The 71,685-nt window shown below is 40.8% G+C and overlaps 5 protein-coding genes across 7 annotated transcripts in view; 2 read left to right on the top strand and 3 right to left on the bottom strand.

Annotated features, from left to right (window-relative positions):
* Positions 1-540, bottom strand: part of LOC135717448 (uncharacterized) — a 6,126-nt gene extending 5,586 nt beyond the window's left edge. The window contains exon 1 of the mRNA XM_065239538.1: positions 105-540. Coding sequence (XP_065095610.1) covers positions 105-540 — 436 coding nt within the window. The remainder of the gene's footprint in view (positions 1-104) is intronic.
* Positions 541-17,923: 17,383 nt separating this feature from the next.
* LOC135717315 (Golgi resident protein GCP60) lies at positions 17,924-20,482 on the bottom strand. Of its 2 annotated transcripts, none has more exons than XM_065239312.1 (6): positions 20,074-20,482; positions 19,973-20,019; positions 19,202-19,877; positions 19,021-19,142; positions 18,789-18,960; positions 17,924-18,729 (listed from the first exon to the last, which is right to left on the bottom strand). In XM_065239312.1, exons 1-6 carry the CDS (start codon positions 20,240-20,242, stop codon positions 18,470-18,472), a joined length of 1,446 nt encoding a protein of 481 aa, XP_065095384.1. In that variant the 5' UTR covers positions 20,243-20,482; the 3' UTR covers positions 17,924-18,469. The 2 variants fall into 2 exon arrangements, with proteins under 2 accessions (XP_065095384.1, XP_065095385.1); XM_065239313.1 differs by having other exon boundaries at positions 17,924-18,726.
* A 10,562-nt stretch (positions 20,483-31,044) lies between these two features.
* LOC135717429 (DNA-binding protein SMUBP-2) lies at positions 31,045-31,714 on the top strand. The gene has a single exon (XM_065239517.1). It carries the CDS (start codon positions 31,149-31,151, stop codon positions 31,629-31,631), a length of 483 nt encoding a protein of 160 aa, XP_065095589.1. The 5' UTR covers positions 31,045-31,148; the 3' UTR covers positions 31,632-31,714.
* Rpn1 (regulatory particle non-ATPase 1) lies at positions 31,632-34,877 on the bottom strand. Its single transcript, XM_065239447.1, has 4 exons — positions 34,649-34,877; positions 32,262-34,590; positions 32,084-32,202; positions 31,632-32,016 (listed from the first exon to the last, which is right to left on the bottom strand). Exons 1-4 carry the CDS (start codon positions 34,724-34,726, stop codon positions 31,834-31,836), a joined length of 2,709 nt encoding a protein of 902 aa, XP_065095519.1. The 5' UTR covers positions 34,727-34,877; the 3' UTR covers positions 31,632-31,833.
* Positions 34,878-36,608: 1,731 nt separating this feature from the next.
* On the top strand, positions 36,609-71,306 carry LOC135717406 (acyl-CoA:lysophosphatidylglycerol acyltransferase 1-like). Of its 2 annotated transcripts, none has more exons than XM_065239485.1 (8): positions 36,609-36,936; positions 56,452-57,070; positions 57,206-57,414; positions 57,480-57,694; positions 68,896-69,032; positions 69,099-69,379; positions 69,530-69,711; positions 69,770-71,306. In XM_065239485.1, the coding sequence occupies exons 2-8, from the start codon at positions 57,048-57,050 to the stop codon at positions 70,031-70,033; spliced, it is 1,311 nt and encodes a 436-aa protein (XP_065095557.1). In that variant the 5' UTR covers positions 36,609-36,936; positions 56,452-57,047; the 3' UTR covers positions 70,034-71,306. The 2 variants fall into 2 exon arrangements, with proteins under 2 accessions (XP_065095557.1, XP_065095556.1); XM_065239484.1 differs by having other exon boundaries at positions 36,609-36,940.
* The last annotated feature ends 379 nt before the right edge of the window (positions 71,307-71,685 follow it).

Raw genomic sequence — 71,685 nt, 5'->3', positions numbered from 1 at the left:
ACGGAACAGGTCTGCTGTCACTGGAGGCTCCTGTATACGGCTTCTCGATCTTGAATCGACTTGAACTGGCTCTCGAGGTGTCGACCGTTGATTAGGAACAAAACCCTGTAGAGTTGATCGTGGTTCTGCCTGCTCTCCTATCGGTGCCTGTTGAACGACACGTTGCGGTTGATCATCGTACATATCTTCTTCAACAAGGCCGGAATCATAATCTTCACCACATTTTTCCGTATCTCTCAACCATCCTCGAACTTTCGAAATCTCCTCGGATCCAACGTCATCATCACTCACCACAGTTCCATCGTCGTCGTCATCTTCTTCGTCAATGATTCGATATTTCTCGTCCAGGAACCTTTGCTCCAACTGCTTCTGCTCTTCCAGCTTCTGCAACAGTCGATCAACCTTGCGTTGTTTGCTGCGATTACTGCTTGCCTTTCCGATGGACTTCGTTGATCTCATAACGTTGGGGGGTGGATCTACCGGATGAATCTGCTGGAGTATTGGTCTCTGCTGCACTAGATTACTTGCATCGAAATACATGTGTGGATGACACTGTGGGCACATCCAGGAATAATTCGCTATGTCGCGACTTACTTCTACACAAGAAAAATGATACCACTTATCGCAACCATCACACTGCACCATTCTACTATTGTCACGTTCATTGCACACTTCACAATGACTGAACCGAGTAACCCGAACGTTTAGGTTCGGATCATAACGCGCGTTGGGTTTCGCGTAAACGACAGCGTTCATCGACCGGACGGGAATGTCTACGACATGAGTCCCAGTATGCATTTTGGGTTTGGCTCCCTTGGTTTGAGCCTTTTTAAGATTGGCAACGTCAAAATTTACCTGAGAACTAGGAAGGGGAGGAACTCATTTTACCGCAGCTGCATTGCGCCTTGCGCCTGTTACCGTTGAGCCCTTCGCTTCGCGTTCCGCGTTGGTCACGATTGTGAGGCTTTTGGTTTTGGTAACTACATCTGCATCGGTTGCCGAAATTTCCTTATCTGCTGCACCACCGATCGTGCCAGTAGCAAAAAGTTGGCTGACAGCACCCATGGCAGAACTCAATTCTGACATGGAAAGGGTTGATGTTTTGCGTGACATCCTCGATGTTCTTAAAGAATTTTGTAAGATGTTGGGTGGTAGTTGAGCAAATTTGTAAATATTACGTTCCGAGTTCCGGTTTATTGGTAAATTACAAAATTCCTATCGAAATTTCAGCATATTAGTTTTAAGACTATGTTTATGATAGATTTTAATTTCTTACTTTAGTGTTCACTACCACTCAAACTTGATAACCTGTTCGTTGGTACAGTGCCGTACATCTAATCTTTGTAGTAGATAATTTGGCTAGATGTAAGAATGATCGATTAGGTTTATGAGGTGCACATAGTTCAGTTCTTCTCACCTTTTTAGGTCACTAAGTTTAAAATAGATAGGTAAGTTAAATAGACTAAGTTCACCAAATTTATCTAGCAAAACCGTTTAGCTGTAATAATAGTTTTTAGGTTAGAATCCATGATTTACTTTTATCGTTAAGAATTCACTTTTACAACTAGTACCTAATGAATTTCTATATAAGCCGATCGCTCGTAAGTAGATAAGTTCAACTATAAAAAGGTTTAATATTAAGATAGTTTAATAATGTGTAAATAGCAGGATAAATTTTAGCACGCCGTTCGTCACGTCTAGTAATTTTTCACTCAGTCCACCTTTTCTCTTTTACGTCTATTGTTCCCTTGATGTTTGTTTTGGTAGTTTCTTCACTAGCTTCATATTCGTCCGGGTCGCTGTTGACGTGGGATGTTCAGCACCGTTACCATCGGGGCGCATGGGGTCCGACGGGCTATTCGACGTAGCGTAATCAACACGGCCATTTCATGTTTTTTGCTCAGATCTCCAGTCCTCTGAAACTGGCGTCTACGCACATTTCTCAAGTGAATCAGTAACTGGGTGTGGGAATCAATAGCAACAAACTTACCCCTCACAGGAACTTGTCGAACGCATGTCTCGTCAGCCACGGATATGGCCTGGTGGAGTCCTTCCAGAGCCCGGTCGATGTCCTCTACGGTGTCAAGCGGCGGATTTTCGTTGATGTTCAGGTCTACCACACGTCCAAACTGGACCCAGTTTACGTGGTGGTAGTCTTTTCGTAGGATTGGAGCAGGATCTATGTTGATGCCGACCTCAGCCACCACCGGTTGGTGATCGGAGCTTAAGTCGTTGATTGTCACCGGCTTGGATAACCCGAAGTTCGTCAGGAAGAAGTCCAGCGTGGAAGGGTTTCCCGCCGGAGAGATGAATGTCGGTTCATCCGGAAATTACACTGTATACAGCCCATGCTGCGAGTGGTCGAAGAGCAGACGTCCATTCTGATTCCGCTGATAGTTTCGCCATGCTTCGTGGCGGGCATTTAGATCGCCCCCAATGACGAATCGTGAGCTCGTGCGAGTGATAGCGGTGAGGTCGTTCTTGAATTTCATCCTTAGTCCGTTGCTGGCAGCACACTGACGAGGGCAGTATACGGCGATGAACCGGACGTTTCCGGTTGATGATTCCACCTCCACACTAAGGGCCTCGATGATAGAAGTGCGGATATGCGGCAGCGTGTAGAACTTTATTCCTTTCTTGATGATGATCGCAACACCCCCCCCCCCTGGAGTCGATACGATCAAGCCGGATAATGTGGTGATCAGGTAGCCAAAAACTGTCACCGGATTTAAGGTGGGTCTCTGTTAGGAGGCCCACGTCGATACTTTGCTTGCGGAGGAAGTCAGCAAGCTCGAGTCTTTTTGCTCTTACAGAGCATGCGTTCCATGTGACGACAGTTATCGGTTTAGACACCATACTGAATAATAAACTTACCGAGCACTTGGATCTGTTCGGGCTTGCTGCGGCACTGACGAAGAGCACCGGTCATATCGACGAAAATCTTCATCAGCTCATCCGCAGAGAAGAGATCGGGATTGGCGTTTTGTGCTGGTGGTTGTCTCCAGAATCCAGGGGGGATGGAGAGCTTTGTCCAGCTGAGGCACCAGACGTTTCTTGACGGGGGCCGGATTGCACCCGTGCATTTGCTTGACCGTGTTGCGTATCACGAAGAGGCGGGAAGTCCTCCACCCTGAATGCCGGAATGTTTTCCTTATTCCGTCCTGGTTGACTTCTTGTGGACGCCTGCTTTCGGATCCGCTTGAAATCCTCGCGTTTGGGGCACTGTTTGTCGGACCCTTGATGAGCTCCACCACAGTTGGCGCATTTGCACGTGTCCTACTCGTCGACAACGCACTCGGAGGAGACATGATTTTGGGCGCATTTGCCACAGCGCGGCTTGATGTAGCAGTTTCGGGTGCCGTGCCCGAAATTCAGGCAACGCTGACACTGGGTGACGTCTTGACGGCCGCCACGGTATAGCTCCCATCGGACAATGATGGAATTGATGGAGCGGATAGCCTTCAACGCATTAAGCGTCACCGTTCCCTTCTGGAAATGCACCAGGAAAAGGCAATCCGGATATTTATTGACGTTCTCGTCCCTCCTTGTCATCCGGAAGACAGCAGTTGGGGCCAGCTTGTAGCGGTTCTTGATTTCCGCTTCGATCAACTTCGGGTCAAAGTTCGGTAGACCCCTGATGACGACCTTGAATGGTTTCTCACCGGGAATGCCATGGGTGAAGAATTCCACCTTGGAAGTCCTCAGGTAGGCGATGACCAAGTCATACTCCGTTTTCGTACGGAGCACCACTTTGGTGCCGACTCTACCCAACTTGAATTCGGCTTTGACGCCCAGCGACGCCAGATCCGCGATGAGCTCGTTAAGATGGGCATTTTTCACTACCAGCGGAGGTAGCTTCACTCTTGCCGCGCACCTTTCAGCAGCATTTTCTATTTCGGCAGCGTCGCCGAAATCTTCGTTTGTCGCAGAGGCATCCTCGCGACCAATTGTGCCATCGGACTGGCCCCGATTCTTCTTCCTCTTCTTGCTGCGTTTTTCCGTCACAGCTGGTTGGATATTCCCATCCATGGGGAGAACAGCAAACCTGTTGGATGTAGGTACACCCGAACTTCCTTCACCGGGGTTCTTGTCCTTCACCGGGCTTCGCGATCAATGCTTCCCCATATCGGGGCACGCACACACACAAAAAAAAAACACTGCGAAAGAGAGAGAGCGCGAACACTTCACCGCGAACTTTTTCGAACAACTCGTCAGAGCGAGCAAGAGCCGAACTATACTGCTTGACGATCAAGCAGAGAATGTTTGAACCCGATCCGACATGCTTTCGGTTATATACGATGTGAGACACAGCAGATTGGTGGTTGTAGAGCGGCCGACATTAAACCCATGTTGATCAGCACTCAAATACTACTTGCAATGGGACAGCAACGGTTCCATAATCACTAGCTCGAATAGCTTCGAAAGGGCACTTAACGATGTAATTCCTCGATAGATAGCCACAGCTCATTTCCTTCCTTTTTTGAGGACGGGAAACATGTGCGCAAATTTCCAGCAAAATGGAAATATATGCCTCTTGAGAGAGACATTCGGAACAGGCGAAGAAGCGGAATTAACAAGCTAGCAATATGTCTCTTTAAAAATACAGATGGAACTCCATCAGGTCCAGGATTGAAGGATGACTTGAGCAGAGTCGCGTCCTTTAGAAATCATTTCTGCATTAACATCAATTGCACCCAGCGTTTGATCGTTTACTGGAACGTTCCTGGCAGCCAGGTTAATATGGTCGTCACTTAGTATCTCATTAGTGAATACACTGGCAAACTTTTCGGAAAAAAGGTGGCATATATCCTGAACAGTGGCAGCAGCTTCTCCGTTGAATTCCATAGACGATGGGAGGCCGGATTCCCTGCGTTGCTCGTTCACGTAGTTCCAAAAGGATTTCGGGTGCAGCTTAAGTTTGCGCTGGATGCCTCGTTGGAAACTTGAAAAGCATTCACGACTGACTCGCTGGTACGTGTGATTCAGCCTCACATAATGTAGTTTCAGAGGAAGCGTGCGATACTTCGTAAATCTTCTCAATGCTGCTCTCTAGATTGACTTCAACCTACGTAGCTCTCTCGTCTGCCAGGGAGGGTGAGACACTTTGTGGCGAGTTCTTTTCGGGTCGTGTCTGTCAATGACATATGCCAAGACATGTGAAAAGGTTTGCCCTGCAGCCTCAACGTCATCTGGATCAAGGATGTTCTCCCATACCATGCTAGACAATACATCTATGATGCTACGGTGGTCAGCTTTACGGAAGTCATAAGAAACCGTAGCAGGATAGTCGTCGAAATCACGCACGAGTTTGTCTTCAACAGTGAAAATTAGAGGAGGGTGATGTGGAACTAGCTTAGTTAGTGCACAAGGAGCCGAGGAAATTGATGGAGCCCTGTCCTGTGTGCTCACGAAGCAGAGGTCCAAACTACGACCATTTTCGTTAACTACATGGTTAATTTGAGAAAGCGTCGCTGCGCCGTAGTTGTCGAGAAGGCTAATAGCTCCTGCGTGAAATGTAGAGCTATCAGGATCTGGGTACAGGAATCCGCTATGAGATGGACTCCACGAAACGCCTGGCAGATTGAAGTCACCAAAAATGCATATCTCATCAACTGGAGTGGCACTTTCGACAACTGTGAAAACTGACCGACAGTGAGTATCGATGAGTTCATTGTCGCGGACTCGATCAGGTGGAATGTACAGAGCGCATAGAAATAGTGTGCGATCACCCAGATTGATGGCTGTCCAAACCTGCTCCATATATTTCCATGAATCGTTCTCGATAGCCTTTGCCTCCAACCCGCTACGGACAGCTACAAGGACACCTCCACCAGTAGATTTACGGCTGTTGTTAGGATTCCGATCGCAACGAAAGACCTATCGTAGTCAGGACCGAAGACTTGACTGGAAAGCGTTCGATAATCGAGCCACGTTTCGCACAGGACAATAATATTGTAGCAACGATCCGATACAGCTAGGCGGTACTCTTCAACATCAGAATTCATGTTGAATGAACAAATCTACTCATCGCTGAGTTCCTGCACTTTTGGCGATTATGAGTGAACTAAACTCAAATTTGGGTCGTTCTCATTCGCCGTGTATGTATTCTCCGAAAATTCCCACGGAGTTTGGGTGGCTCTGGATCATCTTTGAAAAAGTTCGCGATATTTCACGAAGTTATCCAAGAGAAAAAATCGTGGGTCATAGTGAGCTTTGGTGAATTTCCAACATTGCTCTGTATTCTATATCTCTCAGAAACTGTTCGGTAGCGAGATCCCCACTCAGATACAACCCTGGTCATCACTATCCGCAGCTAGCCACCACAATAGTCTGTCTGTGCAACCGCCGGCGGAGTTGTTTACGTCTGGACTATTGTTCTGGACCCTTATGTACCACACCATGAGGATAGACGATATCGATCGACAAGCAAACTTATTGTTCTCATGTATTTCTGTAAGGCTAGGGTTAGGTAGTAGAAAGATCCAATGTGATCTAAACGAAGTAGAAGAGCGGACGATCACGACCGACGAGAGTGTCGACCTGGCTTGCCAGACCATCGACCATCGGGATCCGTGACGTCACGTCTCTCGCAACAGATCAGCTTCTCTGGATCTGTTGCATTGCTCTAAATCAAAACCGATCGGCAGTTGCGAACAGGTCATCGGACAGACCACTGGTTACGGTCATACAGTCGCGGTAAACCGCATATTTGTATTCCTTTGTGTAGTCTAGTTAGTTAAGTCGATTAATAAATGTAGTTTCCGTTAGTTTGTGTTTATAATAAATCATGCGTTTTGATATTGTGATTACGTGAGTGAGTTTTCTGGAATCAAGTGAAGAATTCCAACTATCAAGGGAGATTCGGAAGGACAAGTGCACACACTCGCCGTTAATTTCCTTTCGGCTGATTGGCGGACAAATGATCGTTCCTGCTGCTGCATGCTTCTGTGTTAGACCCCTGAAAATCAACTGCTATTGAAGGTGAGACGGTTCAGGGCACAACAGAAACTTTTAATATTATCCTCAGAATTTCCATGGATATTACCTTCCCTAATAAAAAAAAAATTACCATACCCCAACCCAAACCCATAACCCAAATGATAGAACTATTTTACAAATGGTTTGGATACCCTGAACACGTCGGTAAGAAAAATAACCATACAAATTGTATTAGGGTTGGAGTTCTCCTCAGAATTATCATGAAATTATCCTCAGTTCCTTCCAAATAATCTCAAATTTGATGCAGGCTTTCTTTGGATTTCTAATAAGATTTTCTTTAAGATCCACAGCTCCTCAGAACTACCTCAAAAGCAGATTTCACTAGGTGTTTTCGCTACGGTTCTTCTCCGAACTTCCTTGGAATGAGTTTCACAGAAATTCTCATAAAATTCCATAAGCCTTGAAAATCTTAAAAACTGTGATTTTGGACATGAATATTTCTTGACCAAAAATTGAAAAGGGCGTATCAGTGTTTATTAATAAAATTGTCGCCTATGCAAACTGTAGGGTTCTTGGTGAAATACATTCATAATTTTAAGCAAGCACACCTTATACATTAATCTTGTGAGAGTCTTGAACTCGCTATACCTGCGAATACGGATCCTTGGTGATGGAGGCTGAGGAAGGAGTTGGAAATTATCTGGGAAAGAAAGGATTAGTTTTGTCTGCGGGATCGAGAAGTTTGAGAAGGCAAAACCTTATATTCTGGCGACGAGGATTAAGCGGATGATTGAAAGTAAGTATAATTAAAAAAAAAAAGTAATTCAAATACTTCTATTTTGCGAAATTTTGAGTATGGAAAGAGGGCTGAGGCTGGATCGCATGCGGAAAGTTGTTCTTTGAGAAAAAAGATGGTGGACACGTGCATTAGAACGACTGTTTCAAGAAGAAAAAAAAAATTCTACGTTCATCTGGCATGAGAAGAGGTTTTGACTGTGACGGGATGCCGGTTGATGGCCTTAATGGCTGGATGTGATTTGACTGTGACGGGTTGCCTGTCGAAGGCCTGAATGGCTTGATGTGTTTGACCGTGGCGGGTTGCCGGTCGATGCTAAATATGTTTTGACTGTGGCGGGTTGCAGGTCGATGGCCAGAGCCAGAATGGCTTGATGTGTTTGACCGTGGCGGGTTGCCGGTCGAGGTTAAATGTGCTTTGACCGTGGCGGGTTGCCGGTCGAAGGCTGAATGGCTTGATGTGTCTGACCGTGGCGGGTTGCCGGTCGAGGCTAAATGTGTTTTGACCGTGGCGGGTTGCCGGTTGATGGCCTTAATGGCTGGATGTGATTTGATTGTGGCGGGTTTTCCAACCAAAGTGTGAGTAGTTATGGAAAATGTTCATGGGAAGCGGGAATGATGATGGAATTTCGAGTAGAGATACAGTAGACGTTTTTTTAAATATTTGCAGATGGATGAAAGTCGTGCTTTGCCCATGTTCAAATGCGAGCAGATCGAGAGTGGAAGGCTAGCTAAGGAATGGCAAGAGTGGAAAGGCGCTTTAGAATGCTATTTTGATTCATACCAAATCACAGATCAAAAGTTAATGCGTGCTAAAATGCTTCATTTGGGTGGACCTCAGTTGCAGAAAGTTTTCAGGAGTCTCGAAGGAACTGAAGATTTTCCCGTCGCCTTGTTCATAAAACCGTGGTACAGTAAAGCAGTGGAACGACTGGATGCGTTTTTTAAGCCGCGTAGACAGGACGTCCTAGAGAGACATAAACTCCGAAACATAAAGCAGGGCATTAACGAACGATTCTCACAGTTCATCCTACGCTTACGTCAGCAGCTCGCCGATTGTGGACTGGAGAAGTTTTCCCAAGAAGTACGTGCAGCAGTTGAAGAGATGATGTTAACTGATGTCATCGTGGAAGGGTGTTTGTCGCAAGAGCTTCGACGTAGAATCTTGCAGAAGGATCAGTCTCTCGCCGACATCGAAGCCTTGGGAGCATCGCTGGAGAGTGTTCGGTCTCAAGAGAAGGAAATAAGTGCCGGATCATCGCGCCTGGAACCAGGATCATTTGAAGTACGTAAAATTCAGAAATTTGACTCAAACAAACTGGCTGGAAACAAGGAACGGATTCTCGGTAGATTCCACGACAACGCGATTTTTAAAGGAGGTAATTCAACGATCTGTTTTTCCTGTGGCCAGCGGGGACACATATCGAAGGACTTGTCTTGCCCGGCAAAAGGGAAAATGTGTCGCCGCTGTGAGCGGCCTGGTCATTTTGAAAAAGTGTGCCGGAAACGTCCAAGAGAGTACAGATCTTCAAATCATACTGGTAAAGTCCAAACAATTGACTCAGTCCCGGAGGGAGAAAGTATTGCTGTCAATAAAACTGAACCGTCATCGGAGACACAGGATAAGAACATAGAGGTAACTCTAAGACTAGTAGGTCCCGAAGAAACGAGCTCTAGTTTTTGGCTCAGCGCTGGTACTATCTTCGGTCCCAAGCTGATCGATTCACCCCTCGAAACATAGGAAATTCCACTAACCCCTCATTTCATCTGTCAAACTTTCATAGCGAATCAAAACAAACATTGTGTAGTACTAGAATTTTGACTAGAATGGGGTACGTTAATCGATTTGCTTGGGACCAATAGGCTAGTCAAGAAGTGAGCCAATTTAAAATCGATAGTTTCGTATTGATTGTTGATAAGAAGGTGTATTCATCTCGGAAACAGTTGCAACGTGATTGACTGTGCTATCGGTGGCGTAGAAATGAAAATGTTCGTCGATTCTGGGTCCGACGCTAATCTGATCACTGCAGATTCCTGGAAAATGTTGAAATCCAAAAATGTTGTCGTGCAACATAGCCAGAAGGGCAGTAGTAAAATATTGAAGGCTTATGGCAGCCAAAATCCATTGAAAATCCTGGGAATCTTCATTGCCACCATTGTCGTTGGTGGACGAAAGGTTCAGGCCGAATTTTTCGTTGTTGTTAACGGCCAACGAAACCTTCTTGGAGACACAACGTCGAAAGAACTTGGTGTCCTAAAAGTCGGGTTGGACATTAACCGTATTGCTTATGAAAACCACCTGAATTTTGTAGTTTTCCCAAAGATTAAGGACGTTCTGATTCATATTCAGATGGATCCGGAAGCTGTTCCGATTTTCCAACCACTTCGTCGTATTCCTATTCCACTTGAGGATGCCGTGAATAAGAAATTGGATGATCTATTAGAAAAAGACATCATTGAGAAGAAGACCGGGCCGGCAACTTGGGTTTCCCCCTTGGTCGTGGCGAACAAGGCTAATGGTGAAATCAGGCTATGTGTTGACCTCCGTCGGGTAAATCAAGCAGTAATCCGCGAGCGACATCCGATGCCAGTAATAGAAGACATATTGGCTAAAGTTGGCAGAGGTAGTACACTCAGGTCTTTTTTTACACGGGGGATAGGTCGATTGGTTGTATCGTTGTCGAGAAATCGGTAAAAACGTACCGTGGAAAACCGTGTAAAAAAACCGTGTAAAAAAAACCACGTAAAAAAAACCGTGTAAAAAAAGACTTCAGTGTATATGGAGTACTCTTGACGTCAAAGATGCTTTTTTCTTATTGGAATTGGATGAAGCCTCCAGAGACATCGTGACTTTTATATCACACCGAGGGCTATATAGATTCAAGCGTTTGATATTCGGCCTTGTTTCTGCACCGGAAATCTTCCAGCGGACTATGGATGAGATTCTTGCTGACTGCGATGGGGCATATTGGTATCTTGACGACGTGGGTGTCGAGGGACGTACCATTGATGAGCATGACTGCCGTTTGAACAAGGTATAAATTTTTCGATGATTTCTTTATTTTATTTTTTTTTATTGAATTTAAATAAATTTTCTACGATACTAAGGTTTAAACATGTTATTTTTTGTGTTTTTTTTTTTATAATTTGTAATATTGTAGATACTTCAACGGTTCGAAGACAGAGGCGTCTTATTAAATTGGAACAAGTGCAAATTTCGGGTAACTGAGTTCGATTTTCTGGGATACAGATTATCTCATCGAGGAATTCAACCTTCTGTTGCAAAGATGGATGCGCTTTCAAATTTTCGCCGACCCGTTAATGATAGCGAAGTAAGAAGCTTCTTCGGTCTTGCTAACTACATGGGGAAGTTTATACGCAACTTGGCTACCCTGGACGAGCCACTTCGAAATTTAACTCAGAAGGGTATCAAGTTTCAATGGGGTGAGAAAGAAGAGAAAGCGTTCGAAGAGATAAAAATGCATCTCTCCAAAGCAGGCAGTCTGAGATTTTATAAGCCTGAAGAAGATACATCCGTTGTTGCAGTTTGCGGTGCTCCCCGAAGAAAATGGCGATGGTGACGTCGTTCCCATCGCTGCAAGAGAGCGGATTCCCCCGCTTTTCACGCCGGAGTAGGATGTTGCCAAGCTGCGTGCCGAACTGGCAAAACACAAGCTGCTGCCTCGCTTCAAGCTTTGCAGCATCGGCACCAAAATCATGTGCTCCAGCCTGGAGGAGTACAATCAAACAGGATGTTTCCTAAAGGAAAACAACGTTGACTTCTTCACGCACGATCTGCCATCGAGCAAGCCACTGAAGCTGGTATTGCGTGGATTACCGTCGTTCGAAGCGGCTGTGGTTAAATCCGAGCTGGAGCGGCTTGGGCTCAAACCTGAGGCGGTGTTCCCAATAAACCGGCGTTCCAACCACAACACCAGCTTCCGTGACCAGTTGTTCCTGGTGCACTTCACGAAGGGATCCACCAGTCTAGCGGTTCTGAGATCCAAAATCCGGGACCTGTTTCAGGTCATCATCAGTTGGGAACATTACAAATCCCAACATCGTGATGTTACGCAGTGTATGAACTGCCTCTCCTACGGCCATGGCACCAAAAACTGCCATATGAAGACTATCTGCGGCAAATGTGCTGGAACTCACTCGACTGCGTCCTGTGAGCAAGATGATGGCATCGAGCCAACGTGTGTCAACTGCGGTGGTAACCACCAAGCCTCCAATCGCGGATGTCCCAAGCGAGTGGAGTTCATCAATATCCGTCGGAAGGCTACGATCAATAATCAGCCCGGTCGCCTCCGTAATCATCGTTCGCCTCCTGCACGCACGGAAGTCCAGTACCCAGCTCTCCAGCCCCGTCGACATGTTCCGAACTTAGAACCACTTCCGCTCAACAACCAACAAGTCAAGAATGTGAGTATTCCTAACAATCGAACAGTCCAGCATCGTCTCGCTGCTGCTGCTGCCCAGCCAATGCCAGGTCCCTCCACCGCCCCTGGTTTATCATACGCTGGTGTTGTCTCAGGTGAGCCTGTCGACGATTCTCCGTTCACCTCGGAGGAACTTGTGACGCTCGTGGCCGAGGTCATCATCATCTTGCGCACCTGCAAGACTCGATCTGAACAGCTTCATGCTGCCCTGTCCCTTGTCACTAAGTATGGACCGTGAAGCCATCAAGATCGTAAATTGGAACGCTTGCTCCTTGAAGAGCAAAAACATCGAGTTTGTTAAGTTTCTCAATGAACGAAACATCGACATTGCCATCATAACTGAAACCCACCTGAAGCCTGAAACAAACGTCTACCTTCCCGATTTTCGGCTCGTGAGGCTAGATCGAACCAACTCTGGAGGAGGAGGAGTGGCTATTGCAATAAGGAGAAACATCTGCTGTTGACTGATGCCCAGCTTTCAGCTGAAGATCATCGAAGCCGTAGGGGTGGAAGTTTCTACTCCTATCGGCCCCATCACCATCGTCGCGGTTTACTGCCCCAAACAAGTCAACATCAGGGACGGATCGGCAGCAGATCTGCTACGAGATATTATCAAGCTAACACGACGACGGGAAAACTTTATCATCGCTGGTGACCTGAACGCCAAACATCAAGCTTGGGGCAACAATCGGCGCAATCAAAACGGCACCATCCTGAACAACGACCTGCAGGAAGCGCAGTACAACATCTTGAGTCCGGAAACTCCCACCCGGTTGAGTCGGTCCGGTGTTCACGCTACCATCGATATCTTCATCAGCAACATGGGCAACAACATCGCTCAACCTATCACCTATCAGGAACTCAGCTCGGACCACTACCCGGTGGTGACTGAGGTGGGATCCTCCGTAAATCGATTTGAAGCTTTCTGGCGCAACTATCATCGTGTTGACTGGGGTCAGTTCCAACATTGCGTCGACACCGCTGTAGACTACTATGTCCAACCGGAATCGTCCGAAGATGTTGACCGGTGTCTGCGCTCCATCGATCAAGCAATTTCCCGGGCCAGGGAGCTACATGTGCCAGTATCCAGACAGGTGAGTAATACTCTGAACCTTGACAGGCCTACTAAAGACCTCATTAGACTCCGCAACACGATTCGTAGGCAGTACCAGCGTACTGGGCTGCCTAACCTGAAGACCAATTGCAACCGTTTGAACAAAATCATCCAAGCCAGGATGGTGGATCTCAGAAATATCGATTTTGCAAACAAGATTCGCTCTCTCCCAGATTGTGCTAAGCCATTCTGGAAAATGGCAAAGATTTTGAAAAATAAGCCGAGGCCCATTCCTCCCCTTTCCTCTCCTAACCAAAATTCGGACCCATCATTACTAATAACCCCATTTGAAAAGGCCAATGCTCTTGGACAACACTTTGTAAATTCACATAACCTTGGCCACGCCATGGTGAGTCCCCACGAGCCTGCAGTATCACAGGCAATGGCTAGTGTCGCTGCCACCCCCGTAGTTGTCCCTGACGAAAGTAGAATATCGGCTGATGAGGTGATAGCAGCGATTAAATCAACAAAGAACATGAAGGCCCCTGGTGTCGATGGAGTGGTCAACCTCGAGCTGAAAAACTTGAGTGTTGACTTCTTCAAGCACCTTGCAGTGGTCTTCAACAAGTGTTTAATGCTTGGCTACTTCCCTGCATGCTGGAAGTTAGCCAAAGTTATTCCAATTCACAAACCTGGCAAAGACCCTACCAGTGCCAAAAGCTATCCCCCATCAGCCTCTTGTCCTCCATCTCGAAGCTATTCGAAAAATTGATACTCAGCCGTCTGCTGGTGTTTTCAAATGATAATAACATCTTTCTTAAAGAGCAATTCGGGTTTAGGAAAGGCCACTCTACCATCCACCAACTCGCACGGGTTACTAACATCATCAAGCGGAACAAGTCCGTTTCCAATACATCTGCCATGGCATTGTTGGACGTCGAGAAGGCGTTCGACAATGTCTGGCATGATGGTCTAGTGTACAAGCTGCATCGATACAACTTTCCGAACTACCTCGTGAAGATCATCAAAAACTACTTGTCGGGCAGATCATTCCAGGTCTACTTGAACAATGTCTCCTCTGATACGTTCAACGTTGATGCAGGAGTCCCTCAAGGTAGCCTGCTTGGGCCTATCCTATTCAACATTTTCACGTCAGACGTTCCTCCCCTGCCGGGTGGTGGTATCCTGTCAATGTTCGCAGATGACACCTCCATCATCTATAAGGGTCGAGTGATCCGTGCTCTGGCGAGTAAACTACAATCAGGCCTGGATGTTTTGTCCGACTATTTTAAGAGCTGGAAGATTTGTCTCAATGCAGCTAAAACACAAACCATTCTGTTTCCACATTCGTATTCACCTCGGCTTGTTCCGCCTGCTAACGTCAAGATCCATCTTGATAGCACTCCCATTGAATGGTCGAGTGAAGTAGTCTACCTTGGTCTCACCCTCGATAGCAAATTGCTATTCCGATCCCATGTGGACAAGACATCCACCAAATGTAACATCTTGATCAGGTCGCTCTACCCTCTGATAAACAGGAAGTCCACCCTGTCCCTCAAAAACAAGCTTGCTGTCCACAAGCAAATCATTCTGCCGGCTATGGAGTATGGTATGCCAATCTGGGAGAGTTGTGCTAAGTGCCACCACTTAAAGCTTCAGAGGATCCAAAACAAGACCCTCAGAATGATCCTTAACAGTCCACCGCGAACTCGTAATTCTGAGATTCACCACCTGGCCGGTATTCAAACACTCGAGGAGCGAAAGACTTCCACGCTGGAAAGGTTCAGAGTCGCCTGTCTGCGATCAAACCACCAGATCATTCGTGATTTGGCAACCTAGTTTAAGTAGTTAGGTGCTCAAATAGGTAGGTTATCAAATTTTTAAATTCAAACCAAAACAATCCCACAAAGGGTATCCTGTAAATTAGCGCTAAACGCAATCATCACATTAGAATAACCAATTAACTAGAACAAAGATGAAGAGCCAAAGGCTAACCAATTGAAATGTTAAATCAAATGTTGAAACATAAAACCCAGAAAATAAACGTAAATTTTACTACATCCGTTGTTGCAGATGCCAGCCCATTCGCACTGGGAGCGGTTCTTATACAAACAAACAAACTTGGAGAGTCCCGGGTTATTTGTTTCGCCTCGAAATCGCTAACAGATACCGAGCGCAGATATTGCCAAACGGAAAAAGAGGCATTAGCGCTTGTTTGGAGTGTTGAACGTTTTCAAACCTACTTGATCGGAAGGGAGTTCAATTTACTTACTGACTGTAAGGCGCTGACGTTCCTGTTCTCGCATACCTCACGTCCTTGTGCCCGTATCGAACGATGGGTGCTGCGCTTGCAGGGTTTTCGGTATACCGTGATGTTCATCTCTGGTAAAGAGAATCTTGCCGATGTTTTCTCCCGACTTTCCACAGAAGTGGCAAGACCATTTGATGAGGCGGAAGAGTTAACAATCAGTGAGATCGCTATCGCTACTGTTACGATAGCAGCTCTAAAATGGGACGAGATTGCGGAAGCTAGTAGGCTGGATCCAGAAATCCAGCAAGTGGTTGACTCTCTGGAGTCTGGAATAGTTGACGAACTTCCGTTATCTTTCCGAATGATTCACAATGAGCACTGCCAGGTGAATAATGTCCTGTTGAGAATTGACCGCATTATTGTGCCTCAAAATCTCCAGAGACGAGTTCTTGAACTCGCACATGAAGGACATCCAGGAGTAAGGATAATTAAAGGACATTTGAGATCATGCGTATGGTGGCCTAAGATCGACCAACATGTGGAGAAATTTGTACGAAATTGTCGCGGGTGCTCGTTGGTAGCGGCTCCGAATCCCCCAGAACTAATGACTAGGAAGGAACTTCCATCACGGCCATGGGAGCAAATTGCTATTGATTTTCTAGGCCCTCTGCCGGAAGGTGAAAATCTGTTAGTTTGTGTAGACTACTACAGCAGATACGTGGAGGTCGTCGAGATGACAGATATTTCAACCAAAGCAACCATCGATGAACTTCTGATGGTTTATCCCGGTATGGAGTACCGCTATCATTGCGCGCAGATAACGGTCCACAACTGTGTTCGGATGAATTTAAAATGTTCTGCGATGAATATGGAATCCAGCTGGTAAACACAATCCCGTATTGGCCTCAAATGAACGGGGAAGTTGAACGACAAAACCGGTCAATATTGAAACGACTGAAAATAGCGCAGGAGCTTGGTCAAGATTGGCGCAAAGAATTACGTCAGTACCTGCCTATGTATCATGCCGCTAACCACACAACTACTGGGAAGCCACCATCCGAGTTGATGTTTGGGCGTCGCCTACGAACAAAGCTTCCTAGTGTACCATCAGTGGAAATTGAAGACGGAGAGATAAGGGATCGGGACAGAGTCGAGAAAGAGAAGGGAAAGCAATATGCTGACATCAGAAGAAAAGCAAAACCAAGTGAAATTCAAGTTGGTGATCAGGTTTTAGTTAAGCAGGCCAGAAAGAAAAACAAACTCAGTACCTACTGATTTTTCACCAGAGCAGTTTGAGGTAGTCCAGAAAAAAGGAACAGACGTTAGATTGCTGTCATCTTCCAGTGGAAAACAAATCAGAAGAAGCGCAGCGCATCTTAAAGTAATTCCAAGTGATCTTGTTTTACATTCTGATGCAGATGAAGATTCAGCCCCATCGATTGAAGAAACTGTACCTATTAAGGAGAAGGAAACCCATTGTGAAGATGTAAGTACTGATGAAACGGAAGGACCTACAAGATCTAAGAGAGCTAGAACAGAATCGAAGCTCTTAAAGGACTATGTAACTTATTGATAAGGATGTTTTATGCGATTCTATTTAAAGAAAGGGTGGGGTGTAGGGTTCTTGGTGAAATACATTCATAATTTTAAGCAAGCACACCTTATACATTAATCTTGTGAGAGTCTTGAACTCGCTATACCTGCGAATACGGATCCTTGGTGATGGAGGGCTGATTGGATGGGAGAGTGAAGAAGACTGCGATTGAGGAAGGAGTTGGAAATTATCTGGGAAAGAAAGGATTAGTTTTGTCTGCGGGATCGAGAAGTTTGAGAAGGCAAAACCTTATACAAACCAACAACCGCTTCGGTTCGCGTGAGAAAGACCTACAAAAGCTGATATGATTCACATTCTTGAAAATTTCTCCAAGTATAATTAAACAGAATTTCCCTAAAAAATTGTTCAATTTTAAAGGTTGTTGAAAAACGATATTCCAGAAGCTTAAAAAACAATTAAACTATCTGAATTTTTAAAATCTATTTTATTTATTGAATATAAATCCGCTCCGGACCAACAATGCTCAAGGAGTGAAAGAAAATAACGAGGAAAGTAAATTGATTGCATTATTAAATGCATCATTCTATTTTCAAACATTCCTCAGTAAGAGAATTAGAAAATTATTATTCAGAGGAAATTTCCTGATAATTCCACACTCTAAAAATTATGCACAGCTACGTGATTCAGTTTGGCTGATTTTCATTTCCGAAGATATTGGGTCAGTTTCACGTAAATGGTAAGTGATTTGCAGGTATGAAAAAATTACTAGACTTAGCACAAATTTTTGAATCCAGACGTTAGGAACCTACAAAAAACAATTTCCCCCTCTAGTAAGGGTTGTTCGATTTTCCTATCACACAGGGCCAATAAAACACCATCAGCTTGGTATGACATCAAATAACATCATGTTCACTTTTATTATTTGAATTAAATCGATTCACTTAGTCGCATCTTCACAGGGACAGTACATCCATCATGCAATATGAGTTATTTTACCATTTTCTGGACAGCATTGGGATCATTTAGTTCAATAGTTTACATCGCCGTTTCCAGCGAATAAAGATTCACCTAAGTCCAATGGGGGGAATAAGATACCTTTCTTTTCTGTCAACTTGGGTGTTTTTCTCTTCAGAGTAGGTGTACATGCTACATTTAAAATCTATTCAACTAACAAACAACTGCGTTCGGCAATAAATTAACTAGACTTCGTACGCTTTCAGTTGTGGTCTTTGTGTGTGCAACATTTCCTCCTAGTTATTTTTGTTAAAGGTACATTCATAGAATAATAGAGACAGAAAACATGTTCGATTAGAGTAACAGAGAACAGAGCGTTTGCCTAAAGAGGCCCTTACAAAAAATCTTATCTCGTAAAAATGCGCTCTCTCCCGCGTTCCTATCTATAACGGAACAACCGACTGCCAGCCGCAGAACGATTATCGCGTATAAAACACCTTATAGTAGAGCGTCTTCGAACGCCACAGGCTGTAGCTGTTATCGAACTTGAGCAGATAGGTTCCCTCGCCCGGGTAACTGTGCGATCCGGCGTAGACTTCGGTTTGACACTCGCGCCGATAGATGGGAACGATAATTGAAATCGGATTCCGGTTGGCCAAAGCGCTGCTGCTGCCGCCACCGTTGTACTGCGGTTTGTGCTGCTGCTGTCCACCACACTCGAGATCATCCGTGCAAACTACTGCCGAAAACCGAAAATTTAAAATCGAAAATCGGCCAACCATGTAAGAGCATATTTACCATCATCATCCTCCAGCGTGTCGTCGTCTTCGTCGCTCTCGCTGATGTGCACCGAAACCTCCGTTGTCATTGGTTTTCCCCACTCAAAATAAACTCCGAATCCGATATCGTAATTGTCGGTGGCGAATTCCCAAAATAGACTGGAACCGCCTTCGTGCGTGGGAACTCGGACCTTCAAAATTGGGCATGTTTGAATTAATGGAAATTTTCCTAAAGACTTTTGAATACTCACAGTGACTGTATCGCCGTGTCCGACTCGAATGACTCCGTCACCCTTTCCGGAGGTTACTTCCTGTTTGAACAGTTTCACATCAGGTTTTGTCCACATGTTGGCGGGGTTTATGACAGCATACTCTGCAAAACAATTGAATAAAGCTTAGTCAGTGATAACTACTTATTTGCGGACGTCCTACCTCCTGACTCGTCATCGCTATCGCACTGCTCCTTGTACTCCAGCTGACTGTTCTCTTTGACGCTGTTGGACTGGTCCACCTGGAATCCGGAATGCTGCTCATTCGCTGCGTTGCCATCGACTTCAGCAGGTTCACTCTCCACACTGGTTGCTCGTATTTGGGAATAATTGCTAGAAACTTGTGCCTGCAGTTGCTGCATATACTGATGATAGTGTTCGTTCTGCAACTGCCTAATCAGTACCGCTTGTTGCTCAGGATTTCCTGGGAACTGTTTCTCAGCGTAATCCTTAAACTGGTGATACGTTTGCTGATTCAGAGCATCCTGAAGTTGGCGTCTCTGGATTTCCTCTCTGTTCTTCTCATCTTCGATCCTCTTCATCTCTACCAGTTTTTCCTGTTCCTTCTCAACCTGCTCTATCCTTCTGGCTTCCTCTACCTGTGCCTGTCGTGCTTTTTCCTCGCGATCTTTCTTGATCGCTTCAACATACGGTTTGAATTGCGGGCACAATCGATCCAGCAGATCTATGAAACCCTCCATCGCCTGGAGCTTCGTAATCGTACCCAAATGTTGCCACGCAATTCTCCTATCCTTTCCAATGACATCAAACATACCCAGCTGGGGTGCCTTGCTGGGATCCAACGGACCATGGGCTGCCTGTTGCGTAAAAGCAATTAACTACAACAAAAGGAAAACAAAGCGTGTAAAACAAGGTCACTTGCAGTAATAATTACCCGTTACACCATAAATTATTACTCAGCTCATCCAATTACCTTCAAATTATCTTCGTAGCTCAGGTGTATCGCTTTGCCGGATTTCTCTGCAACAAGCGAAAACTTTACCATCATCCACTGTCCCAATCATCAATGCTTACCTTTATAGAACGCACAAGCCATCTTGTATAGCTCCTTTAGCGGGAGGGTCCACTTGAGGTTCTTGTTTTCCTCTATATCCGATCCACTCCCGTTGCTGCCCGGGTGACCATCCATCGACGAGATCGAAAGATTCCGGAGCGACTGTTCCACATTATCAGGACTAACCATGATCGTCTTCCTTCGCTGGTGCGTTGGACAATCAGTATTTTCTGCCTTCTCCACCCACCTTACGGTATCTAGCTCCCTATCTATTGAACCCGTATTTTCAAATTTGCTTCCGTACGATTTTTAAAGTGGGCTCAATCAATTTCGTCGGATAAAATAATGTCCACCTAGTCGCTATTCCGCAACTGAACTTGCTGCAAACACAAATAAATGAGCTGAACTATTTCCGGAGAACGGAGCCAAATCAGAGGAGAAAAGCTGAAGCCATTTATTCTTTGGAAAACTTACACGTATATTTTGCTGATGTTCGTTCTGGAAAAGTGGTGATGAATATTTGCTTTGCAAAAAGAAGACGAACTGTCAAATTTTCTTTCTGATAAGTTGAGTGTGAGTGTGTTGGTGATATGCACTCTCTCGCTGCATGCGACATCACAGATTGTTGCAGAATCAAATGTTTTGTTGCATACACGACCAATGGAGGTAAACACTGGCCACTGGGCAAGTTTTTTTTTTGTTTATATACGGTTATTAAAAAATAAAAAAATATGTCGCCCAAAAAATATGTATTTTTTAATTTGTGGGTACTGCGAAGTCGATCGATTTTATTTTGTAACCCGCATAAACGCGAAGCAAAAATGGTTAAAAATTGTTTATAATCCCTGCTAAACTTTAACTGAAATGGTTATGGAACTTAACATGAACGTTTGTGTGATAAAGATGTATGTATTATGGTTTTTTTTTGGAAGTTGACCTTACAAATAATGGGTTGTTAAGAACCAGTACCATTCCAAATTCTTGTTTTCTCTATACATTTTCTGAAAAGGAAGTATATTAGAACCTTTTTATTTATGCGTTGATAACTTTAATAGTAATGGTTGTGGTAGTCAGTAAAGTGCATCGATCAACTTTATGTGGAATATATCGCGAATTGGGTTCTTTAGGGGTATTGAGGTAATTTCATATTCGTAATCTGCATTACAAATGGAATCGAAATCCAAAATTTCATCAATTTTGGAGCACTGGAACTATTTTAAATAAGTGTGAATACATAAGCAAAAATCAACATCTTACACACAAAAAAAAAACATTTGCAGATTTAAGAAAAACGTTGGTTAAAATAAGAGTACGCATTAGTTCTTTTTGGTAGAGAGTTCAAAGCTTTCCCTGCAAATGTTTAGTAACATTCACATCAAGAGCTTGGTCATAATTTTATTTTAAAAGGTGCTCCTCTCGTTCAAACTTTTTAAATGTCAAATCCAAAGCATTTCGTGTTTAATGTGAAAATCTGCTTATTTTGTAGGAACAAATAAATACTTTCCAAATAAAAGTGTTGACATTCGAGATAACTGCGATGTACTCTCATAATAAAATGATAAAATTTTTGAAATGACATGAATAATTTCATAATTCTGTTGTAAAATGTGATTGTAATAAAAATAAAAGGTTTCAGACAGATTATATTTTTTGTTTTATTTTTAAATAATGCATTTATACAGGTTATTAACTATACTAATTAAAATATTTCTTAACACGTATGTAGCTTTTACCATTGTTCAGTAGGTAAACATGAATTGGAGGGCCGTCAAAAATATCTGCGTCTAACATGGCAAAATTATCCATTTTTGATCCTACCTCGTAGGACACAAAATGATCTCTGTAACCTATGATCTGATATTCAGCAACAACTAACTGGAATTTGTTATCTGTTATAATGATTGTGTCATGCATTTCGTACAGTTTTACACTCTGTCCATTTGATACTGTTAAAAAATCATGTTTTTGATAAAACGTACCCTTATATATAACAGATTTACATATTTTCACTGTCTGGTGATTGATATTAGAAACATTAAGTTTATTAAAATAATCTAATTGACTTATTTGTAACTGTACATAGTTTTCACATTGAATGTCATGTTTGAAGAAACTATTGGTATAAATGTTATTTGAAAATTTGAGACATGCCTTAATTGATATAGTTTGTAAAATATTCTTTCTTGTCTTTACATTTCGTGCAACTGTCTTGTGTTGTTGGTGCTCTTCTTCAAATTTGAAGCATTTCATGTATTTAACAGGGCCTTTCTCTTTAATAGAATCGCAATAATGTAGCAAAAAATGAAATTTGGGTTTTAGCTTCGCATCCGGAAATAACTTCAAATATTGTGTATGATGATTCTCAATTTCGTTTTTCAATTTTTCGAGCAATTCTCTATCGTATTTGGGAAGTAAAATCAGATCAATTATTTTCAATAGTGAGCAAAAAAATAACCATACGGGGTCGCGTTCAGGAATTTTATCACCGATTATTAAAGGGAAAAAATGGACGAAGCTCATCATTTGCCTTGCTGACATTTTGAAATTACCCTCCTTGATATGATTTGTTGTGAATGGCTTAGCCAAGTATTTCATTTCTGATGATCCGAGCTTAAACATTTGTTTACGATAATTTATGGTTTCCAGAGTTATGTTTAAATTATGTAGTAGATAATTTAAAACTAGCATTAAATCATATTTACATACACCAGAAGAATAGATATCGTGCATAAGGTCCACTCCAACATTTTTGGTAACGTGAAAGTATTTAAGTTCATGAAAAATAGATTTACGTTTTATTCCCGTTTTACGAAAATCATTAGCCGTGATGTCTTCTTCGTAGTTTTCTACATCTCTAATGTACTCCGAGTGAACTACAACATCATTCTCCATTTCAGCCTTGCTTCTTTTACAAAATCGGCAATAGTAAAACGAGCTGAAAGATGTTGTAAAGTCGATGAGCATATTTAAGCCAAGATTATCACCCAATAAAGCGCCTAATACGAAATACACCCGATGAGTTTTGCCTCCAACTTGAACATCTATGCCTTCATTTTCAAGTGAAACTAGAACATCAACAAGCGGTTTAATTGACTTTTCTACGCCATATCCAGCAAAATCATTCGAATTTATAAAAGCTGCTACGAATACATTCTCCAATCTGGACAGATGATGAGTTGGAATAGTGGGGAACTGATAGTAGAAGCCACAAATTTTGTGAGTCCCAGCATTTGATCCTAAAGGATCACATATTTCGGCATCATCAGAATACAAAAAGTACGGAATAACGATACGATTTAAATAACCTAGCTTAACTTCTTTCCACAAAGTGCCATTTATGAAATTATCTATTGTATCTGACTTTTCGAGGTTTTCCATGTGTTGTATTGTTTCTGTAAAAATAGTCCCCGTCTCAAAATACTTTTTTATCTGGAATTTAATCGGCAGGATGCATCCTCTAACTTGCTCTAAATCTATTGTGGGTTCTCCATGCATCACCATTTCCACAAGTTCATTTCCAATTGTGTACATTTTTGGTGGCTTGAACAAATCATTCTTTATCAATTGAGAAAACATGCGATGCTCAGTTGCAATGAAATCAAATGGATTGGATAAACTATCATATAGAGATTGAATTTCGATTTTTTTGCTCTCATCTGGTATGTGAAGTAGTGTAGCATCTGATATTGTTTGTAGCATTGGTCGTATTATTTTACTGGTCACATCGGTTTGTATATCAATCACATTTTTTCTAGTTAAATTACTGTTGTTATGAAGTCCAAGGGTAAATGAAAAAAACGATTCCCTCACATTATTTAGCATGTCATCTCTAGTTTTTGTAACAGATTCATCCTCTTCTACAAGTTTATTTGCAGATCTACAGTTAGATTCTACATGAACGCCTACATTTGTCTCTTCTGTACTTTCGTGACTTTCTGCGGCTTGTTTTTCTGTGGGCCTAAAGCTAGATTCTCCATGAAAGTCTGGATTTGTCTCTTGTTCTGGTTTTTTAGCTTCATGCTTTAACTTAAGATGTCTTTGGTAACAATAGATATTTTGAAATTTAAGATTAGGATTACAATGAACGCACTTATATGTAAAACAGCTCGGTGTACCATGAATTTTCTTCAGATGTTTGATCAGGATCGCTGCCTCGCTGAAACTTGAGTTGCAAATAAAGCATATCATTGCTGTAAGATGTGCTCGAGGTTGATGATGGCGCTGGATTTGGAGTGTTTCACTTTCTCTTCTTTCAGAAAGTGTGTTCGGACGAATACCCAAAACAGCTCATTATATGGAGAAAAGTCCAGTCCAAACACTAGGCAGCTTTTCACCACCAGATCAATGCACTTCAAGAAAGAGCATGTTTTCCAGAAAATATTGTCCTTCACAACGTAAAACTGACAAAGGTTAGTGTCTTCCGGCCCAACGACAATAATTTTTGGTTGAAACGTATCCTTATGGCCTTTTAGTTCTTCAATTGCAGGGCCAATATCGTTAGCAGTTATACAATGAATCACGGAGTCCTGTTGCGCTTGGATAATTGTTGGCAATACTTTATGTCCCACGCGTTTGGGTTTGACTATACATGGGAAGAGCTTGTACAGCAGGAAGTTCCGAGAACCTAAAAAAAGTAACATTGATGAAATAATGATGTATTGTTGGATGAAAATTATTATTACATTGGGAGATATCCGGCTGCTTGAGTTTTTGAACAATTTCCAAACATGGTGCGTCTCGGATTACAACGGTCGATGCATGACGGTAAAATTTATCAGCAAATGAAGTCCACAACAAAAGCAATTTATTTCCATTACCTGGATTTAGAAACTCATAGTCGATATCAATCTATAGATAGACAAATATAAAACCGGTAGATTTTTTTTATTAATATTCACTTAAATACACGATAATAACATTTACAGAGTATATTAGTTATGATAAACCGGTGTAATTTTTTTTTCATTTTCCTACGACAAATCTTAAGCGGTTCCATTTTGGCCCCCTTTTTAGTTTGAAATTATTTGGTTGTGCAAGCAGCTGGCTGAAACTGTTTACAGTTTGTATATGTAAATACATATATAAAAAAACACTGGTTCTCATTCAACCATATATTGCTGATTGCAGCTGAAACTGGACTGTCCTAAAAATGCAAAAAGTGTGATAAAAGTGCGCGTTTCCGTCAAATCGTGTTGATGTCTTCGGAGCACTTATTGCTTGCATCATAAGGAATAAGTGCACCGAAGACACCACGACCATTAGACGTAAACTTGCAATTTTATCACACTTTTTAATAAGTGAAAACGCGCTTATTAGTCCAATTTGGTGTGAAATGCGCAATGTATATAAATTATTCATTCAATTCTACAAAAACCACATTGAAACCTTTTTAAACCTACAATGTGAGGAACTACCTTGCTGCTGACGGGGGAAATCGATTCCACTTAGCGGGTAAAAGTTTGACGGTTTTGTTTCTATTTGCTGCGGAATAACAATATCAACAAAAAACCTCTTGCACTGAACAATAACTTTTTTTTCTGTTTAGTCGAATAGATTTCCTGCCTTCGAGAAAGTTGTTCCTCACATTGTGAACTATAGATTGCTTCTTTTGTGGTTGTGGCAGCATTTAATGAATAATTAATATATATGATTGAATTAGAAGCAGTGTGTTTTCATATATTTTTCCATACATATAATCTAAAAATTGTTGAGTCAGCTTATGATGCAACTAAAAATAGCAAACTGAAAAGAAGTTCATCAGGGGCAAAAAGAGGACCAATTTAAGCTTTGTCGTGAAAATTTGCACCGGTCTAATAAATATGGTAATAAGTAAACTATTATCAAACAGAAGTTCACAATAGTTTGAACTAGGAGAACATGGAGTACGAAGAACACAAAAAACATACTGTTGGTTGCGAGGGGGGCGACTCTACCTGCGATGCAGAAAATATTGTCTTTTGTTATGTGCGCGCACGCTTAATAGATAGAAATAAAGTTTATATCGCTTCTGAAGATTTTCTGCAAAAAGATTACGCGCAATGCAAATAGATGCGAGAAATGAAAGAAGATTTGCCGAAGATTGATTCGCTAGTGTGATATTTTTTGAGCATCTAGAATTGAGATTTAGAGGTGTCGCCCCCCCTCGGTTGATTGGTTCTCTATACATTTCTAACTTGAAAATATTGTTCTACTTACATAGACAGGACCTTCCGAGTCTCCAAAACGTGGCCAAGATTCCAGTAACTTAGAAATTTTATTCTGTGCTTTAGGGATTTCCTTGATCATCTGCAACCGAAACGGATAAGTTTTCTTCCACTTCTCCTTGACATCGGCTAAAGGTGTGTTATTATTTTGTAGCCATGCCTGATCTTCCTTCAGCGAAACTAAATCTAAATAAAACAAATTAAATAATAAAAAAAACTAAATAGTATACTGTCGTTCTTAAACATATCTGTCCCAAAATCACAACAAAGTGTAACAATTTTCAACTCTTGATAAACATTTCAAAATATCCTATCTGCATTGACCGATTCTCTTCATCGACTTTCTCTTTCGTTATTAACTCAGTTGCAAAGCCATTCCCTGTTGTATTTGACGTTTTGAACGATAGATAAGAACCTCCTTTATCAAACCATGTGGTAAAAATAGCTTGAAATCTGTTTGAATAGCAGTGGTTGTCAAAAGAGAAAGTCGATGAAGAGAATCGATCAAAGAGCTAAGCGAAACAATTTTCTAGAACTTGTTTAAGGCACAGTTGTAACAGGTTGTATTGCCTATCAAAAGCAACAGCAAACGTACCGAGAAACGTTAAATCTAGCGAGTTATTAACAAAAGAGAAAATCGATCATCGCGTTTACGCCCTTATGCATGCTCACTGTCGATATATTTACCTTCAGGGCCGTACTTTTGATTGGATACGTCACTTTCGTTGGAGTTTTGCAGTTTCACTTTCTTCTTGCGTGGTGACTGGAGAGCTTTCCGGTCACTTGAGTTATAGTACTGATGATACAACAGACCTGACGGATTTATCTTTCCGATAGATTTATCACGCGGACACAGATAAGTTTCCTGAAAAAATTAAAAAGTGCAAAATTAGAACGAATCATAATGAAAATTGTCTATAACAAAACTAGCAGAGTACTTTTCTTTCAGAGCCAAGTTTAGCAACGATAAGTTCTGCGAATTTGTCCATATCAGCGACTGGGAAATTTTTCCCTTGTGCGATATACGAGTCGACTATAATCTGACTGAGTTCTTTTTGCATCACTTTGTTTACAGTTTGGTATTTACTGTAATATCGCATTATTATTTTTCCTTTCTCGTTAACGTTTAATAATCTGTCGAGGTCTTGCGCTTGAACCTGTGACTTGGCGAAGTTAAGTTTAGAGCAAATTTCTTTAGCAGGCTGGTACTGTGCAGATGAGGGCCAATTACGTAGTTTGTTCAGTAGTCGGAACTTCTCTCCCGTTCGACAGGGTTCAAACAGTTCATTTACATCTGCTATTGAAACTTGTTTCAGGTCTTCATACTCTAGTCCTTTTTCTGAAATAACGAATTTAAGTAAAAAACAGATATTAGGAAAGACCGTGGGAAAGATTGATCAATTAAAATTAAAAATTAAATATCGTTAGAAATTCCGATGTTGGTTTGCGTGGACGTGGATTATAGAGTATTCCTCTGTGCCAACATACACTTCAGAAAAACAACAATTAACGTACCTTTCAATAGCACATAAATGCTGTTGCTCAGTTTCCATTCGTCAAGCTGCTCTTTAAGAGGGGAGCTTGGAGAGCAGCTACTAGCCGAGCCACCGTCGTAAGTCCCACTCGATTCGGAATGCTCCGGAAGGTCTGAAGAACACCTAATATTCTGGTTCACTTTTTTCGGAAGCACCTCTTCGACTTCGCATGTTTCGTTTATGTGTTCTAAATAATGAAAGAAACGATAAAAAAATAAGTTAATGGCAACAGTTTTATTGCAATAATATAAACCCGTAAATAAATAATATGAGCCAAGCGTAGATCCGAAGTTTATTCATTATCTCATTGCAGAGAACATAACCTTAAAAAATCCAAAACCTAATAACACGAAAATATGTAGGAGTATGATAAAAATTACCTGCATTACAATCCGTTCCTCTTCCGACAGTACCAGCCGCCGAAACTGAAGGTTGCTCTTCCTGCTTCTCGTCTTCGTCCTGCGCTTCCTCGGAAGAGGAATCAGTCCCGCTCTCCCGGTCGCTCTCGTATACATTTACGAACTCTGGTTCTCTACGCATTTCCACTGCTTCCACACTTACCTTAACTATTTAGCTCAGATGCTGCGGAAATGTAATTTATTATATTTCAACAATTTTTTTTTTCGGAATCTTCACACCTCGCGTGTTTGTGTTGTTATGTGAAATCCAGAACAGTGCATGCAGAATGGATGGTAAAAGACTGACGCATGGAATTGGCATCAATGCCACACTGAAAGTCAACCTATTCTAATTTTAAAAGTTTACACTTTTAATTTTAAATGGAAATCAACCAGATTTCACTTTTGATTTAAATGATATATTCTAGGAATAAGATTTTTCATCTTGATTTACCAAATTTAAGCGAACTTTTAAAAGAAAAGTTCAATATTTTCAAGGACACAATCTTTTTGTTTTGTGTGTAGCGCCCCTCCATGGTACCAACAATCAATACGAAACTAACGATTTTAAATTGGCTCACTATTTGACTAGCCTATTGGTCCCAAGCAAATCGATTAACGTATCCCATTTTAGTCGAAATTCTAGTACTACACTATGTTTGTTTTGATTCGCTATGAAAGTTTGACAGATAAAATGAGGGGTTAGTGGATTTTCCTATGTTTCGAGGGGTGAATCGATTAGCTTGGGACCGAAGATAGTACACGCAGAGAAATGATTTTTAAATTCAAATAGATATATTTTTGACTCAGGGCCTAATATATTTTTGGTATTGATTCAAATATATTATTCGGTTAACTCAAAGAAAAATATTTTTGAATCAACAAACCGGTTGTAGAGTCAATAATCTGTCTGTTGATTCTAAAAACCATTTTGTTGATTCGAAAATATGTTTTGTTGAAATAGTGATACAATGTGTTTGAATCAATAACAAAATACATTAGGCCCTGAAACAAAATACATTAGGCCCTGAAACAAAAAACCATTTTTCTGCGTGTACCAGAGCTGAGCCAAAAAGTTGAGCTCGTTTCTTCGGGACCTTCTGGTCTTAGAGTTACCTCTATGATGGTACTTCGTATGGGAACGAGCTGTCAGTTTGTTAGCTTAGTGTCAAACAGTGAGGTGATTATTTTGCTTTTAATCTTGATTTAAAAATTGAGATGGAAGTAAATGGGATCGAAAAAAATATCGTTGTGCTCAAAAAACGACACCCTTTAAGATGATATATGAAAACTGACATATTTTTCTAAATTAAAGAACCTAATTGATTGCCTGTAAATTAATGTTTTCCAATTCACGATATAATCCACGTAAAGTGACCGATATTACAAAACCATCAATCGAACTTACTGACAACCATAACCATTACCATTAAAGTTCTCAAACAATGAGTTAAAAAGTTCTAATATAGTTCTATTTCCGAAAATGTATGAATTAATTAATTAATTAATTTTCTCTATTTAGGAGATATAAAATGTATGAAGGAAAATGGTAATAGTTGTTAACAACAACAATAACCCACATGGGAGAACTATTCCATAAATGGTTTGAATGATACCTTACAAATAATACGTTGTTTTTCCGTTGATCCGACAGTTAATGCATTGGTTATCTGTCAAATTTACGCCAACGTAACGCAAGCTGACCCATTGTGCGTGACTCTTTATAGCGGTACTAAAAGTACGCATGATTTGACATATGAATTGTGGATACAACTGATTACTTGAAAATGCGTAAATCAAATGAGTATCCCGGATTTACAGTGTATCAACATGTCGCGCATGAAAAGTCATGTCACATCCATATAAGTTGTCGCATGACAATATGTATATCTGATTTTCGTTTCTGATGAAGGGGAAAGACAACTTTGATATTTGAATTCTTTATAAATATTTCTTATTATCTGATAATAATAGTTTTTTTTTTTTTTTTTTTTTTGTTTATTAATTTATTTGGTAAGGCTCAACCGAATTAACTTTACAGAGCCGAGGATTCTTGGTCACTATACAATACATCTTAAAAATATAGTCAAAAGGTACAATACAATAAACACTTTATCTTCCGCTATCCAAAAAGCCTCCTCCATCAGAACTGGAGCCGCTTCCAGTAGTTTCATTGTATGGCAAATTGTTGTACGCCAACGAGGGTCAGAGCGCGTCCATTGCAGCAATGGACGCAAAACGTGGTCAGCACTCACACACTCATCACGAAACGGTTGCTTTCCAAAGTCGACGACGCATCGACCGAAAGAACTGCTGATGAAGAACAATGAGGAGGACCACACAATGGTTGCTGCCGAGAAAACAGACGATCGCGTAGCACACATCGAGAGTGGTCTGCTTTTGTCGACAGCCGAGTGAACACTGATAATAATAGTAATCTAATAACATCGAAAATATTTACTTATTTTCAAAAACTAATGCCTGTAAATGGTAGAATTTTTCATGCTCAACAATGTTTGTTCTAAGGATACTTTTGTTTGTAGTCTAAGGAAAGGAAATTAAAATATTAAAAAAATGTTGATATTTTCAGCCAACCAAGTTGTCCCGCCCCCTGTTTCTGATGTATAGCGAATTCGTTTATTATTCAGTTCCAACCTGGATCGGGTATCAAGATTGGGTCTGCTTGTTTTCTGACAAACGTCAGTTTGTTCGTTTGTTTTTAAAACCTAGCTCAGGTTGAGGTTCGCACTGACAAAAAGTTCGGTTTCACACTGGGTTGAAACTGGTTCCAACCCCGATAATAAACGAATTCGCTAGTAGTTTCATTTTGACTGTCAAAACTTGAAACCAAAACGAAAACAAAACCCGACTACGAGGAGAAAGGATTTCCTTTTTCCACTTTACTTCTACAGAAAACATCGATTAAAATACCTTCAAATTGTTGTATAAAATATACGCAATGGCCACCTCACCTTCATCAAGTGAAACGACGGAACGCAAGGAAGAGCTAAAGTTGGAAACCAACCCCAAAATAGTCACGAAGGCCACAGAAATCCTAGAACCGCTCCCCAGCTCAACGGTGGACAAGAATCTGGATAATGTCCTGGAAGCCGTCAAAACCGTGGACCAGACGTGCGATTTCAAGAGATGCAAGCAGAAGACAAACATGATGGGCAGTAATTGTGGGTTTTGCAAGCAACGATTCTGCTTCAAACACGGCCTGCCGGAGATACACGGATGTGGTGAAGCGGTGAAGAAACAGGAACGGGAGGAATTCATGCATCCTCTGCCGGCGAAAACGGTCCAGGCTCAGGAGGATCTGAAAAAGGCACACAGCCGGTTGGATAAGAAGCTGAAGCAGATGAATTTGGGCCGGAAGGCGAAACCATCGGGTAGTTCTTCGTCGGAGGGTGGAGGAAGTAAGAGGAAAGGGAAATCGTAATTTTCTTCAAATTTGGGTTTTTATTTCAAATACGCTTGTTGCTGTGAAACACCTAAAATACATTGTTTTTACGAGTAAACTAATATTGATAAGTATTTTATTTCGTAGTATTAGTAGTAGCAATAGAAATAGTAATTCAATCGCATTCCGACCGAGTCCTGAAGATTGTCCACCCTGTCTTTCTCTCTCTCAGTCCTTTTTCTTAGGGGACATAGTTGGGATTTTTCCTCAGAATGCAGAAACCTTCCATGATGGGTGTGAGCGAGATGTACTCCTCGGTGGCCAGTTCGGCACGTTCGCCCATGGCCAGCAGGACAGGAGTGGTGTGCGTCTGGAAGCCGGTGATGGTTTTTGGCTTACCTGCTTGGCCAACCACGTCGACAGCCTGAGAAGAGTTAGAAAGTTCGTTACAAAGGGATTCTGAGATGATGATGATGGTAGGTGATACTTACCATACCGACGCGAACGGGAACCGGACATGGGCTCAAGTCTTCCGTGAAGGTGATCAACATTCGTGGCTGCATGGCAGTGGCCAGTGTGTACAGCAGGTAGTGCGATTTGCCCAAGATGACTATAATTTGGAAAGTTAGTTAAGTTGGATTAAGCACTTGAAGTACGACAACTACTTACTGTTCTTGACATCCATGAAGGAAACGAGAGTGGCCATTAGTCCAGCCACTGCAACTGGGCTCATCAGCTGTCGGTCGCTGTGATACGGACTGAGGGTCAGTGTTCCCTTGCCTAAATGCGTCAGCCCTTGGGCGATGCGAACCATGAACAGGTTGTTCGGGTCCTTGGCATGGTATTGAGCCAACTGACGGAGCATAGCGGCCAATCGGGCGTTGTTGGTTCCGGCTCCGACCAGTCCCATAGCGAAGATGGAATTGTGAGCTACTTCTGCATCGCTGTCGTGGGAGAACTTGCTCAGCGTGTCCAAGATGTTCAACTTCGGGTTGGAAACGGAGATCAGGCCGAGGGCCAGCGGGACAGCACGACGGATGCAGGGTTCGCAGTAACGGAGCAGGTTTCCGAACGATCTGAATGCCATTTCCGATCCAATTTCTTCACCCATGGCAATCAGGGCGATTCCGAGCACGGCCACAGATTGGCAGGCCGATAGGTCCTTCTCCTTGTCTTCTTTTTCCTTCTGGGCGGCAGCAGCAGCAGCGGCAGCATCCTTCTTCGACGAGGAGCTTTCACTTTCCGATGAAGCAGGCTCGTAGTGTTCCGAGCAGAGATGCAAAAGTTGTTGAATCTTGAGAACGTTTCCGGTTCCGGCGTAAGCGCAGATTTCGACCATAGTGGTGGCCATCGAGCGGAACGGTTCCTGAATAATCTCCAGAGCTGCAATTACGGCTTCAGCTGCTTCCTGACGACCAAGATAGACGAGGCCCAGCCCAAGTGGAAGGAACCGAGCATAGGTGTCCTTCAGTTCCAGCTCCGAGCGGTCCATGATGGTTTGAAGCAATACTTCGGTCACATCGCTGTTGCAAGACCCAACAGCGATCATACCCAGGGACAGGGCAGCGATTCCCATCACTTCCATTGTCGATCCAGTGCGACGTTCCGAACTGAACACCGATCCAATCAGTTCCAAGACTACAGATCTGTTGGATCCGGCGTAAGCCAGCCCCAGACCAAGAATTGCACCGATTCTCATAGTACTATTCTGGTGGAGGACATAATCGGACAGCAGGGCCAATGCCGGATCGACCTCGTTCCTAACGCCGCAATTTACTATACCGCAAGCTAGCAGAGCTCCAGACTTAATATAATCCTCATTGGAATACAGATACTTATCGATCGGAGTCAAACCACCATCGACGTCCCACAGAAGGATCAACCCCAGGGAGGCAGTCGCGCTCAGCATTCCGTGCTCCTTGTTCTTATACAACCACTTATTGCCATCCTCCATCAGCAGCTTATCCTGGCCGAAGCCAGCATTTACGAATCCATTCACGAAGCTGGCAGCCAAGTTCTGCCTAGCCGAATCAATCTGCGATCCAAATGGAGTACGGGAATTATCCAGATGCGACTTGTAGACATCTTCCGGCGTTTTCGGTTCCATGATGTCCAGCTCACGAGCCAGATTCAAAAAATGATTATTCAAATGCGAGTTGGACATAATCTCCACCAGATCGTCGTAATCGTTCGATCCTTCTGGGAGTTCCAGGAAAATCTGCTGCCTTCCCAGCATGAAAGCCAGCTGCTTCTGAAGCGCCAAATCATTGCACGACGTAAAGATATCCTGAATCAGCTTCATGTCATTGATCATCAAGGCCAATCGCATCGCCTGGGTGTGCATATTGAACTTCCGGGACAAATTCAGCGCACACTTCAGCAGACTGATGTTCTCCGGTTCCGGTACGTACGGAACGCAACTCTGCAGATACAGACAAACCCTCGGGTAGGCGCTTTCATCCACGTAGGCCTCCAGCAGATCCAACCGCTCGATCTCCATCAGAAGATCGCATGCTTCCGCCTCGGCGTTGTGTGCCATATTGTACGGAATAATCTGATGGATTAAACAAATCAATCGCTTCTTGAAATCATCAGTCGTTTCCGGCCAATTTGAAGCAATCTCCCCGCTCAGATGCCGCACGTATTCGTGTCCCCAATCTCCAATATTCTCATTGCTATCGTCACAGAGCAGTCGATAGACCAAGCACTCCTTCCCGGTTCCCATCGTCATGGCCAGAACCGAGATAATCTCTGCGCACAGCTTGGTCGTTACCTTGTCCTTCAGCGTTGCCGTCATTGTCTTGTGAATCTCCTTCATCGTTTCAAAGTGCAATCGCATAAACTTCAGCGGCTTCGGAACCGACGTCATCGAGGTAGTTGACGCCTTGATCAACTTGGCCATCGTTTCCAACGCCGGATTGTACAGTTCCGTTGCCGGTTCCTGCAGTCTCTCTACCAGCATATTCAACTCATCCTGCAGTTGCTTATCCTCATCGCTCTACGGAAGAAACAAACTCACAGATGACAAAGCATCTTTCAACAACACAAAATCCTACCAGATCGGTTTTTTCCTCCTCCTTCTCCTTGGTTTTGCCCTTGACGGGGGTTTCTTCAATCTTTTCCGTCGTTGACATGGTGCCGTTCACTTGGGATTACGGTGAGTTGCGCGATTAAATTCTACGAATTTCCGAGTGAAAACTTACGGACAAAACACTTTTGCGATTCCGCAGACAAAATGACGATGAGTTGTGAAAACAGTGTCAGACAGAAGACAGCTTTCTAGGTTATGAGGCGAAAACGAAACGAAGATGATTGTCAAAATCGAAGCTTGACAGCCGAAGATAAAAAAAAGTTCCGAATGTCGACACGGATTCGGTCGTCGACATGCATGTGCAGAAAGACCCGGTCGTGAAATTATCGCGAGTAGCTTTTCAAAACGACCAGCCTATTTTATAAAACAACGATAGAGTTTGGCGAGAAGGATCAACTATAGAACTTTTTGACGTTTAATCGTCTTTCTCTATCTAGCACACATGGATGAATGGACGGTTTGTTTTCCCACTAATCTGTTTCCCTCTTGCTCGCACTCGTTCGATTTAAATGGTGCAGTATAGTGTACGCCGATTAAACGTCAAAAAGCTCTATGGTCTGAGCCAGTCTAAAGACAAAAAAAAACAATAGAATTTTCGCGTCACTTTTCAAATAGACCAATGTAACATATCCACCATTTTGAGAAAATCGAAGTTGAAGTTCGACAGATTATTATTTTAACTGTTTAAAAACAATACATTTTGCAATACTATTTTTAATGTAGTCCGTGTATAATAACGTTGAAAATTCAGAAGAAACGGTAAAATCACAATTTTGATTTCAATTTCATGCTACAACATAGAAAAACCACATACGACGTTTTGACAAGTCGAGTTGTACATCGGACATGTTACATTGGACGATTTTTCTCAATGACATAATCAATCAGTGTTACATTGGACGTTTTGTCTACATGATACTAGATTCCCTTTCACAGATTTCAGAGTATAGTACCTAACTTTAGATTGGCCTCGCCTTTGGAAAATGAGCACCAATCATGTTAGGCAGTCCGAATCACAAACGAAGTGACAGACTACTAACTGGCGAAGAAATCAATTAAAATAATGTGGTTCGCTGTAATAGAATTTTCTTAGAAGGTTGTGCCATCATCCACCAGATGGGATAGTATTTTTGTTTTGGTTTTGCACAAAGTTGATTTTGTGTACAATGATTCTTTGACAGTGTGCAAAGAGTGCGTATCATTTTGTCATTTTTTTTATGCATTTCAGTTTTGAGTAGAGTGAAAGAGATAGAACCAAAACATTCTAGTACATTTGGTGAAAATGCTAGTTCAATCTCGAGTTCAATCCAGTAGTAGTGTTGCCATGTGGTTCAATCCAGTATACGCTCGGATAGCAGGGTTAATCCACAGACAAACAGACATAACACATTGAATATTTCTCAATGTAAAACATCTTCGCTAAAACACTATCGCCATCTGTTGAGTACACTGTGGTGGGTAGTACGCTGAACAGATGGCGGTAGTGTGTAAACGTCAAACGCAAGGGAATTGACTACTGAACAACTTGCGAGTGTTATGTCTGTTTGTCTGTGGTTAATCGATAACTTTCCATCTGTCAAATTTTATCCAAAAGCTAAAATAATCCACCAAATGGTTAAGAGGCTAAATGAGTAAATATTACCCATTTATGGGTATTTTTTAATTGAAAACGTTCGAAAGTATCCTATCTCGATTGGTGGTGCATTGAGAATCCTATTCGGTGCAGTGTCCTGCCCCCTGTGTGTACCAGAATTTTCATCTTTGAATTTCGATGCTTTTCAGTGCCGGGCACCATCCGTCGACAAAACAAAAGCCAGTAAAGCTGATGCTTGTTGTGCTTTCGGCTTCGGCGACTGCGCTAGTGTTCGTGAGGGAGGAAAATCCGTATCAGAACTTTTGACATTTCCCTTTCAGTTACTGCGGTTTCTTCCCATCGTTTCGGTAGTGTTTTTCTCGTGTCCTGAGGAGCCAGCCCAGTGCCAGGTGCTCGTCGCGAGCAGAGAAAGAAAAGTCATCGCTGCAAATTTTCCGATTTTTTTCAGTGCGTGCGTTGCATATCGAAAACAATCATTGTTAGTTTGGTTCTTATCCAGAAGACGGACTGTAAAAATCAATTTCACCATACCGTTAGTTAGCGGGATCGAGGTGTGCATTTTTTGTGAGCCAGCAGCAGCAGATTGAAGCAATCTGAGTCTTGTAGGAATAACACAGTAGGCCGATGGCGGTGCACTCTTGGATCGGTTGGGAGGCAATGTGAGTAAGTAATCCCGAGTTGAATTTTGCTCAGCAATTGAGCATAAAGAGTATGGAATAAGAATAAACTGATACGCGAAGGACGAAGGGAGGAACGTGTGGCTGGATCAAGGTCGTGGTCAGAAAAGGTGGAGAAAATTACCCATGCAAGCTTAAGCCGGGCTATGCTTCTTCGATTATCGTATTTCAACTACAAAGACGGCGGAGAAAAGTGCCGTTGGATTTATTGTTGAATAATTTATACTCGGTTTTGGGTTGCTGCGATTGGAATCGATCCAACTTGACAGCGGTAGAGTGGCCATGGGGAAAATTATTAGCATCACAGAATGCCGTGCTAATCTCATCTCGTACAGTGACGGGCGGTACGCCAGCGAAAACCATGGCCAGGCCTCTTTTCTTGCGACGGCTATAATAATGGAAAGCGCTAGGGAGAAAAAGAGAGAGTGGAAGAGCAAGAGTGAAACGAGTGTGTCTGGATGAGAGAAATGAAAAATCAATAAAATTGATGTTTTATTCTTGCTTTCATAGCACGGCTGGAGATTTTCCGCTGGTTGTCGTGTGGCTACCGGTGACCATGAGCAGGTATAGATGAAGTACAGATAGCTGCTCCATTTGTAGAAGTACAACTGATCCAGATAATATCAACAGTAGTCCAGCTGTGCTCGCGTTGCGAAATTTGTTTATCTAAAAGTGCTGCCATGGAGATGTACATGTTGATGGTGGTGGTAAGGAGGTGGGCACTGTGAGTGGATGAGCTTAAATATTCCACCCGTTTGCTTTGCTACTTATCGAAGTATGCCTATACGTGCATGCCTACTGGTACAACAGTAGGTCGATGTTTGTAAACATTACATTCAAAATATGTTGAGTCTTGTAGTTTTCGGCTCAGAAAATCAATCATCAGTTTTCATTGTTCTGACTATTATTATTGGCCTTATTCTCATTTCTTAGAAGCAAGCTCGCTGCCACATCTCTTTTATGTAATCAGTTGCTGGTTGGTGACAACTTTCTCAGCTCGCCACGGCGTTCTGAAGCGCGTGACATCACACGAGCTTCTTTTGTCTATTTGTTTGCTTTGCTACCGTCATGCTCTTTACTCACTTGCTCATTTTGATTAATGGGACTAAATCTGTCCGGATCTAGCATATCAACGCTGACGACTGACTGATAACAACGCGGCTAGGTTAGGAGTCGGTCGTATGCATAATTTATGAGTGCCGCGGCGACGTCTCCTATAGGTTGGCAAAAGCGTCCCATGTGCAATTACCCTACCCTCGCACAACTTTCAGAGTACATATACCTACTGATCCCACGTTGGCCATGATCTCGAAATGTATGTTCGAAACGCGTCCAGCGCCTGCTTGTTTTGCATTCTGTCACCGGTCAGCTGACGCACGAGACACGAGTGAGTGCGCACATGCTTCGACGGAAGCCGACTTGGATTAGTGTTCTTTGCTAGGTCGCGCACGCAGTCTATCCAACAGAGTGAGTGGTCTTCGGCGATGTGTATGTCGGCTTTCGACACACGCGGTTATCACCCAATGATAATATTTAATTGTGAATGGCGATAGTGATGTGCTAGCTGGTTCTAAAGTTTTGTTACTATGGGTCAGTCGTACAATTCGTTAGAAGGAGTTTGATTTTATGAAGTGGCAGTTTTAGCACTAACGGCATTGATTAGTGTTATCCACCTATTTGACTACTAATGCGTATTCGCATTGATTATGGATGACCTACTGAATACATTAAACTGACTACTGAGCTGGATGCTTTCTTCGGCAAGTATGTAGCTCTATTTCCAAGCAAGATAGCAAATGTTATGAACAATACATTTGAAGTAGCACGTAAATTTTACTAAAATAGTGTAATGTTACGTTTGCTCTAAAATGCCAATAACAACATCTTCCAAACTCATATCGATTCAGCTGGAAAACCTGGGTGAATTTTAAATGTGTGTCAACAAGCCTAATATTTTTTTTTGTTTTACAACTAATATTTTTTTTTGTTTTACAACATATATGAATTTTGTTTAATAAAGTGTTTACAACTTCAGAATACTAACAATTATGTATTAATAATTTTGATTCTTCCTTATCTTGTAACTTTAAGGTATTTTCTAACAGTTTTCATTTTCAATTTGAATTGAATATGCACATTTGTAACACGTAAGACAATTTCCGATATGACTGGTCGTTTTGTGGCACACAACTTAACACTTGTTGTTACTAAATTAGTGATCTGGCAAGCTCAAAGAATAAGGGCTTTCGCCTGCAGGCTTCCACGTATGTGTATGTTGAAGGACCTATGGAAAACAACAAATGGTTACGAGCTTTTTTCGGTGTCCGTTTGATAAAGTGAACAATTCTTAATCCCCCTTAAGATCGAGATTTTAAGCAATATTTTACATCCGTGATCTTTCCATCTTGGAAACTTTTGCTCGTTGAAGAATAACGAGATGTTTCTTAGAGTGTGATCTAGAAAAGTTGTGTATTTGTTTTTAGTGTGGTTATGAGAAGTGAAAGCTAGTGAAAATAGGTATTGAAATTTCATGCCCTGAGCAGAACAAAATCGACTGATGGTACTTTTTAATGCAAATATTAAGAATGCGTGGATGAATGGCAATATTTTGGTGGAAAAGTGTTAAAATATGTATCTAGGTCGTTTGATAGGTCATTGAAGGCTAAGCTGTACAAAGCTAGTACAAGTTTTGAATAAAATTTCAATTTTTTTTTAAATTTTTCACGTATTTTTATACTTTTTTCAAAGAGTTCCTCAGTTCAAAACTTACCGAAAGAAGAGGCCGGGATTAGTTTGTAAGGTTATTTTGGCGTTTTCGAAATTGTGTTGATAGTTTTCAGGACATTTTTAAAAATCGTTTGAGCGTTTAGAGACCATTAGGCTATGTTTTACATTTGCAAGGTCATTTTGGCGTTAAATGTTGAATCCTGATGAATGTGGGCGTCTTAGTGGAATACCTGTATAATGAGAGAGAGAAGGATTAGTTAAATGTTGGCCCGGAGTCAGATTTCTTATACCATTTCATTGATTTGAGTTACTTTGTTATTTAGTTGTAATACTTCTTTATCGTTTGATACTGCTCATCCGCAGTTTTCACGGAACACAGACGGCGTTGAGCTTGAGTTCCGTGTTCATTAAACGTGCGTTTTATTTTTCAAACTCAGGTGTACTCTGCACATCGAACGTGATAATTCGTACTTGCAAGCTAGTGTGAACATCGAGGCCTGCTATGTTGCAACAGGTTGCAACAGAAAGGGCAGATGAAAGCGATGAACGCTTCTTATACGCCTTTAGCCTACCGTATGCGTGATAATGTTCGCACCATCGTACAAATAAGGTTCCCGTTTCACCTGTGCATGCAATGCCTTGATTTTCTTTGCATGCACGTTACCTATAGTTCATACCGTAGTAGGCTGTGTATAAAAGAAAATGATTTACTTAGTTTGACAGTAGCACCATGACAAAGTGGCAGCGTATTTATGATTTGTCCCACGCGCAAATGTCGCAAAAAGACATTTCAATCGCCGTGGGAGTGTCCCGGTGGACCGTCAAAAGGGTTTTAGACCGAGAAAAAAAAAGGACAACTATCCGCGAAGGTGACCACAGGTCGTTCGAGGTCAGCTCGGGTTCCGAGGGTTAGCGCTGCTATCAAAAGGAAGATTAGGGTGAATCCAGTGCGTTCAATAAGGAAAATTACAAAGGAACACGGGATCAGTGATTTTACGGCACGGAAGATCGTAAAAGAAGATTGCGGGGTGAAGTCGAGGGCACGGAAAAAAACTCACATTATTACCAACCGCATCCGGGAGCTACGAGTCGAACGATGCAAGAAAATCTTGAACTTCATTAAGCGAAAAAATCCGGTAATTCTGTTCACCGACGAGAGCATGTTTACCGTCGATCCCGTATCAAATTCCAGAACCGACCGGTATATTAGTTCTCTTCCGGTAAAAGACGTGGCCGACGAGCACAAGAACGTGTATCTGACCAAGCATCCTGCTAGCGTTATGGTGTTTGGATTGGTGGCTTCCGTTGGCAAAAAAAATTGACTCGGTGTTCATTCCAGAAAGCGACAAGGTCACGGAGGTCTACATCAGGATTTTAAGTAAGTATGTTCTTCCGTGGATCAAAGAACAGTGCGGTCCGAAGCAAAATGTTGTATTTCAACAAGATGGGGCTCCGTGCCACATCTCGAACCGCACTCAGAAGTGGTTGCAGGAACATCTTCCGTTCTGGGCGAAGGATATGTGGCCGCCATCCAGCCCCAATCTTAATCCGCTGGATTACTCAATATGGCGCGTCATGAAGGCCGAGGCCTGTTCTAAACGCTGCCCAAGTACAGCAAGCCTCAGACAAACATTGACCCGTACCTGGAGAGAAATGGATCCAGACCACATTATTAGAACCTGCCGTGCATTCCGGAAGCGTGTGGAGGCCGTAATTGCAGCAAGCAGAAACTCGATCGATGATTAACATAGTTTAAGACTCTGAGAATCATCCCCCCTTTGAATAAGTAAAAGAAAAACTCGAAGTCGAAATTTTTGAGATTTTTTTTTAATTTTGACATTACTCAATGGCGCAAACATTATCACGTATACGGTAGATCCTCAGATAAATTTTTAGACCTTCAAGAAAGAGTGCAGCTTTTTTGATGCATTTTTAGAATGTCAGAAACTTTAATGTATCTTCAGTGAAATTTGCAGAACCTCAGGGAAGTTCAGCGGTTTAAAAAAATTAATATATATATACTGCCGGTGGACGCATAACTGTCCCATGTTACAAAACACAAAACTGAGAAAACTGCGATTAAAGTTTGAAAACACTTTTTGCCGTTGTTGTGAAATTTCGCTGTAAATTTCTGTTCTATTTCTTAAAACTGTCGAAATTTAACTGTTCCATACACAACTCAACAAAATTTTACCAAAAAAACTATTTTTTTTCGATAAAAAATCTTCTGGGACACTTATGCCGCGAATTTTCCTGATGAGTCGAAAAATGTACGCATATTTGTCCCACTGTGAACAATTTCTCGGTTGCTGTTGTTGTTACGTTTGACACTTCGTGCGAGTCGGGTGTGTTTTCTTTTTTATAGTGCTGATTTTTAGTGTCATCAGAAGCTATCAGAAGAACCGGAACTGGAAATGTCTGGCTTGGAATATTTGAAACAGTACGGTGGTTCCAGTGAGAGTGAAGAAGAATTCCATGGGTTTGACCTGGAAAACGGCACGGGTGAACGATTTCCGCAAGCATCACAGTCGGTAAACACTGAGGTCAATCAATCAGTTTCCAGCCAAACTGGTTGCTGCGATGAAAATTTTGAAGCCGGAACAAGCGCCTAAAAAAGCAGATCCGAAAGAGAAACAACAACAAACTTGGAGCGGCCGGATTGCAACACCGCTAGTCGATCCTGTGATTCGGACAGCTCTTGCAGTTTTTCCGAGCAACAGCCAGAGAGAAGTTACAGGAAAAAAACTAAAAAAGAACGGAAAAAGGAAGATTCGGCTAAAAAACGACGCAAATCGCATGCGATAATTCTGGAAACTTGTGGTTGCCTCAAAAATTGCAACACTAAGTTCACGAGAGATGACAGGCTACAGTTCCATAAGTCTTTTTGGGATCTGGATAACGTCGGCCAAGGAAATCTAATCAGGCAGTATGCTCATCTAACACCTGTCGGACGGCGCCGAAAACGTAATGCGAAGGATTTGGCCAAACAACTTGCGTACAAATACACTGTACCCAGCTCAAGTGGTGACCCCGTAAAAGTGTGTAGGAAGTTTTTCTTGAACACTCTTGGATTTGGCGAACATTGTGGGTATGTATTAGAAAACATTCTTAATGCTGTATGCAGGCTTTATTATATGCAAAAAATAGCAATATAATTTACAGATGCGTTCGAGGAGCTCAAGATGGACCTCGAGAATACCGACGTGGGAAATATAGTAGAAATAAGCATGCACGCGAGGCCATCAAGGAACACGTTTTTGGCTATGGTCCATCAATCTCCCATTATCGGAGAGCGCATGCTCCGAACCGCCTGTATTTGCCTTCCGATTTGACTGAGAAGTCTCTGCACAAGAACTATGAAGCCACGCAGGATGTCAAAGTAAGTTATTCGCTGTATTGCAAGGTTGTAAGACAATGCAATATATCATTTGTACGGCTTGGGCATGAGCAATGCGAGACGTGTGTTGCTGCAGAACTGCATAAGAAAGTCGCTGAGCATTCGGAAGCAAAGGATTGTACCTGCTGCTCGGAGCACGAACTTCATATCAAGCGTGCTTCCGAATCGCGAATGGCATATCGTGCAGATGGCGACTCAACATCACCAAACGAGGTGGTATTTTCAGTAGATCTACAAAAAGTAAGTGATTGGAATTACATTATGGTATGTGACATTATTTGTAAGATATGCATATGTTTTCTAGGTCATTCAACTTCCTCGACTGGATGGATTCAAGAGTGTTATCTTTTCATCAAGGCTTTTGGTCTTTAACGAGACCTTTGCCCCAGTCGGCGCATATGCACGATCATTTCCGGTGTCTGCGTGTATTTGGCCCGAGTCGATCAGTGGCCGCACAGCCAACGACATGCTCAGTTGCTTTTACAAAGTAATTAAGAAGTACGCACACCTGAAGAAGATTTCGTTTTGGTTGGACAATTGTTCATCACAGAACAAGAATTGGAATTTGTTCCAACACATCATCCTCTTGATAAACAGTAATGATATTCAGGTTGACCAAATACTGTTTAAATTTTTCGAATCTGGCCACACCTTTATGGCCGCCGATTCATTTCACGGAGCGGTCGAAAACAAAATGCGTCACGAACGAGTCGTAACCTTTGAACACTTCAAATCTGTGGTTGGTTGTGCCAAGAAAAATGTTGACGTACTTGACATGGAAGTGGCTGACTTCTTCCAAGCTGAGCTAACTGTCTCACAGTACACGTTGAACTTGTGCAAGCCCCGCCCATACGTGGACACCATGCGAAAAGTGGTATTTCAAAAGGGACGTTATGAACTTGGATACGCAAGCAACATCAACAGCGAGGACCTCGTATACTGCAAACTGTTTTCCAAGAAGCAACTCCGGTTGATCGAAAAGGATACGTTCTCTCTTGAAGCTAATGTACGCTGGCAAAAGTCTCCTCGAGGAATTGAAGCGGATAGGAAGGCTTCCCTGTTGGCGGTTGTTGTACCTGTTATTACCGAAGAAGAAAAACCTTTTTTTATTGACCTTCCGACAAAGCAACAAACATCTGAATAGTAATGTAAGATTAACCGTTGTATGAATTTTTTATACTTCAAATAAATCGCATCACTTTGTTCCATCCATAGCTTTTCAATACGAGATTTTATGTCACGAAGATGTACAAATAAGCACTTAGCAGAAAGCGAATTATGTTCGCCATAGAAGAGGAGATGACAATTCTGATTTTATGATCCCTTCAACATCGGGTTAGGGAAAGTTGACTGTAGGATATTTTTACCTTTCAGGTAATCGTTTGGGACTTGTAATGTGCTTACAATATATTATTTGGCTAACAAGCTTTAAATTTGTTAAACATTTTTTTATATTTAGTTGGAATTGGTGTAGTGGGACAAATATGCGTCTATTTTCTCAATGGGACAAATATGCGTCCATTTTCTCAATGGGACAAAATGACTTCACATTTTTTCGAGCTTTTGTAGAATAAACAGTATGTTTTTATGTGATATTCGAAAAATATGCATCAAAATATGACGATTAGCATCAAAATCTCAAAAATGACGAAATGTAACATGGGACAGTTATGCGTCCACCGGCAGTATACGATTTTAGGGAAATTTGTAGATCTTGAGAGAAATATTCAAAACTTCAAAGAACCTCAACAATTTTCAGATAAATTTTGAGAACTTCAGGTAATTTAGAAGATCTGCAGGGACATTTTCAGATGTTCAGGGTAGCTCGAGAGGAATTAACAAAACTTCAGACAAGTTCGCAAATCTACTGAGAAATGTATTGAGCCTCAAGCAGGCATGGAAAATCATTTACATTCATTTCATGCATTCATTTACATTCATTTGCCTCTAACTTTTTTCATCAACAGCATTCCACAAAAAGATGTATAGAGCTTTTGTAGGTTTTGTTATTAGCTACAACTTTTGCCTGAACTCAAATCTGTATCTCTTATGCATCACTAACTATACATTATTTTGCGGAATTCTGTTGTTGGAAAAAGTTAGGGACAAATGAATGTAAATGAATGCACGAAATGAATGCAAATGATTTTCCATGCCTGGCCTCAAGGTAATTCGTAGATCTTGAGAATAAAACTACAGAGCTTCAGACAACTTTACAGAAGGAGTGATTTAGTTTTTCAGAAAAGTACTTCAATTCCAAAAACAAATCTCAGCGAAGTACGAAAGTCTAAGATTTTGCAGAACTCCATGGAACTTGGAAATAGATAGATCTGAAGTACTTCAGAAAAGTTCGTAGGCCTTAAGAGAAGTCTGTAGAACTTTAGGGCGTTCGTACATTTAAAAAAAAATTGCTAAACTTCAGCAAAACTCACGAAACTTCTGGGAAGTTCGTCGATCTTTAGAAGTATTTACACAACTTCAGAGAAATTTAAATATTTTCAGATAATTTGTAGAGCTTTGAGGAATTTAAAAGAATTTCAGATAAATCTGCCGAACTTAATGGAAGTCCAAGAAACCACAAAGAAATGTATAGAACTTTAGAGAAGATCTACTGAAAAATCTGTTGAATTTTATTGAGGTTCTTGGATTTTAAGTGAAATTTACAGAACTTCTGGGAAGTTCGCTGATCTTTATAGATATTTGCACCACTTCAGAAAAATTAGTAGATCTTCAGCTAACTTCCGGGAAGCTACAAAATTTCTAGATATTTTTTTTTATACTTAAGGGAATTGCTTAGATGTTCAGAGATATTTGCAGATATTAATTGAATCATGATAATCTACAGAGAAAATTATGTAACTTTCGAGAAATTCGTAGATTATTAGACATTTAGTGAACATCAGAGATAATTGTTGATATTTAAGGATCCTAAATCTGCATGGAATCAGGAACTTTGTAAATTTTTAGAGAAATATGTAGATCTTCGAAAGAACACACAGGACTTCTAAGAAATCTGCAGATCTTCAGGAAAGTTTGTTGATCTTCAAAGATTTTTTTTACCAGAGAACAGAAGTAAAACTTCAGAGACGTCCGAAGATTTCAGAGAAATATGCAGAATTGAGATCTTAACAGAAATTTTCAGAACTCAAAGATTTATGTAGATCTATAGAGAACTTTTCCCACTAGCTTGTCGAATGTTGCTATCAACATCCTGGCGAAGTTTTGAAATCCATTTTCGTCTTAATATCGCAGTTCTTGAAGGACAAGATGAGCCAGATCCCTGCCGGTGTTCCTCCTGAGCAACCATTTCCTACTCCACGAAGTTCACCTTCTCCTTCTCATTTTATTTAAAGTAATAAAAGCAAATACGCCTGCCAAAGCTAGAGCAATTTTCCGGGAATGCATTATGGAAGCATTTACTTTTGATTCAGGATACAATTTTGTTTTGAAATCTAAATTGACAATTCTTTTGACATGTGCAAGCAGTGTGAACACCAGCAAACAGGGGGGCTCGACAAAGTGTGTCGAAAGTAAAATCGAGCAGATTTTTCATTATGGCGGCGGTCAAAATCAGACCAAGAAATCATATAGTCTAAATGGACCTCACGTTCAAAAGCCTGCTTGCACATCGGTGCTAGGGTGTACCGTGAAGACTACCGCTTTCATTGTGTCCAGACAATTGTGGCACAGTTTGAATGTATTTGTTTGGCAATTTAAAGCCATTTTGAAAATTTTGGGCTTACAACATCTGTATTCAGTATTGGTGGGTAGCGAATTTATAATATTTTTCATAGTAAGCCGGAATAGAAAAAAAAAGTTTGAGAACCGCTGCTCTATCTCATATGTTAGTTAGGGATGGGGTGTGGGGGCTTACTACAAACACGCCCTTCCCCCCCACTCATCAATGGAAGTAAAGCTGAAATAACTTCGGTGTTTCTCATCTTGTCAAGTTGGCTATGATGTGTTTTTCGAAAATATTTGCTCAATCTAATAGGCGTATTTGGAAATGCGGGGGATACTTACTGTACCCTCTTCACCCCATGACTTATATTAATGTTGAATAAAGCTGCAAATAATTTCGGAGTTTCCCATCTTCTCGGGATGGTATGTTGGGATGGGTTAATCAAAAATATTTGCTCAATCTCATATGAGGCGTTTAAAAGTGAGTACCCCCTCCCCTCACTACTCTGTGGAGTAGCAACCTCCCCCCTCCAACTTTTTATATTTATTAGGGAGAACCTCCCCCCCTCCAACTAACAAATTAAGCTAGAGCTATTGTTTTTGAATAATTAATCTGAACATACCAAATCGATAAGATAAGAAATTCCGAAATTATTTAATTATGAAATCTGATTTTCATTGCTACACCGACAGTGTTGGCAGAAAAAGTGATTTTTGGCATTTGCACATTCTAGCACCGACGTGCATGGTCAATGTTATTGGGCACATCGTCCCTAAATTTTACACAGTTGTTTGGGACCCCAAATGGAACCAAAAAACAAAATAAAACATACAACACTTAGCCCTCCGGGTCTCGGATCGGAATTCGGTTTTCCAAGCGATATGTGTACCCTTTTTTGTAAAAGGGTAAAGCAATGTTAATAGGTTAAACATTTTCGCGAAGTTGTCTGAAGTTTGGTTTTGATAAAAATATCCTCAATTTTGATACGATCTCAGTATGCCTGGCATGTTGCATATCTCAATGCATTATTATGCATACCACCACAACATTAAAACCCTCTTTCGTTCTATACTCATCCCATCTACCGCGCAGTCGAGCACATGTCTCTATAGGTTTGTTCCTTTACCTTCTACTTTGACTTCGCTTCTGCAGGAAAAGCAGAGAAGCTACAAAATGTATACAGAATCTAATGTCCGGTAACAGAATGTATAAATAAAACAATGTGCTTCTCATATAGGTACTTGGCAAGAACAGCTTGCTGTGTTCACACCTTTTTCAACCAGATATCGTTCCTATACCTACGCCTACTATCACCTACATACACCTACACTAAAAACTTCATCATCCGACCATTCATCAGTTCGGCTTCAATTCGATGAGCTGTAAACGATCGTAGCCCAGTATTTACGCTAATCAGTTTGACTCAGAGAACTCAGACGACAATCAGTCAGCATTGTAGTAGCTAGCGATAATCTACACCTCGGGAAGCTTCGGAAGTGTGTTTTCATTCCCAAATGAGTTTATCCGGTATACCTACTGTTGGTGCTGGTGGTGGTGGTGTTGTTCACTATCGTTTCTCGTCTCCCCTGGCCATTTTCGTGATAATTTACTGTCAATTAGTGTGCGCGCTACACGACCTTCTCAGTCAGATACCAGAAGAGCCTTGAAAACAGTCAGAACCAATCGGCGGGTACCACGCGACAAATGATACGAATTCGGCTGCCGTCTGTTGTCTGTTTTCTCTGGATGAGGGGGTGAGTTTATTTCGACTGACGGTTTCATCTTTCGCCGTCTTCGTTGGTTGATGATGGATTGGGTCGGCGGTGGCAGTGAATGGCATTCTATTCAGCGGAAATTGATTGAGTGGTTTCGTGTGCTGGAATTGAAAGGTGTCTTCGGTTATTTTCATGGAGGTTGCACTGGATCGTTAGATGTCATATCGGGAAAAATCATTGCACCGAACAAAGAGTTTCGATTGAGTGTGATAATAGATATCCTAAATACAAAAATGTTAATGAGTTGAGTTCTTGGAGTTTTACGTTTCCTAATTACTAATTGCGTGTTTATCGAGGCTCTGAAAAAGGTGAGGAAGCGGAAGTCTGCTATCAGTATAGTCGCGTCGCAGTGGTGCCCAACCTATCCCACATAGTGGATCATATCAATAATAATAATAATAATGCTGCGGGCAGCAAATTAAAAGCACCATGAATAGTAGATTTCGAATGATGAAGTCTTGAGGAAAGGTGATGGGCATGACGCACGTCATTTTTTGAAGGCATGAGTTTTGTGATTAATCCCCCGTAAAAGGGAGATGAGAAATCCACTCGAAAAATAGAGGCAAAGGGCGGGTTGTGCTTAGTAGGCAGCAAAAGAGCTTTCAAGTGGTGCTAATTTTGTTTGTCTGCAACCGTCTTCTGGAGAATTGTGTTTCATTTTAAATGTCCTTGAGTCATAAGACAATACAATTCAACGATTAGATAAAGCTAAATAACTAATATGATCATAGTAGGTCAAGTTTGTATGACTGGTCACAACCTATGCTCCCCAATATTTCCCAAATTTGTTGAGTATTCGAAGTCTTCATTGTAAACCTGGTTAGCTCATTAAATTAGCTTCTCAGTGAAGGTTTTGTATTGTAATGTTGCTGCTATTGCAATTTAGATGGAACTAACTTACATTACACCGGAGGAATCAGCCCGTGAATTAACTTTTAGTTAAGCGTATTATCCGGAATAATTTTCTCGCGGAGCTGGGTCTCAAAATGTGCCTAAGGCATAACAAATAGAATGGGATTAAAAACAAGTGTTTCATATGTAAAATGCAGGATGACCAGTGAACCGGGAAAACCGAAACAAAGTGAGATATTCCCGTGAATTTAGATGACGAATCTGGAAAAATATACCTCGTCTTCTCTTTGAAAACAATAAGATTTCATTGCGCTTGGAATGTACTAGATTTTCAGGATCCAATCACTTTGAATAATTATTAAGATAATTTTAGAATGTTTTTCCAAAACAAATTTGAATAGATTTTAGAATGAATTCTAAAGATGACTTCAAGGTATTTCGGAGAACATTTTCTAAGGAGCTTTAAGAAAATCTCTAAGTGAGTTTTTACTTGAACTCTCAAGCGTGAAGAGGATTCCAGGATTCGTAAAAAATACCAAACGAAGCAAATTTTGATGGTACAATTCCAAAATAATTCTACGAAGATCTATAAGGAAATTCCGAAGATAATTCCAAGCGCAATTCCAATAGAATTTCTAGAGATTTTTAATGAAAATTCCATACAATTTCCAGAAGAATTTAGAGGAGAACTACAAGTTAATTCTGAGCAAAATTTGAAGACGATTCTCGGCGGGAGAATTCCTCCTACCCGATGGTGTTCGTTTTGCTCACAAAACCAAATGGGTCCTTTTCAATTATTGGTCGAGAATCTGAGCTAAATTGCATGGAAATTCTATGGAGAATTTCAAGCAAATTTAAAAAAAAATTGAGCTCCGGTGAATTCTTAGAAATAGTTCTAAGGATTCGATTCTAAGGATGAATTTTAAGAATTTTGGAGTGTTCTACAGAGAATTTCTGCACTGTTATAAAAAAAAATGCACGGGACCTCCAGAGAGAATTTTAAATTTATTTTAGAAGAATTCTGCGAAAGCAAATGCATAAGAACAAGCAAATAAACAATCATACAAAAATTGTGAAGACTTCGAACGCGTGGCAGATCCAATTTCAAGATTCAGTAAAGGTGCTGCTGTCTTAGAAATGATCCATATGCTGGTAAAAATGCTGGCACAAGTGTACTAGCACCGTGCAAAAAAGAAGCCAGCATAATTTAAACAGAGCATCAGCGTCTACCAGCATGAGATTTCAGGAGCAACTGAATTTCGTACTAGTTGGTTAGTACACTAGCGCTAGCAAATCCGCACAGATGTAAACACCCCATTAGCAAGCCTTTTTTGTAGATTTATATAGAGATGGTTGCAGTTTCCTTCACACATCGCTATCAAATATTTATCAATATTATTTCATGAAAAAATGTCCAGAAAGCACTAATATATATCTGAGGAAAGTAATAGCTGATGAGGTTGTATTGCCAAAAACGGATAAGAACTGCACCTGGATCTTTAAAGACTTTCATGAAGAAATTCAGTACTTTCGATCTTTTATCAATTGAACCAGTACTTCCCGAAACAGTTCCAAACTTAACTGAAGTGATTCAGTACTTTCCGAAGTGATTCGGAATTTTCTGAAATTACTATACTATCTGAAGTGATTCTAAACTATTCTTAAATACTTTGACTAATATGTTTAGTATTACTTCTGCGTGAAGTCAACGATTTACATAGTTGAAGATGCTAATTTCAAATAACAGACTAAAGTTGTCCTAGCTCGCTATCTACTATCTATATGCAATTTTCACACTGCCGTATTCTAACGGAACTATCAACTCTATACTTTCATCTCCTCCATCTATCGTATAAAAATTACCACTTTAGTTTGTTATTTGAAATTAGCATCTTCAACTATATTCTTAAATGATTCAGTTCTTTCCGAAATGATTCAGTACTTACGGAAGTGATGACATACTTTTTTGGAATTATTCAATGCTTTTCAAAGTGATTCCAAAATTTCTAAAGCGATTCAGTGCCTTCCGAAGTGATTCCGAAGTTTTCTGAAAAGGTTAAGGACTTTCTGATATGATTTTTTTTTTCTGATATGATGCAGTACTTGCAGAAGTGATTCAGTACTTGCAGAAGTGATTTCAAACTTTTATGAACTGATTAAGTACTTTCCGGAGTAATTACGTAATTGTATGAAGTGATTCACTACCTTCCGAAGTGATTACGTACTTTTCTGAAGTTATTCAGTACTTTCTGAAGTGATTCCAAACTCTTCACAATGATGTAGTACTTACGGAAGTGACAACAAACTTTTTTTGAATAATTCAATACTTTCCAAAGTGATTCTAAAATTTCTAAAGTAATTCAGTACTTTCCGAAGTGATTCCGAAGTTTTCTGAAGTGATTCAGAATTTTCTGAAGTGATTTAAATCTTTTCTCAAGTGATTCACTTCTATTCTTGCGGAAGTAATTTCAAACTCTTTAAAAAAATCCAATCTTTTCCGAAGTGGTTCAGTTCCTTCTGAAGTGACTCCGACCATTTCCTAAAAGATTAAGTACTTTCAGAAGTGATTCTAATTTTTTCTGAATCGATTCAACACTTGCCGAAGTGAATCAAAACTCTTCTGAAGTGAATCAGTGCTTTTCGAAATGATTGAAATCTTTTCTAAAGTGATTCAGTACTTGAAGTGATTCACTTTTCTTAAGTAATTCAGTACTTTCCTGGAGTTATTCAGTATTTTTGTTAATGAGCCTGAACACTTCTGAAGTGATTTAGTACATTCCGAAGTGGTTCAGAACTTTCCTGAAGTGATTCAGTACTTTCCAAAGTGGGTTTAAACTTTATTGAATTGGGTCTAGTTGCTGGTCTTCCAACAGAGAATGAATGTGAGCGTCACTTCGTAGCCAACGTATTTCGCAACGAAAAGGGTCGATATCAAGTTCGTCTTCCAGTGAAAGAAGAACTCCTGCTTCGTCTTCAGAACAACAAACACAACGCAGAGCGTCGGTTCCTCGCTCTCGAGCGGAAACTGAACGCGAACCCCACACTACGTGCTCAATACGAAGAGTTCATCAACGAATATTTGCGTTTGAGCCATATGCGGGAGATACCACAGGAAGAATTGGCAGCAGAAAACGACGATGTTCCGCAGTTCTACATACAGCATCACGCCATTCTTCGCCCTGACAGCACGACCACGAAGCTCCGCATTGTTTTTGATGCTTCCTGCAAGAGCTGCTCCGGATTATCGTTGAATGACGTCTTTTTGAATGGTCCAACTATCCACAACACGATCAACGCAATCGTTCTCCGTTTTTGGATGCCAGCTTTCGTCATCATGGGCGATCTCTGCAAAAATATATCGCCAAATTTTCGAGCATCCTCTCGACCAACGACTTCTACGGATTTACTGGCGAAAGAACAGCGCGGAGTCGAGTCACACTGAGTTTGATTCCGAAGCTCCTGTCAAGGCTCTTGGGCTTCTGTGGGAGCCGGTAACAGATTCGCTCCTCTACAAGATGCAATATACGAAGCGAATCATTCTGACACAGACATCCAGTTGTTTCGATCCTCTAGGACTGCTTGGTCCAGCCGTCGTGAAGGCCAAAATCATCCTCCAAATGCTATGGAAGCTGAACTAAAACTGGGATCATCCACTGCCTAGGGCATTCGCAACCGAATGGGAAGAGTACCAGAGTCACTTCAGCCGATTGCAAACTTTTTGATTTCCTCGGCATGTTCAGTCGTTGCGGCGCCCTTCCGTTGTTGAAATTCACGGGTTCACCGATGCATCGGAGCACGCCTACGGAGCGTGCCTGTATCTACGAACGATCGCAGCGGATGGATACGTCACCATTCGGTTTTTGGCAGCTAAATCACGAGTCGCTCCACTAAACAACAAATCCATAGCACGAACTATGTGCAGCGCTGCTTTTACCCCGGTTGCTTCTTTCCGTCTGCACCAGCATTGGAATCAAGGAAAGCATATTTCTGTGGACCGATTCCACAATCGTGCTTCACTGGATGTCGGAAAGTCCATCCACCTGGCATACGTTTGTGGCGAACCGTGTCGCTGAAATTCAGGAGTTAACAATCAACTGCACCTGGAACCTGTGCCCGGCGAAGAAAATTCCGCTGATATCATCTCACGGGGCATGGATGTGAGTCAACTTTTGGACGATTCACTTTGGTGGAATGGACCACTGTGGCTCGCTGCTCCTAACCTCCTTTGGCCTCTACCACCAGAAGATCTCGGCCGATTGAAGGAAAAGGATCTTGAAGCTTAAAAGGGAATAGCTCCCTCTATCACGGAATCGCAAGTATGCGATATCATAACTCGTTTTTCGTCATTTCCCTTATTCCTACGGATTGGTGCCTTGCAGACCGGCGCAATCAGCCAACCATTCCTCCTGCGAAAACCTATCAGTACGGTCCGATCACCGTAGAAGAGCAAAATCAAACCAACAGGAACACTTCCCGTCCAAAATTGTCGCTTTCAGGCCGAAAGAACCATCCCGCACTCGTCAAAGCTACGCTACCTCAATCCGGATCTCCGTGCTGGTCTTTTTCAATTTGGTTGGCGACTCGAACACGCCGGAGTCGCTAGTGACGGGAAAAACCCTTTCGTACTACCGTATAAGCATCCGCTAACCTGGTTAATTGCTGATTCTTTCCACCGGCAGCAGCTGCATTGTGACCGGCAACTCTTGCTGGCAGTCATGCGTCAAAAATTCTGGCCGTTGAGCGGCCTGAACCTCGTTCGAGATGTAGTACATTCGTGTGTCACATGCGTGAAGGCACGGCCACGCAATCTCGTGCAGCTGATGGGGTCGCTGCCAGCGGTTCGTGTCACACAGTCCTTCGCCTTTGAAAACGTTCGAGTCGACTTTGCTGGCCCATTCTATCTCCAACGACCAAGCCCTCGATCCACACCGACAAAAAGTTACGTGGCTGTTTTCGTCCGCACAGTAGCATCGCATCTGGAGCTGGTGAGCGAGCTAACGACGGCAGCCTTCGTCGCTTCATAGCTAGGAGGGGTCGGCCACAGCACATATATTGCGACAATGCGACTAATTTTGTGGGCGCTAGACGGGAACTTCGCGATCTGTTTCGCTCGCAAGGGCATCGCCATGCCGTTTCCAACGAGACCACCTCCCAATCGATCCAGTTCCATTGCATCCCGGCCAAATACCTAATTTTGGCGGGCTATCGGAAGCCTGTGTCAAGTCGATGAAACATCATCTACGACGAGTCATTGGAAACGCTTTCTTGCCACGTTGAAAGCTGCTTCAACTCCAGGCACATTACATGGCTTTCCAGTGACCCAAATGATCTGCAAGCCCTAACACCAGGGCATTTCTTAATTGGTCGGCCTCTGGATGCCTTGCCGAACTCCGATTACACCAGCCTTCCTGAGAATCGTCCACGCTTGTAGGAACGAGCTCAACGCCACACGCAGCACTTCTGGCAAAGGTGGCACCGTGTGTACCTTATAACCCTACAACAACGGTACAAGTGGTCATCCGTAACCCGCAACCTGGCTGTCGGGTCGATGCTCATGATCCAGGAAGAGTCCCTCCCAGTCCTGAAATGGTCCCTGGGGCGAGTGGTAGACATTCATCCGGTCGCAGATGGAATGGTGCGCGTAGCCTCTGTCAGGTTGCCATTAGGAACCGTGACGAAACGCGCCATTTCCAGCGCTCCGTTGCTCAGTGGCCGTTAATGTCAAATTCTTAATTCTAAATTTGTTTAAATAACATTGCTTAAAAGAAAACTTACAACTAGATGCATGCACTTACAATAAAATTTATAGTAAAATCTTACTCTTAAAGTAAATTATATATATAATATCCTTTTCGCACCACCCTAATACCTGTAAATCGATGTAGGCCTATGACATCTGGACGTACATACGTTGCTATCGGTCGTACAATATCGTTCTGAAAACTAAGTGCTGAAGACGTTTATTCGGTGGAAGAAAGACTTGGTCCGTTTGCCTTCTCTTGGTACCCACAAGATTACCGTGTCGGCGGAGTCGCGATTTTCCTGCGAGTGTCCGGGAGTTTCTTCAGTTTTCGTTTCGAACACTCCTTTTAAAATAAAATGTTACGTTAATGCACCGATTTATGATCTTCGACCGGTGGTAGATTTCTTTTTGGTTGTAGGTTTTGAGAAAATACGATATTTGAGATTTTCAACCACCATTAAAAATAAAGAGCTGCAGGATATATAGCACGATTGACATAACCTCAAAACATCCTAAACAACTCCAGTGTCCGGTAGCCCGTTCCAATTTCGGAGAGATGTTAAACTAGAATAAATTCCTCGTCGAACGCTTCAGGAACTGTGGAAATTTGAATTTTGACAAAATTTTGCTTGTCTTCTTTATTTTGATTAAATTTTTTAGAAAATTCCTCTACAAGAGATATCAAAACTTTTAAAATGAATTCCTCCATTGAATACGCGCTATCAATCTCTTAATCAATTCAGCACGTTGCATTTCCTGCTCGCTTTAAATATTTCACAGGCATCCTCTATCGGGTGTTGGAATATGGGATTATATGTGAATCAGCTTGTCGCCAATCGCTGAAATCCACTAGTGCAACTCACAATGTAGGGCTATATATATACAATTGTATATGTATTATTGTTTGCTGGTTGGTGTGACATCATCCCCACCGCATCGCTTTTGCGAGGTTTTGATGATTAAACGGTCTGGAAAGATAGTGGCAGCAGCACTATCCCGACCCGACACTAGTCACTCATTCGTCCGTCCGTTCGCTCTCTCGGAAGGGGTCGAAGGCACAGGCTATTTATAATCACACTGCTCCGTTTGCACCTTACCAAATCGTAACGTGATAGGTAAGATGGGACGATTTGGCTTGGCATTTCCCACATCAGGTCTGACCTATGGCCTGGCCGCCACCACCGCCGGCATTCGCCCCTGCCTTCCGAGAAGCATCCTGTGATGAATAATCGATATTTACAATTTTAAAGTCTCATTATTCACTTGGTTCTTATGCTATCTCTTCTCTGTGTGATCCTTCTGGACTGGAATCTCATTTTAGACGATAACCTTTCGACTTGAACCTGAGCCGCTGCAGGAAGGAAGCAAGGAACGCGGAGAACGGAGGTTCACCTATATTCTTCAATCCTCAGCGGGAGAGCACGGCGGAGAATGCTGCTCAGTTTCGCCGCCAATTTGAACTCGTTCATTAGTCGCAACCGAACAACGGCAGTAGCAGAATTGGAACGGAGGTTCTGCTTTAGCAAAACCACATTACAGGAACTAGACCATACACAACCCCAACAGCATTGCCAACGCGCTGCATCCAATCATTATCGTTGGCACCTGTAAACGAAAAAAAAAAGCAGAAGAAGAAGCAGAGAATGTGCCGAGCGAGTTAGAGCGTCCGGTGTAGTGATAAGCGTGCGATAAGAGCGTCGTCGATCGCGCTTGATAACGTGACTCAGCGGCGACAACAATCAACGACGGTGGTCGAAACAGTGCAAACCTAATACAAAAACAGCCGTAGAACTCCAAACACGCGGAAACCCCCAGCGGACGCTGGTCCCCGAGTGGACTTCGATCGGCCATCGAAAGAGCGCCTCTCTACTTATTCTTTTCGGACCAGGTTATCAGTCAGCAACGGCAGTCGTAGCGATGCCCGCGTGCAGTGGACTAATGTAAGATTTCTGAATGAATTAAACCCCCAATCATTTTGGTATTGATAAGGCCTAATCTAATGGAATTTGCTGTATTTTTTTTCTTTCACCGGAATTGTGCCGATGTTTTGGTTGACGTGACGTGCGTGGTGACAGTGAGGTGATCAAATATCCAAGGGCCCTGTTCCGGACGGTGTTTGTGATAGTGAACAACATCTATTGCGTCCCAACGTATCTGATATGGATGTTCCTGTTGTTACCGTTGAAGAAGATTCACGAAAGCTGCTACTACAAAATTGAAGGGATCATATTTCACTGGCTGCTGGCGAATGTGTCCATGTGGTCCACGACGGCCGGATATGAGTGTAAGTATTGTGAGAGTGAAATACTAGGTGGTTGTTAGCTTTGACATAAATTGCTATGATTTTAGTGGTCGAGATGGGCGATGATATCAGTCCGGCGATGGACGAGCGAACGCTGGTGATAGCCAACCACCAGAGCACTTCGGATGTGCCGCTGCTGATGGCGGCGTTCAATGTGAAGAAGGGTGTACTACCGAACATCATGTGGATCATGGATCGGATGTTCAAGTATACCAACTTTGGAGCGGTCAGTTTACTTCATCAAGATTTCTTTATTGCATCGGTGAGTAGCAAAAAAAAAGAAACTTTCTGCAATGTTGCATCGTCATCCATGCCAAAAAAAAGTCGTATAAGCATCATTTAAATAATGGAATGGATTGAGTGGAGGAATGATTTAAAACATATGCTCAAATCCTAGCTATTACCGCTCTACCGTGCAAGCTCCATATGTTAAACAGAGCCTAATGTTGGACAGTTTGATATTTAATAAATCGGTTCCAACATTTCATTAGGGCGAAACTGTTTTTGTAAACAATGTCTTCAACCGCCGATTACTCGCAAATAAAAGCTAACTCAAGTTAGCACGGTATATTCTGTCCATAAAAGCATAACAGTCCCATATGGACTTTTATTAAAAACGAGTTATCCAGTAGCGTCGATTTCAAACTACCTGATGATGGTCACAATACCTGGTACACAACTTTCGATCTGATTTTTGGCGTCCAATTTCCACCTGAGTTTCTTCAACAAAGGTTGAAGCGACCCACAATTTTGAGTAGATCCATGCACACTAGGTGCTCCTCACAGCTATTCTGAAGATCATCAACTAGTCAACAATTCAAATCACATTTCCCAGTTATTATCTCAAACACCAGGTTGCTCAGAAATTATTCCAAAGCCAGGGGATCTCAGGATATTTGTTCAGGACTTCAGCTTGATCAGGCAGCGCTCTGAAGATTATCAACTGTACAATAATTAACATGAAGATCTTCAACTGCACAACCATTCAAATCACACCTCTCAGGTATATTTCAAGATACCAGGTTGTTCATAAATTATTCAAAGACCTCCAGGTGATCAGACATCTCCAAAAAGTCCTCAAACTATATGTTCAAGACTTCAGCTTGATCAAGTATCATTCTGAAGATCTTAAACTTTTTTAATGTCATTACAGGATCAGAAGTCAGTAAAAGCCTTTCGAACACATATTCAATATTAGTAAGACGGATAAATTTTCTAGAATGATGCTCTCGGAATTTACGGATGCTTTTATTGCGTCGCTCTTGAGCCTCTTCCGACACCATTCCGATTGGAATTTCGGAAGGGCTTATTATTGTTGATCCATGTAAAAGAATTCTGTGCACGGAAGGTGAAAGGGGGTAGTACGGATAGTACTGTAAGAAACAGCTTTCGAGTTTCTTTATCGTAGACCTCGAATGCTCCTACGTAGATTACCAACTTAGATGACCGGGCACTAAGGAGTGTTGAAAAACGCCGAACGATGTTCTCTGTAATAGAAGCCGTTTTTGCTAGGTCTATAAAAAATTGACGGGCAGTATTGCCATCGTTTGTATTACCTAATAACAAAAATGTCTAATAAGCTAAATGTATTGAATTTTAAAGTTGGAATACGTTACCTCCAGATGGTATGGGTTCACTGATTCTCAGCTCAATCTTTTTGAATTCTTGTTTGATTGCTTTCTGTCGTTCTCCCAATATTTCGTTTCCCTTATTCATCCGCCACTTTTTTAAGGGTATCCTGTAACAATTCCATGCTTCTAATTTGGAAATGTAAAATAGGAATGGTTTCAATTTTTTCGAGTCATCAGAAATAGGTGCATTGCTGTGGTTACTTAGTGCTTTGCCTGATGCTCCGCAAATATTACATGCCTGCGATCTTGTGTCTGTAATCCCGAGCAAAGTCTGAGATTTAAATTGAAATCTAAATTTGATGTTGTGATTTCGCTGATAATGATTACTCAGGTTGCTGTCGTTTTGGTTAGTATCAGTTCTGAAGAAGCATGTATAGGAATGCCATTGAATGTGAATTCGGTTGTTTTCAAATTTTTGATTTGCATCATTATTTCTTCGACCTCTCGTTTAGTTACATCTTTGGTTTCTTTTTTTAAAAATAAGTTTAATGGGGCGGCACAAATTGATGGATGAAGGACAGTTGTTGTTCCAAACTATTTATCGACGATGGGTGAAAATATATGCGCAATGGCACTAAGCAAATTAAAAAAAAATATGAGAGTCATTATAGGAAGTGACATCTTTGTCGAGCTCTTCAAAAAAGATCATTTTATATTGTTAGTGGTTACTTGAATCGTCACATCCCCATTTCATAATAACAGAAAAGTACCCCTGTTCTGAAATATATGGGCAAATCGATTTACCTACAGTCATGAATAGACGTTCTATGGTGTGATCAATTAAATTTTGTAGTGGAATTTCTGCGCATGATGGTCGAATAGTAATATCTAAAAATGTATAAACCTCTATACTATTATATAAATGAAAACTTATTTCTACTGACCAAGTGGATAATAAGTGTTCTTATTTTCGGAAACTTCGTTATACGACGGATAAATATTGTATACTTTATTGAGCGACATATTTCGTATGTTCTGGTATTGCTGTTTTGTTAAATCATTTTCACACAAAAACCGCAAAGCTTCGCCTAATGATAAACAATTCGTTTTATCGTTAAGATCTGATTTCACTAGATTTTTAATCTCCGTTGCCTTTTCTGGAAAAGTTGAAAGGTGTTCGATAATCCAGGCTACATAACGATTCGCTGCAGATCTTAACATTGATATTGTTGCTGAAATCAATTCGTATTTTGTATATGAATCTCGCAAATGCTTTGATTTACTAGTCTTGAATCTTTTGCAACTAACACAAAATGATTTCTGGGATCGTCCTACAGGTCGTTTTGCAGTTCAGTTATTTCCTTTGGAAATTTCAAGAGTTGAAACCAATCAGTCAGAATTTTTTTGGAACAAGAACAAGGCAGCTTTTTTTCCGGTTGTATTTAGCGTATTGTTTGTCCAATTTTGCTTTCACAAATTGTAGTGACTGAAGTGATGACTTTTCATTCACTGCATTATCTGTAATGCTATGTTTTTTCTTGACATACGATGCCACCTCATCGATCGGAATTTTCTTAAAAAATAAGTCCAAAACCTCTCGTATTACATTGCTGCAGGTTGTCATTTTTAATGTTAGTTGAATAAGTTTAGCAGTATTTAAAGAACTTACCTTTGGCCATTGCGATTCACCGAAAATAACAACTATACAAAAAGAATTAGCAATAAATTATAAACCATAAAGAAAACTGTGCTCGCGTGTTCTTTATCAACCCAGTTAATCTAATCAAAACAAACTCAAACGCATATACATGGAGCGTCCGATTAAGTGTGTGCATTCTTAGATCACATTTTCTGATTCATATCATCGCCATAATGTCAAAGATAATAAAACAAATATTCTATATAAACTTCTCTGAATGCTCATGTATTAGTGAAACATTAACAGGCCGCTCTAAGTATATGTGTAAGAAACGATATATTTCCCGTACTTACTTAGTATGCTAAAAAATAGAATTGTTCTGGAAAAGATTGGATTGGCCTGTAACGATCGAAGAAAAATGATTATTTAAAATGAACGTGAATTTCGGAAAATTTTACAAAACTTCGTATAATGCAGTTATTTGAGGATTAACAGTTTTTACGTCCTCGACAACTTTTCATAAAACTTTACGTTCTACAACTTTGCCGTTGTAGTAAACCTCTCTAGCATGCAAAATAAAAAAGTTGAGATCGCTGCGCCATCTTTGCTGCAAAAAACTTGAACTATTTCAATGCATAAAATTGAAGTCCCAACTAAGACAAGAAACTTTGCTCAAGACGACAACTCAATTGGATGCAATCCTAGAGTGTTATTATTTTTTCCTACTAGATTTCATTTCTAGCCCACTGTGCATTGGTTGCATTTTTGTGGTGCTGCAATGACGATCAGTGGCGTTTCCTTAACCTCAATCTACCTGTGCAACAACACTCAAAACATAAACAATTGTCAAAATATTGCTTGCAATGAATAGATATCGAGTAAACTAGAAGATTAAGTTATTTTTCAACCGATTCGAGTATGAATATGGCATTAAACCTGGTTTTGAAAGGTGGTGCACAAGTAAAAAGTGAGGTTACGGGACGCCACTGACGATGACATGTCGTATTGCATCACAATGGGATGAAACGTTTAAGTTCAAAACGGTTTAACACTAGTGTGATTTAAATATTCTTCTCATTCTAACTGAACATCCACTAGTTTTTATTAAAAAAGTTTGCTAATGTATTGTACAGACAGCACCCAATAATACATAATTCAGGGTGACCACTTAACCAGGAACACCGGGAAATTAACCAGGAATCGAATACAATAAAGAAATTCGGGAATTTTATTAGAACCATAAAATATTTTTTTTAATATGCAGGGTGACCACTGAACCGGCAGAAGCGGGAATCGAAAGCAACCGGGAAATATCCGGGGTTTTGATTGAAGCCTTACAATATGTTTTTGCACATATATTAATCTAATTATGTTAATAAACATTCTAAGTTCGATATCTCGAATATATATCTAAAATTTTTGAATACTTCATCATGCGAGGAAATTTTACATTTCCATAGGGTAATTTACAAATGGTTGCACACTTCACATTGTTTACTGTACAGGATTTATCCATAACCATGACGTTTACCGATAATGGTGACATGCTAATCAGTGATTAATTGGTGAATGATAAAACATGTGTTTTAGATACTCAGTAAAGAGTGAGTCGATAATTATTAGATTGATTGGTAAATCGGCTATAGTTATCGAAATGAAAATAAACTTTTACAGTAGATCAGTATATGTATTTATTTCAGCTTACATACGTCAGTTAAATTTTGCGATGAGTGTGAGTAAAATGCCCGACATTTGCGATTGACGCCTTTGGTTCGCGTGTAAAGGGCCTTAGAAAGTTTTTTTTTTACAAATGCTTTTGTTCCGTAATCAAATGTTATGCCTGATATGGTCGTAATCTAATACACAGTGGATCACAATACGAGCCTAATACCCCGTTCACATTACAGCCTATGTCACGTGGTATGGGCTGTCTTGCAGTGAGCACTCATACATAGGATTTCCAGTGAAAACTAGATGTATGAGTGCTCTTTGCAGGATAGCGTATGTCGCGTGGTGTACGCTGTAGTGTGAACGGGGTATAAAAGCTGCAGTGACCTAGTGAGCACCTGGGACGGGACTAGCCAATCGGGTAGCGATTTCGAGCCAATTTTCTGTCAAATCCGAGCCAGTTGCTGATTGGTAGAATTGACAGTGGCAATCGTGGAATAAAAAGGACAGAGGGATCACATCAATCTGACTGGCAGTGATGCCGGAATCAATGTTGACGTCAATGGCGTTGTTAATTGTTTATATTTTTGAAAGTAAAGTTGGAAAATAGGGTCCACGGTGTGCTTTAAGCAATGGATATTCTAGTTTGTTTATGGTTATTTTTATTGTGTTAAGCAAAAATGATGTACAAGGTGCTAAACGGCGGTAGAAACTCCGAATCAAATTCAAATAGAAAAATCATTCTGCAATCCTGGCATCATTGGTCAACTCCGTCAAACACCATGCACTAATTTTCGACGGGCATTCTTCAAAAACATTAAGAAGAGTGAGAAGCTGGATTGTCAAGTCCCGTCCCGGTCCCTCAGGTTTGGCGTAGTGGAAAAGGCTCCTACACTTAGAAAAATCTATCGTCAAAACAAATATATTTAAGGTAAATTTAAACATAAACTCAGTTTGTTCTGGCCACAAAAATAAACTAGGTTCATTTAAAACGTATTCTATGTTAGAAGTCATGTGATATCGGTGTATAAAATAAATATAATCAGTGCTGTAGTTGAGGTTAGTCGCGGGTAGTCGACGTCTAACTAGCTTGATTGTTGGTACTACATTTGATCCCGAACCAGGACGCCACCACCCACAGACCACCTTTAATTGATTCCGAAAAATAGCTGGAATTTAGATGCCCTGTCGACATATACTTTTTCAAAATAATTTTGCTTTATTGCGCATGCAAATATCTTCTAAAATAATTTAAAAATACGAGTGGTTGTTTAAAAAGTGAACAACATGTTTAAAATAAACAATTTATTTGTGTTTCCATAGTTGTCAAATAATACAAAAATATTCACGTTTATTTTCAAAACAAATATTTTTATAATAAACGTAGCATTATATTCAGTACTGTCGTCGTAGAATCAACCGGTGAATACTCGTGTTTATTTCAGTTACCGTGGGACGTGATTTGTGATTAGATTTCAAATTGTATCATTATTTATGTACGGTCCTTATATTTTAAATGACGTTTCACATTCATCTAGTGATGGCCGATTTTCATTCGAATAATCGATTAATCGATTAACGAACCGAAAAATAAAATATTTGTAATCGGTTATATCATGCCGATAAAAGCATTAACATCTCCAGAGGATCATCACCGATCGTTTCAAACGTGCTGCACTCCCATTGGTGGAAAAATGGCAGCACAGCGAACAAAAAAAATCGATTAGTTGTTAATCGAGTAATTAAAAAATGGGACATCTCTGATTTTGGTGTGATTGTTTTGATAAAAATGAGCGCAAAATTTCATCTCTACCGAAGGGGCAGCAAAACCACAAAATTACCTTGAATACGGGGGATATTCATTGGATGAAAGGGACCGTGAAAGAGGACACTAAAATAGAAAGTTTTTCTTCCGACAGTTTCATCTTAGTATTCATCTTTGGTAGAATTTGAGCTTGGTAGTCGTAGAAGTAATATAAGGGCGCACCAACTAAACAAGTTAAGAAATATTGGTTTCCGATCAAAGCTAGTTAGACGTCGACTACCCGCGACTAACCTCAACTACAGCACTGATTATATTTATTTTATACACCGATATCACATGACTTCTAACATAGAATACGTTTTAAATGAACCTAGTTTATTTTTGTGGCCAGAACAAACTGAGTTTATGTTTAAATTTACCTTAAATATATTTGTTTTGACGATAGATTTTTCTAAGTGTAGGAGCCTTTTCCACTACGCCAAACCTGAGGGAGTCCCAGGTGAGCACCATAGCTCGAGTCGTCTGTTAGTATTGTGTATCGCATGGAGAGCCCAACCGAGATGCTAGCCTATTAAGACTGCAGTTGGTCAACTCTCGAAAAAAAAAACTCTATATCTGAGCTTTCAATGTCTTCTGCAAACTCACCTTTTCAATGTATTTTTTTTTGCATCAAAGAGTGCGTGATTTTTTTGCAGACAAAATCAACTGGATGAATTAGAAAGAATGGGTCCAAGTAAACATAACATAAAAAGAAACAAATAGACAGTGAGCATTAGACCTGTTCATTTTAAACGAAATGTTCGGAATGTAACGGGTCAACCGTGATTACTGTTCGTCATGTTAATTTGTACTTCTGTGTAAATTTTCAGCAAAATCGGTGATGATTTTGAGGTGCTTCAAGTTAATTTTATGTTTTTAAGGTAATTTACGGCTTACAATATTTGTATCTCGAGACTGAAATAACGAAAACTGCTGTAACAACTTTCATAGCAAAGTTTAATGTGTTATCTACCAACTTTGTGACCAAAGGTTGACTATTAGAAGTGATTTTATTGAAGTTTGACTTAGTAGACTGTCTTGTGAATTTTAGCTAAACGGCCTCTTTTCTGATTTTTATCTCTCAATCTATGAAATATACACGAAAACTATGTTGGAACGAAACTTTTAGAACAATATGAGGAACATTATGCCGTACACTACACATTTTTATATCATATGGGTGGAAAATTCGTAGAACAAATACTTTAAAATTCTTCACTTTTTAAGATATCTTCGAGCATGAAACTAAGTCAAACTTCAATAAAATCACTTCGAATAGTCAACCTTTGGTTACAAAGTTGATACATGACACATTAAACTTTGCTATGAAAGTTGTTACAGCAGTTTTCGTTATTTCAGTCTCGAGATACAAATATTGTAAGCCGTAAATTACCTTAAAAACATAAAATTAACTTGAAGCACCTCAAAATCATCACTGATTTTGCTGAAAATTTACACAGAAGTACAAATTAACATGACGAACAGTAATCACGGTTGACCCGTTACATTCCGAACACTTCGTTTAAAATGAACAGGTCTAGTGAGCATACATAAGGGCATAACCGCGATGATCGATTCTCTTCGTCGATTTTCTCTTTTGTTAATAACTCGCTAGAATTAACATTTCTCGGTGCGTTTGCTGTTGCTTTTGACAGCCAATACAACCTGTTACAACCAACCCCCTGCAATGCGATCCAGTTCTTGAAACTGCCGAAAACATCAGAAGCGCTGGTGATCCATAACATATGTAAGCTCCAACCATGTAACATTAAATGCGGCAAGGGTGCAACAAATGTAATGCCTTCAAAACCATTCTTACTTTCCCGCAATGGACAATTAAAAAATGATTTAGTTGTTTTCGAATTGACGAGCACAATTTGCTTGAATCATGCTTTCCTATAACGTTATCTAGAAAACTCTATCTATTTTCCGCAACGCGGCGCGATATGTACCAAGCTTAATCAGTTTCTATTGTATGCACTCCGCAAGTTAGGTTGGACTGTATTTCCTCTGCCATCTTACACAGCTCGGTGTATGCTCATAAATATCCAAACATTAAAAAAGTGTCGTGAATTTGCTATGATTTCTTTCGTAAGCGATATCGTATCACATCGAATTGATTCAATAGAACTATTGTCATCCTTAAATTTATACACACCATCTAGGCATTTACGAAATAGAAATATATTTGCTACAAATCGTCATCGTACGAATTATGCCAAATTTGGACCCTTGAACCAAATGATGGATACATATAATAAGCACTGCGATAACATTGACTTTACAATGACAAAAACCAAATTAAAGCAATATTTTAATTCGTCGCATAACGTCAACTAGAAGTAATGTTTTAACTTGTTCTTAAGACATATTATAAAAAATATAAACAAAGACAAAATTGTAAAAATAGCACTTAAGACAACAATTGTAAAACGGTCTACACTGATTGAAATAAATAAATAAATAATCATAGAGGAAGATGAGGAGCTGTCAAATTAGCACCAGAGCACTAAAGAGACTGAATTGGGTAAAGAGGTGACATCTTATCCATTTGATAGGTCCTCTGCACGATTGGAATAACTTTTCCTATGACTTTGACAGATAATCGATTGTTCAAATTTTGACATGTCGTCTCTTAATAAATCCAGCCTCTTTACAGAGCACAAGAGAAATTTGGTTTTTCAAATATGGACCAACAGGTCTGTGTCATAAAAAGGGAGAAATTTGGCTTCACTTGAGTTGTTCGTAGATGACAGGCGTTGCAGTCCTGTGGTTACAACTCTGCATTGAACAAATTCTAGGAAATTATTTCGCTTAGCTGTAGCAATGCAAAGATAAAATCGATGAAGAGAATCGATCATCACCCTTATGCATGCTCACTAAAATAAATAAAGCCCAAGATTGAAAGGGTGTTTAGCAAAATGTGAGGACATATTTTTGGGATAATCAAATACAATTTTGTTTATCATTTTTTTAATCTGAATTAGTAAGAATTCAATGATAATATTTGATTCATGATTACCGTCAAGCAATCCCATGATTTCAGGCGTGCCAAACCCTTAAAGACTTAATAATTGTGTTTTTGAATTTCACGGAATCATGACAATTTTTCAATCTTTAAATTTACTAAATTCTTTCGTATCAAATTATCTCAGGATGCTGTGCAGAACACCTTCCAGAAAATTCTTGAAATTCACTGTTAATTCATCTTCGCATCCTTAATAATTCCAGCAAGAATTTGTTTAATATCTCTCCATTGCTTTTCTTTAGAAACCGCCTGCAATATTCCTGGGAAATCTTGTGATATGTCATTTAGAATTTGGAAAATTTCGTTGGATTTCACCTGAGAACTCAGAATGTTCCTAAAATTCGTCTCAAAAAGGCCTTAGGAGGATATCATTAACGTGAAATCCTCTTGAAATTATCTTTAATCTTCCCCTGGAAATTTCTTCAGAATCACTTGAATACTTGAAAGTTACAATAAGAGGTTGTAAAGTATGTGTTTGGCACATAAAATCTATGATTTTCGATTTTAGACGGGTCGCAATTTACGATTTTATGATTCGGGAGTGTTCAGTCTGAGTGAACGCTCACGAATCATAAATTCGTTGATTGTGACTTTTTGAACGCGAATTGACAGGTTTTATGTGCCAAACACATTATTTTAAACCTTTTCTTGTAATTTACAGGTTCCGTGATCTGGAGGTAAATTGCACGTAGAAAATTTTCGGTGATAGATATCGACAAAAGTCTGGATAGAATTTCATCAAGAGACTGCATTTTAAGCAAGGAAAATGACACATCTTCATCCACAAATTGTGCATACATATCCATGAAAAAAAAATCCAGGAAAATTTCCCATTTATTCCTTTGCACCCCTATCAATGTTTTTTCCAAGATATGCTGGACATCCCTGTCTATTTCGGTCTATTTTGTTCATTTCGCTCGCATGCCAACGCAGCTCTATTTTTCGAAATATAATTCATCCCCAGAAGGCAAGTTCCCCCTGATTAAACAAAATATGTTCTGTAATTTCCACTGAAAATACACTTCATACACAGATTTTAGTATCTGATTAGGATTTAGGGAACCTAAATTTAATAAGAACAATTTCTAGAAACTTACAAGAAAGTCATTTGAGAGGTTGATCAATTTCACCCCATGTAATCATGCAGAACAATAGATACCTCATAGCTACTGACTTTTATACCAATAGGTTGTCAGTTTCGTTCCAAGTTGAAATTTATTTCTGTATTTACATTATGTAAATTTGCCCCTGAATTACGGTTACGTGAGATTTCAAATATAGTGTGAATATAGAACCTGGACGGACACGAGCCTACCCAGGGGAGGACGAGCTGACGAGTGCAACGGGAAGGACAGTAGGTGTATAGGGGGTTAAACACTGTCCAGACTGGAGAGTTATAACATGTTATAACGGTTGTCAAATAATTGCAACACAGAAACCACCATCAAGATTGCGCTATAACATGTTACAACTCTGTAGTCTGAACGTACTATTAGACCCTAGATAATCCAACTTAGCGGTTGGTACAGCCTATACACTGAACAATTACAATTACAATTACAAATTTTTTTTGAGTGTGTGGATTGTTCCATTGTGATGTTATCGTGTATCGGCTTTCGGCTGATTTCTTCACCTCCGCTTAAGCCTTAAACCAGGTTTAACCATGAGAGTAAAGAATAAATCGGCCCTTAATCTAAATAAGGGACGACTGAAGACGCATTCAATAATAACTATGCCATTTTTCTGCCATCAGGGCAAATCAAACCGAGACAAATCACTGTTGGAACTGAAAACGCATCTCAAGAAATCATACATTCCACGCGAGAGAAAGTGGATGGTGCTGTTTCCGGAGGGAGGCTTTCTGCGCAAGCGGAAAGAAGTTAGCCAAAGGTTAGCTAGCGTGTGATTTTCGGTTTTGAAGAATTATCGTTCTAATGATTTCGATAAACCGTCCAGATTTGCAGAGAAAAACAACCTACCAGTATTAAACAACGTCACGGTACCGCGGGTTGGTGCTATGAAGGCGATCATGGATGTACTCGGTTCACCGGAGTCGCCCTGTCGAGACGAGGAGAAGATGATGAACAGCACGATAGCAACAGTAATGGATGAATTCAATCATAGTATGATGGATGGAACGATCAACGTAGATCAGCAGCAACCAAAGCAGAACGATGTCACCATCAACAGCAGTAGCACTATAATCAATAGCGAAGCAATAAGTACCGATGACTGTGGTGAGTATCCAAATACTATTCTACCCATAATCGCATATAAGTCCCATCTTTGCTTGATTTCCTATCCATATGGGACTGATATGCGATTATGGGCAGTATTGGACGGCAGTCTTATTATAGGTCTTAACGTTTCGAGTATGCGTTTTGCAGATAGTTTTAAGGATTCACCACTCACCAAGTTGAACGGCAAGCTAAACCACTGTTTAGAGTACATTCTGGACATTACCATCGGGTATCCCAATGGGAAGCCACTAGATTTACCAAATATCATGCACGGCCTTAGGAATCCGTGTCAGACTTATTTATTCTATAGGTTATACCGTAGTTCAGAGGTGGGTTATCTGTCAGATTATCTACTTTGGGCAGTGCTTATCTATTTCCGAACTCTAGGTTCCCCGGGATAGTGAATCTCTTACCCAGTGGCTGTACGACCGGTTCATCGAGAAGGAGAAACTGCTCGAAGAATTTTACCGCACCGGGGTGTTCCCCTGCGGATCGTCGTCCATGTTGCCGACCGTGATACAGCAGGATCTGCTCCGTTTCCTCCTCATCCATCTATTCTTCATTACCTCTACCTACGTCCATTACCAGTTGATACTGATGCTTATCAATTACTCGAATGTCATGTACGTATATTTGCTGAGCGATAGCTAAGCTCAGTCGTCGTTCGTCCGGTTGAGAGTGAGTGAGACATTAACAAGCACATTAACAAAGACTAAGACAGGTTTAGGATTTACGATCATGCAGAACGAACGCACGATTCCAAGTTTTCAGGAGTGCTCAAGAATGGCACAAACATAGAAATAGCACCCGATCAGAAGCAGCAAGTAATCTTATGAAATGATGGCGTGGAAACTAAGTCAAACACAAACAAAAACTGTAACAGCATTCAAAAGCGGCAGCAAATTATTCAAACTAAATAGTTCGTATTATCCTGTTTTTGGATCCCTTAGAACCTTTCTTTTAAGTCAGTATGGAAGCGAACTAACCAATTAGAGGAGATAGTTTTCCAATTTGTGTAAATTACATGTATATGTGTGACACCAACAATCCTTTTTACAAATGCTGACAAACACAACAACATACACAAGTATTCAGAAAATAGAAAATGGTTGGAACGCTTCAGACAAGTCGAATAAAGCAGAAATCTAAATGATATATATATATATACAAATAATGAAACACACAAAAAAAAATAAACAATGCATTACACAAAACTGAACAGAACATGAAACAATTGAATTATAGATGGTTGCTAGTTTGTAAGATGCAGACAAGAGCAAGAAAGCAGTTTTACAAGTCACGCCTCCCAAATGTGCTGTATGCAAAACAGGGTTCAAACGCTGAGGTACTACTTTATTTTCGTAGTTTTAAACTAATTTAAACCGTCGTCGGTGTACGTGTAAATAATATATATATATATAATATATTTTAGAAATCCTTTGATTTGATAACTACAATCAGAAAATCGGATCGATTTAAAGCAGTCTGAAACGTGGAGAACGACTCTCTTACCAAGTGAACTCGTTTTTATTTTTTTGTGAGAGTGTGAGCTTTAGTTTATGTACGAGCGTGTGTACGGTTGGAATGATGTTTTCCCTCTAAGGTCTAGTGATTACTTTTCGCACATTGCTGGAGTAAATGTAGCACAAATTGTAAGAAAAAACACAAAACAATACAAGCAAGATTGTACGCAATTACCAGTGCAGCAGCAGCAGCAGCAGAAGTTACAGTACGTGTTTTTTGCCAATCCAGGATTTGATTTCCCTTTAAAATGTAAGAGGATTTTTATTCTTTTCTTCCTCTTAGGGCAGTTGATTGAAAAGCGATTACTACACATACCAATTTGAAATAATGTTCCTTTTTCCCGTTTTGCTTTTTAAAAGTGAGAAATATTATTGGAAGAATAAAATGTCATTTCATTGTAGTGTTTAGTCGTGGTTTATAACAAATTTTGTAATTGTGAAATCCATTACCTCAATTCACTATAACCTTTTTTTATTCTCGAAAGTATGGAATCAATCAATGATGATGACAATTTTTACTTGTATGTTACAAGAACACGTTTGACCCATAAATTCTATCAATTTCGCTTCTAGAGAGACACAATCAGCGATTGTGATCGGTGAGTACTCTGAGTTATTACTGGAATTAACATTGTTTATCTTTTGAAGCCACCTTCCCGCTGTCAACGACAGCTATCATTGCTATCTTATTGAAGGCCTGTAATATTCACCATATCGGTTCGCTAATCGATAGATGCATACGAAATGTAATTAATATCGTGTTTTATTGTACGTGTCATC

Source organism: Ochlerotatus camptorhynchus, unplaced genomic scaffold (genome assembly GCF_037179485.1).
Source record: "Ochlerotatus camptorhynchus isolate MF236.1 unplaced genomic scaffold, CSIRO-AGI_Acam_v1.1 ptg000055l, whole genome shotgun sequence".
In the NCBI taxonomy this organism is placed as follows: Eukaryota; Metazoa; Arthropoda; class Insecta; order Diptera; family Culicidae; genus Ochlerotatus; species Ochlerotatus camptorhynchus.
Note: the sequence above shows the minus strand (reverse complement) of the source record. Positions and strands in the feature narration are given on the sequence as shown.

Bases quoted from the DNA above. Each gene is read 5' to 3' on its own strand.
- LOC135717429 (XM_065239517.1), top strand. From the start codon at position 31,149: ATGGCCACCTCACCTTCATCAAGTGAAACGACGGAACGCAAGGAAGAG.
- Rpn1 (XM_065239447.1), bottom strand. From the start codon at position 34,726: ATGTCAACGACGGAAAAGATTGAAGAAACCCCCGTCAAGGGCAAAACC. The intron at 32,203-32,261 runs GTAAGTAGTTGT...TCCAAATTATAG, and splicing joins CTTCATGGATGTCAAGAACA to TCATCTTGGGCAAATCGCAC. The intron at 32,017-32,083 runs GTAAGTATCACC...AACTCTTCTCAG, and splicing joins TTCCCGTTCGCGTCGGTATG to GCTGTCGACGTGGTTGGCCA.
- LOC135717315 (XM_065239312.1), bottom strand. From the start codon at position 20,242: ATGGTTAGTCCTGATAATGTGGAACAGTCGCTCCGGAATCTTTCGATC. The intron at 18,961-19,020 runs GTGAGTATTCAA...CCAATTTTGAAG, and splicing joins GACACGGCGATACAGTCACT to GTCCGAGTTCCCACGCACGA. The intron at 18,730-18,788 runs GTAAATATGCTC...GGTTTTCGGCAG, and splicing joins CACGCTGGAGGATGATGATG to TAGTTTGCACGGATGATCTC.
- LOC135717406 (XM_065239485.1), top strand. From the start codon at position 57,048: ATGCCCGCGTGCAGTGGACTAAT. The intron at 57,071-57,205 runs GTAAGATTTCTG...GCGTGGTGACAG, and splicing joins CCCGCGTGCAGTGGACTAAT to TGAGGTGATCAAATATCCAA. The intron at 57,695-68,895 runs GTGAGTAGCAAA...TTCTGCCATCAG, and splicing joins AAGATTTCTTTATTGCATCG to GGCAAATCAAACCGAGACAA.